Genomic DNA, 72,089 nt, shown 5'->3' with positions numbered 1-72,089 from the left:
GCAAACTACCACACACTATGGTTCGGGAGGTAAAATGGCTTTGAAAGATATATATGTAAGTTATTTTTAATTGTGAAAATTTGGATTAGAAGGTGTTTTAGCTTATGAAACTTTTTTGGTTATTGTTAACTTAGAAAAATATCACTCTAAGCCGTCCTACTAAAGAGATGGTCAAGTACTGAGAGAGACACAAAGAGTTTGATACTTGGCAATGGTTGTTAGAAAAAATTCATATCTGTCGCGCGAGCAATTCAACTCAACAGTCATATCTCTACAAGCAGTAAGTGTAGACAATGAATGTTGTATTAATTGTTAATTTGGGTTATTGATTTATCTTTTTTTTTTTTGGTTGGTGTAGAGTCAGAGCAATCAAATGTATGTCCATGAGGATGACGACGCAGAGGACTAGGATAGATAGATATTTTTATGTACAGCTCTTCTACAAGTGCAAATGTGGCACAAAAAACACTCATGTTTTGTATATAAAACTCAATTGAAAATTTGGCTTTATTTGTAAATTGTTAAAAGTTTTTTTTTTCTGCTTGAATTTATAAAGGTAAGGTGTGAGTTATAATTTCAAAGTTTATTATTATTGTTTTGTACACTTTTCAAAATGCAATTGATATTTGATATGTTTTATGCAGGTCAAAAATGAAGATGCTCATTTTGGCCACCCAAATTGGGTGGCCTAAATGAGCATCTTTATTTTTGAAAATTCATATACGTGGTAATAGTTGTGATGATAGTCACGAAAATAGATCCGTGACTTTTACCTTGCCTAATGCTAATAAATCATTACTGCGCATATTTTGCCGCTATTATTGCTCTCGCAAAATTTTATCTTTCTATTTTCCTTTGATAAACCGCGACAATGCTGGCGGTTCCAGACTTAGGCTCTTATAGTGACATGGCAGAGCGGTAAACGGCCACAATGACACCACTTTTCCACATTTCTTCTAATTGGTGGAGCACCAAGCCTTTATTTACATAGCCCACTAGCTAAGATTTCCCTCGTGTTTTGCACTTAATGGTAGTGCACTATCCACGCTAGCCATGATTCCAATGCAGATTTTCAATATGTTTGACATGCATGTGTAATTAAGAAGATTTTGAAACTTGAGTTAGTTGCATTAATATTGCAATGAGCATTTGCAAATTTGTATCTACTGATGGTAGAGCTACAGACTCCAGCACCACCATCACTATCCACCTCTCATGGGGTAAAGCAAGGAGACTTGATTTGCAGACCCCACCACAAAAGATGTGTGTGATATCAATGCTTGTAAAAAACCTAGGTTTAGTGGAATCCCACCTATCATTTATCTTTAAATCTTCAAATTGAACTTGAGAAAGTCTACCAACTTTAGCATAAGAACCTTGACGTATAGTCAATTCACCTCTAAATATATGGACAAGTTTTTTTTAAAAATTATATTTTGAGCCCTTGTAATTGGCCACCATAGGCATACTTGAAGGAATTAAAACGTGCAATGTTAGAGGCCTTTGTTGCAAATCATTGAGGTGATCTTATTGAGGAGGCCCATGCTTACATGCAAGCCTTGCTCACTATCTTTTCCCGTAAATTAGGGCTATAGTAGAGAGAGAGAGAGAGAGAGAGAATCAAGAAAAATTGATGAAATACAAGCCTTTCTCACTCTCTTCACCCATAAAGACGGGGCTACACTAGAGAGAGAGAGAGAGAGAGAGAAAGAGAGAGAGAGAGAGAGAGAATCAACCTCACTAGAACCATACCGTGGTCCGTAAAATAAGCACCAAAAAGTAGCAATAGGTGAGAGCACCCGCACGTGGTGCGTTTCAACATGGTGATGCGTTTAAAACTACACAAAATATACATGCATCCCCATTCCCCACGGTGAATTTGGGAACTCACCCGCTAATGTAGGCTTCCCTGTTCCTTAACGTAAAAAACGACAAAAGTTTTCGAAATTGTGTTGTCATAACCTCCTACTTGACCATCGACAAACAGTAGCACTGTATACGCAAGCTACCCCAACTCTCGATGTCACACTACAAACCTACAATACCAGGTCGCTTTGCATACTCTATTTCCATGCGAAGGTACCCCTATCCGATCATGCGGCACCTTTCAAATGCTAGCTAGGTGTGCATGCTACATGCAAGAACTCTCTCTCTCTCTCTCTCTCTCTCTCTCTCTCTCTCTCTCTCTCTCTCTCTCTCTCTCTCTCTCTCTCTCGACCACATACACACATGCACATGTACACATGCATGCAGCATGACATACACACAACAATGTCGTCAATTGCTTGAGTACTTGCAAGTTGGGAGGTGGTCGTTGTTTAACTGAAAGGTGGAATATAGCTACCGCAAGAATGGCGAATGATGACTGCAATCTATGAAGCAAACCATAAGGAGCTTTGGACCAACTCCCATGTAGCAAAAAAATATAATATAGCTAGATGTTTACTAGCTTAAACTAGCAAGAGTGCAAACTAGCAAATGTGAGAATTTGCTAGATACTAAAGTAGCAAGTCTCTCACCATATGGTAAGTGACTTACCATATACCAAGTACACATTTTGCACATGGCAAGTGTATGGTAAGCCAATGACCACATAGTGAGAAATTGCTAGTTAGATCCCAACTAGAAAATTCTCTCAATTGCTAGTTTGCACTCCTAGTTTAATCTAGCAATAATCTAGCTAACTGGATGTTTTATTTGTTGTCCATACTTAAAACATAGATTACAACTACTATATACAAAACACATCTCATAAGTATCATATTCTCCACTTACATTTTTCCAAGGTATGTCAGGAATGTAAGCATTATTTTGATCCTACAAACGCATCAAAATTAGCACAACATGCCATTTAAAAATTTCAAGTTATTATATGCTTTGTGAACATATATGTTACCTTCAAAACTCTTGGTTGTTCATTTCCATCTCCTAAATTTTCCTCTTTCAAATCTCTCTCAAGCTTTAAATGTTTAAAATAAACAAAAGTTTAATGTTCAAACATGTGTCATATAAATTGAAAAACATAGTCTTACTCACAAGCTTTGAAAGAGATCCATGTTGATTGATTTCATCCAATTGTTCATGATTTTGAATTGTCTCAATCACCTTCATATCTTCATCTACAACCTAAAAGCATTGAGATATTAGCCTAACATATTTGGGACAATCAACATATACATTTTCAATGAAATTAGCTTACTGAAGTAGCAGTAGATCATGTCGATCCACTAGATTTTCTGTTTTTCCACCTCCCAAATATAGGGCTCTCCACATACAACTATTGGCTTGATGTTTCCTATGTTTTCCTTGAAAATGTTCTCTATTCTTTTCTTCTCTGCTACACTGTTTTGTAGATCCTTTGCAGGTTCTACATTCTCAAACCACTCCCCCACAAGGCTATGGTTTGCATTCCATACTCTCACTTGGTCATCACAATGTCTCCATAAAAACTCTTTTCCATAAAGCTTACTTTTATCTCGATGAGCTAAAGGTGGAGCACAGAACAATTGAGCGTACATCATAGATTTACGCTCCTCATTGCTAAGCTCATGAGACACATTGCTCTGGGTCTCTGTTTTGGAGGCCCTTCACAAGTACTTTCACTATGTCATGGAGTTCCAACCACAAAGGAGGATTTCCATAGGAACCCTCCTCAATAAGGTTCTCTCTTGGTTTTAAATCCTTTACCTCATAAGCAATCAACTTTTGACTTCTAGGTATTTGTAAAGGAACAAACTTGTGGAGTAAAGAGTGAATGGATCTGATAGAATCCGAATTCAAGGGAAAAGGATTATTCTCAAGTATATTCATTGATGTAACCTTATCAATTAACAAAGTCTCTGATGTCTCATCACCCCCAATGCATTGCTTATAATATTCTCCACCAAAAAACAACATGTGCTCATTTCTATATTGCGTTGTAGTTATTCTTCCCTTCCAATGCCCTCTACAGTTGCTAAGGTTTTCATCCTGGTCCACCTTCACAACCACATGGTCCCAAATCCCATAGATCTCTCCTCTGAAAAGCACCTTCTTATACAATGTAACGTCATTTATACAAAACGACTGAGACTCAATGTGCCAAAATGACCTAAGATATGTAGCCTCATGTACACTTGCTCCCTGAATGTACGTCCTCTTCTTTGATATTGCAATCCCTTTTGTTAAGAGATTATCAATACAAGGCCCATGCTCTCCATACTTCAAGAATTTATCCCAGATGGATCGAACCTTCTCAATTGAAGAAACGATTAGTAATTTATCTCTATGCCAAGGAAAACAACTATTGCAATTAGGATCTTCATGGTTCACTTCACAAGATAGACTTAATGAACCATGGGGTTCTTGAATGAATAGTAGCCCATCCTTGTCTTCTTGGATCACTTGGAATACACTAGCAATTAAGAAACTCTAATGCCTTCAAGTGCAAGGAATGACAATTGCAGTAAGAGACATATCTATCAAAAAAGATGTAGACAATCCCACAAGAACTAAGAGTAGGAAGTGAAATTAGTGATGTTGTCTCTCATACCAACACATATCCCCAAGCAGACATTACACACACTATTCAAACTGAAGTAAACTTTGATCATATTATAGATGTGTGAGATTTGCAAAAAAAAAAAAAAAACATACAATAGCTAAAATAGTAGCAATCATAGAGTTGAAGCTACAAAAATTTCAAGAATTCTGTGTACATAGACTACGATGTAGATAAGGGATGTTCTTAAAGGAGGAATTGTGAGTACACACACACAGCAATGTATGACATTGAAAATTATGTGAATGCTATTATATATATGAAATAGAAACATGAACACAATATACATATACATGCATTTACACGAAAGAGATGGAGAAGGATTGATAGATGGGTTTATAGCCAATATGCAAAATTGAGGCAAAATCAAAGCTAGTTAGATAAGAGAGAGGAATAATACTAGATAAATTGATAGACAAAGGGACATATCAAGAAATTGGATTGTTGAGTCTATTGAAAGAAAAGGTGGATGGAAAAGCATACAAACACATATGTAGGTTTGTAGATGGTGACTTTGCAAGATGGTTAGAAATTTGGGCACTACCATTAAAAGAGGTAGAGAAGACAAAAAGCAGAGGAAGGCTCTCTCTCTCTCTCTCTCTCTCTCTCTCTCTCTCTAGACATAGCAAGGACTTAAGGCTTTTAAGCAAAGGAGCTTGAATGAGACTACCTATGAAAGAAAGAGATGAGAAGATAAAAGAAGGAACTATAGGTCCAAGTAGGAGCAGTTAGGGACAACTTAGACATGGAAGGGGGAGTTGGACCAACTACACGAGGAAGGAAGGTGGAGGATGATGAAAGGTGAGAGACAATGACAAAGGAGCAGATGTAGTAATCATGCCTTTAGGGAAGGAAGGTGGGGCGAGAGAAACACTTATCGAATCACGAATGTGAGTGAAAGAATGGTGGAAAAGATCAGAGTGAGGGTGGACAAAGGAATGCCAAAGACAACATTATCAATAGGTGGAATTTGAGCACTAATGTTACTTAGGACAAGGAGGTAGCATTCAAAAGTTGACAAACATTCAAAACCAAGAGCATACATGTAATTGCAATCTAAACACACAATGCTTTAGACTAATGTTACTTAGGACGAGGAGAAAATATTTAACTATGGCCAAACTTTCAATACCAGGAATATACATGTAAGTGCATATCTAAACACACAACACTCTAGAAAAACATAATACATGTTTTGTATAAGCAAGGGATGCAACAAAATACAAGAGCTACACCACAACTATGGTTCCAACTTATGTTCCTTATTATGATTTGTGTGTTTTAAAAACTATTGAGGCACTATATTCGGTAAATTTTGGGAAATAGAGAGCAAGAAAGATGTGCCACATAACACAAGACTTTTAAGAGAGAGAGAGAGAGAGAGAGAGAGAGAGAGAGGTGATCATGCTTTAAAGATTTACCATACAAAGTAATGTTTCAAAGATCTCTTTTTTGGCAAAACGCATGGAATGCTAGTTTAAGTGCATGAATGCTACATGCATTTGAAATTTAAGCCTCAAGAGGAGTTCTCAATATCCATTAAACTTTGTATTTAATTTACGTATAGACATGCACACCAATTTTTTGCTTTAAGGGCTCTCTTCTCAAGAATTCATGGAAGGTAATTGAGGTATCATTGAGAAGTCGTGACTTCAATCTCCCCTTTGGGGGTAATTCCATAAGGACACACATTTTTCTAAATAGAAACTGCAATTATTTATATCCGTCTGCTTGCACTTAATTACTAGATAGTAAATTTTTTCAACTATTACTATGTAGGAAATGTTACCACTTATGACTTACTATATAGTACTCACTTACACTAACTTACTACAGAGAAAATGTGTAACAACTATTACTATGTAGGAAATGTTACAAAGATATAGAGTGGATTGATACTCTAGAGATGGCATGGGTAGTAGGATCATCACCTCTTGCCTCACGCAGTTTTCCTGAAGCCTTAGGACAACTCACTGTTAAGGCGGTTACGCCGCTAGCGGAAGCTAAATAGCGAGAACTCAACCAACAACAGAATTTGTCAGACGAGGACGGAGCTTGACCCGTAGGCGCATGGAAACAACTAGGTGGGTGTCAAATCACCTACTCGACCTTCTAATGACAATCACTACTAAGGAAATCAAATCTAAGTTCTAAAATACGCAAGTGACTGAAATCCATACTACGAACGAATGCTATACGAAACAGAATCTAGAATCATCGAATCGATCTCAAACTCAAGGGGAAGTCTATACACTAGGTAAGAACAACACCCTAAAGACTTGAACTGCAAAATCAACCTATAACCACTCCGTGCGGTAAACGCGTATGAAGACAGGCCGAAAAATACAGGTGACTGAAACTTGACCCCGATGGTACTAATGTGTAGCTCTACTCGTTGTGGTTCTATAGATATGCTGCACACTCTATTCCGACACACGAGTTGGAAGAAAACTCACACCGAAGCTCGTAGGAACTTACCACACATAGAAGCCGATAGCGCGCACTCTTGGTATCTGTGCGTAGCTCTCACCGTTGCTAACACAATGGTGGTGTCGCTTCTCCAATGGCGGCCCCGTAGCTCGTGTAGCAAGAAGATAAGACTCTCTCTCACTCTCTCTCTCTCACTCTCTCTCTCAGACACAGTCACGGCGCTCCAAAACCCCCTTTGATTAATAATTGAATCCCTTTAGGTTACAAAACTTTGGCTTATATACCTCAGCTTTGGAGGTGAGAACATCTCTAATTATTTACATCAGCAGGTGAAATTACGTCGGGATTACAGGCTGGAAACTCAATTGAGTCCCGTTACTTAATGAATGGCTCAAATCAAAATTAATGTCGAAAAGACATTTATTACAATCAATGGTTACAAAATGATGGGTGTGAGCAAAAATGCGGGTGTGATCCTCTGCTGGCTCAACACTCCCCCCCTCCGCATTCATGTCGTCCCTGACATGACTTTTAGGCTTGATCAATAGAGTCCTGTCGTCTTGAGCATCTGCAAATGTGATTCGTAGCGTAGGTTGCCGATGGTCAAGGTTGGGCCGAATATTTTGCTTTCGTGAGTGAAAAAGCCGGTGTAGAAAGCTTCTTCGAATGTTTGCATGTGGAAGCTAGGCAAAAACATAATTCTTTGGTATAAGAGATGTAACACCTTTGGTGATGGCTGCAAAGAAAGATCATACATCATATCTGTCACTGTGTCGGCCGTCGATAGTAGACTCGAGGTCGTGGCTTTATCTGGCGCGAACACTTCAATGCATGCTAAGAGAGTCCTGCAGATTTTCTTTAGCATCTGACACGAAAGGTCAGGAGAGCCAATAAAGAGTTTGATGGTGCCCGTTAGGGTTTTCACCATGTAGGCTTTACCTATTCTCTCTCCTTCCTTTGGTCCTGGCATCCTGGGATAATTAAGCCAATTTGGCTTCTTTTCTGCAATCCTGCCATGCTCTCTCCAGTTTCTGACTCTTGGCACCGGGCAAAAGGTTGCATCCTCCCGAATCTCCTTTGGAGCCTCTACCAAGTAGATGAGGTAGGCTGGGTATTTGTTCAGCCAACCTTTCCTCCATCTAGGTTGAGAATCTACAATCTTCTTTGATTGTTCATCCTTTGTGATGTCGCCTTCATAAAGAGCGACATACTGCTCCTCCTCTATTCTCTTTTTCGTCTTTATCACTTCAAATTTCATCAGAGGGAAAGGCAGGCTGGGTTGCATCCACTCTTCGTGGAGCACTTTTGTGTCTAAACCTTGAAGTCTAATGGAGATGAGGAGTCTCCTTTCCCATTCCATTTCTGCCTTGGCACTTTCCTCTGTTGACTTTTCTATTTGGTCCTGGAGCCTTTGTTCTTCTCCTTCAGAGATTCCTGAAGTCGAGGCCACTTCTTGAACTGGGGTTGGATCTTCGATTGTGGTTGCCTCTCCAGTTTCTGGTAGCTCTATGGCTGCTCCCCCTGCTTCTTCTTGTGGTGTCTCTGTTTCTCTTCTTTGTTGCTCTTGGAGGTCTTGGAGCTGTTTGCGGAGGGCCTCATTTTCTGTCCTTAGTGTTTGGTTTTCTGATGTGAGCCTCTCCTCTGCAGCCAATGATCCCTCCGCCATGTGCAATCTTTGTACTTGCTCTAACCTCAGCTCTCTTTGCAAACTTCTGACCTGCTCTTCCAGAGCTGGTACGAGGGCTCCCTCTTGTTCTGTTCCTGCTCTGCTAGCTCTAGGGGTGGTCCTGAGTCTCATGATTGTCCTTTCTTGAAGTTCGACTCTTTCCCTTAGCTCAATGAGCTCATCCTTGGCTGCCTCCAGCTCATCTTCTATTCGCTCCTTTGCTTCCTGTGAGCTTGTTACCTCTCTTGAAGCTTCGGCTAGTTGGAGTATCAAGCCGTCCCTCTCGTTTTCTGCGTCGTAGAGTGATGCTTTATGACTTTCAGATTCAGTCATAGCATTCTCTAACTTCTTCTGCAACTCTGCTTCCTTTTGTTTTGCTGTCTCAAGTGCTACTTCCTTTGCTCTGGATCTTTCTTTAATCTTGCTGAGCAGTTCATGCACCATGTGCATGTCTTTTTCATCTTCATCTGTCAACTTGACAGCTCTTTCTGCCACCACCTCCAATGGCTTCGGCTCGTCCATTTTCTCTTTACTCTCCATTGTACCCTTCGTCTTTTCCTTCGTCCCTTTCCGATCATCTTGTTTCCGTAGGGATATCCCATAAACTGCCTCCAGGGCCTCTTCTTCACTGTATCCGATCGCTACCAGATCCTCGTAATCATCTTTCTTTTGCTGAACTGGATCTATCTCCTTTTCCTTGGTCCCGGCCTCCGGCTTTTTCATAACTTCTGTTTCTATTTCTATTGTGGTTTCCTCCACAATAATTTCCATCTTCTTCGGGCTTGGTACAACAGTAAAAGAGGGCTGATTGTCCTCAGTCATCTTGGCTTTCCCTTTGTTTGCTTGCCCGTCTTTCTCTTGAGGTTCAGTAGACTCATCTACTATCTTCTTCCCCTTGTCGTCCTTTTGCAGCTCAGCTTTTAAAAGCTGTACTTCCTCTTCAGTATAAGGCTCGACAGGTTGCTGCTCCAGTATGGCCTCCGACTCCTCATAAGCTCTAATATATTGATCATATTGATCAACATGTGGCCTGGCTGAGCTGGTTCCGACTTTACTGGGGTCTGGCACCCACATTTCTTCGAAGTCCCCCTTTAGAGCTCTTTCCGCTCTAAACTGCTCCACCAGCCTTTCCATTCTTGCAGCTTTTTGACTTTTGTTTTGCTTGGGATCGGCCTTCTTCTTCACTTTCTTCTTGAGCGGCTCGTCCACGGCCTCCTCAGGTTCTGAAACTATTTCTAGTTTTCGGCGTGCTCTTGTGGACGCCCTCTTGGATACTTCTTGCTGTTCTTCCTCCTCATCGGCTTCTCTAAGCCACTCATTCTGGGAGGGAATCTGTGGCCCTTGATCTCTAGCTCCAATAGCTTCATAAGCTATTCTTGTTAGGATTTCTCCTCCTCCTATGTACTTTGGTTTCTGGTTGTGCATGGCGATTACTTGCTCGTGGATGTATTGAGCATAATTCACCTCTTTTGGCACGTTGCTCTTCAGTGCCCATGTGATGGTTGTCGCAATGGCATGGGGTGGTGTAGTATACTTCTGCGGTCTTTTACTGCACACATGGAAAAACTGGTTGTATAACCGGCAAAGGGTTGCCGCTCGTTGATCTGCCATATCTGCGTAGGTTGTATTTTGTTTCTTTGATCCATAGACCTCTATGGCCTCCCTTCTTTCTCTGACAGAACTCCCTTTGTTGTGCAGCTTCAGTGCATCTGCAATGAGCTGTGGAGTGATCTGTACTTCAACTGTTTCTCCATCCATGGCTGTCAACGTGGCTTTCCCATCCTTCTGAATGGATGTTGCCAACTCATACACTCTTCTTGTGTCTACACCTGATGGTCTCGAGGTGAAGAACCTGTGTAAGTCAGCCTTTTCCAGGTATCTGCTTATGTTCTCTGATCTGCTATAGTCCACTAATTCTCGTGGGATCATAGGTACATCGACCGATTGCCCTTGAGGATCTCTGAAAGTCCCCTGGTAGATCTTTATTCCCTCTTTTTCTAGTACTGCTTCCTCCATCCAAGTCTTGGTTGGCTTGAGGGTTTCTGTTGGAATATCAAAAGGTTCTGCTTCTGCAAGAGCATCCTTGATGGTTGGTCTTTTTCTCTTAGTTGCCGATGACTTAGCGGAATCCATAGATCCTGTAACTCCAATTTCAGAATTTAGCGTCTTTTTAGTACTGAAAGCCGAAATGAAGCTTTTAACTATTCAAATGACTTGAAAATTGAAACATGAGCTATTCAGGGCCTAAGGATGCAATGTAGGTGAAAAAATATGCAAACAGGGCTCAAAAACATGCTTGAGACATCATACGCGTATGATGTCTTTTGTGTCAGAATGACTTCATATTGGTTGTGCTTGTAGCTGATAGTGTATACATGAGTATCATATGCTTGGATTTGAGTTTGGATCCCATTTGGTCAAGTTTTGGCCAGTCCAGTCCAGTTCAGGCTCTTGGCAAAATTTTGAAAGGGAAATGGATTTTATGATCCAAATTGGGTAAAACTTGGTGGATTACTTTCAAATGGCATGTAGAACACTTCTGTTTGGTGGGTGAAGCCCTGAGGTGCCAAAATCACATAGTGAGACATCATACGCGTATGATGTCTTTTAGTGCATTTTTTGACCAATTTCCTCTATAAGCTTGGTTTTGGCTTTAGATAGGCTTATTCAGTGGATTTATCAAGTTTGGATAGAATTTGGACTAAAAATGGCTCTGGAGACATCATACGCGTATGATGTTTTTTTCATCAATTTTTCATGGAATTGGTTCTGTGGACTCTCCATGTGCTAGTGAAGGACTGTTTATACTCAAATCTTGGTTTGGACTTGAATATGTTGGATTTGGGACAAAAATAGGCTTTGTATGAAGGATTTTCTCTTAATTGGGCTAATGGGGTGATCCACTTGACCAAATGGTTCCAAACTTCATATGTAGCATGTATTAGATATATATAATGGATGTATGATGACAAATGAGCATTTTTGGCTCTGTAAGTGCAAATAGACATCATACGCGTATGATGTCTTTTGTGTCAAAATGGTGCTTTTTGGTTCCAGATAGCTTGTAGATGTGTTAATCAACAATCCTACAAAGTTTCAATGAGTTTGGAGTTATTTTGACAAAATTAGGACCAAAAATCAATTTTATGGCCTACTTTGCGTCTTTTTGGTTTTCCTTGGGTTTTCTAACTCCAATTCTCATGATACTTGGTTCATAGGATGTGATTAACATGTGGAATGAGGCTATGCACTCAAATGTTGAAATGGATGTGAAAATCATGCTGTGAGACATCATACGCGTATGATGTCTTTTCTTGAAATGTTGGTCTTTTTGTGCAAAGAATGCTTTGTGCTAGTGCCCTAAGCCCTGCTAACTAGTTTTCAACTTAAAGAGTCATCAGTTTAGCTAAAAAGCCCCCTTATAGGCATTTCAGTCTCCGAAGTCGCGTTTTTGCCTTGGAGTTGAATTTCTTCAACTTTTCTTCTTGAGAGTTGCATTTCCAGCTCATTGGATACGTTGTGAAGCCATCCAGTTGGTTGGAATTGGACTTTGGCTCCCCGTTCTCCATCTTTCTCCATTTGGTTGCCCGAAAGCGTCTTTTTCACCATCGGTAAGTGAATCAGCTTTCTTTTGGGTTTTGCTTGCAAACATAAGTCATCCATGTATATTTTAAGCTGCTTGTGAAGTTTCATGTCATTTGGTCGTCAATTTTAGCCGTTATGCCAAAATGACGCTTTGTGTGTCCACAGCCGAATCGGTTGTTCCGACCTACTTTTGGTGGTACAAACCTGGAGATACTCCATGGTTGCATTGCCCTCGATGTTGTTAAGCTCCCTGAGAAGTTTTGTGTCGTTCCGACAACTTTTTTCTGTTTGCCTCTTGCAGGCTCTGTTGACCTAGGGTTTTTCCAGTCGTTCTTTCTCGAGCTTTGAGTGCTAGAAACTCATCTTCTATGTTAGGGTAACCCACCTCTAAGTTCTTGCAAAGTTTGGTTAGGCGGTTGTGCCCCTACCTAGCGTTCTTCCCCATTCCCCGTCTGCTCTTGTTTCTTGGTTTTGGTGAGTTTTCGCGACAAAAGTTAACGATAAGCATCAAAAGCTTATGGCAACGAGTCTACCTCTCATGTCTGGTGTCCTCTGAGCTCTCGTAGCAGTCGTAGAAGGTGGTAGAAGGTCGGATGCTCCTTGGTGCTCTTTGCTCTCTCCAAGAAGGTAATAGTGGAAATGAGCTTGATAGTGAAGTGAAAAATACTTAACTTCGGGCTTCCCGGATCACTTGTTACCAAATTTGACATGTGCTCCTATCTCGTCGTGAAATGCACTTTAGGATTTGAAATTCCTCAATTTGGACTCCGTTTGACCTGTTTCTGAGAAATCTGTCCACTTTGCCAAAATTCTGTCATTTCGGGCTTTCTGCAACTTTTTCAGAATTGTATCCAATTTTTATCCTGGGTTGCCCTTGTCATGAGGATCATCACCGTCTATTCTTTTCTTTTTTCCGATCTCATTTCACCTGCTTTTTTATTTTTCTTTTACTTTTATTAAGAAAATCATAAAAAATAAAGGAAAATAGCAAATTGAAGCCAAAAAATTCCAAACATACATGATAAATAGCTGGTAACCCTGTGTATATGAATATACACTTCTTTGTGATTTTTGGACTTGGATTACCACTTTTTTCCACTTTTTAGCTCCAAAAACACTCTTATTTAGTGATATTTACACATCTAAAGACCCAAATTCATCATTTGATCTCTTCTTGTTGCAAAACAAGGTATATAAAGGCATAAATATTATCAATATCCGCAATCAAACATAAAAAATTGCAAAATCATGTACGACACTGCCCTTGTAATATAATTTTTGTTTTTCTTTGTTTTTCCCGCTTGTAGCTGCTTTGTAGCTCCTGTATACCTCCCCTCCTAGTCCGAGTCCTCCCGGACGAGTGTCTGTGGGTGAAGCATTGTAGTTGTTTTGGTCATAAGTTCCCAATGCAATTGTAGAGCGACGATACAACATTCTTTCCAATAAAGCTGCTCTTTGTTTGATTGAAGGATTGGTGGTCGGGTTTTGGGTTGGTTTTGGCACTTCGGTAGTAGAATCAGTAGATGGGTTCTTCATTACCTTGTTGTCTTTTTTCACAATCCAAATCTGCCTCCGCTTTGCTTGTGCTTGCCACAAACTCTTTGCGGCCCAAACCTGCGTTGATCTGTGTGTTGATTTCCTCGCCTTGAAATACCTAGGAGTTTCCGTTGATTGTATTGAAGGGAGTTCCTGTTTACAAATCTTTGGGATCCAAATTTGCTTGCTGTAGCTTTGTGCCGTCATGACCTTCTTTGGAATCCAGATCTGTTTCACTGTCCTTGATTGTCGGGGATCACTCTGTTGTCTGGTATTGAAGACTCTGTTTTCCACCTTTTTATTCTCTGGCACAGCCTTTTTTGGTCTCCATACCAACTTTGACTCCGTTGTTTTCCAAGGTTGAGCTGTTATATTATTGCTTGTCTTCCTTATCCACTGTTGAGAATTCCTCGTCGAAGAGTAATCTGGTTGTATAGAAACTTTTGGTTGCCATTGCTTCTTCTTTTTCTCTGTTTGTTGTTTGCCCTTGTCCGTGGCTTCTTCCTTTGGAGTTGGCTCTGCTCCTTTGGTGAACTTAACTGATTGACTTTCACCTTCGTATTTGATAAGCACTGATTTAGAACTCCAGTCAATCATTGCATTGTATTGCTTCTGCCATGGTTGTCCTAGCAATAATGGATGTTGTGTAGCTTGGTCTTCAACCACGTAAAACATATGAGGATACACATATTGGTTAATCTGTATATGTAAAACTGTGCATCCGATAGTTTTGATTGAATTCTCAGAGTAACTTTTTAACTCTTGCTTGGCAGTTTGTAGTTTAGTGTCTTTGTCAATTGTCTATACAAACTGAGTGAAAGTAGGTTAGCTTGAGCTCCTGAATCCAATAGTGCTCTGGCTTTGATTTGGTTGGTCCCTACTTTGCATTCAATGATGGGTTCTTCTTTGTCATTCCCCATTTCTGTTATACTGACTGCGTTTATTCGTATTGCTCCTTCATTGCGCTGTTTCTGACGCAGTAGTCTTCTTTTCTCCATTCTTTCCTTCGCCTCAGCTTGTGCTTCCTCCACAAATATTTTCTTTTTCTGGACACGCAGCTTTTCTTGATGTATTTTGACAAGCATGTCTTGTGTTAGCGGCAACAGATACTTTTTCACTCTGCATCCACTAATCCAATTGGGCATTTCTTCTCCGTCAATGTAGCAAGCTTGACGGCTCCACTTGGTGATAGATCTTTAATCACCAGAGGACCCATCCCTCGCTTTTTAAGCTTCTTACATGCTGTTTCAGAGTGTAAACTAGGACATAGTCCCCAACTTTAAACTCTTTAGTCCGCACATGCTTATCAAAAAATTCCTTTTGTCGCCTTTTTTGAGCGTAGATGGAAGCTACTGCTTTTAGGCGAAGCTCATCTAGCTTTTCCAGGTCATCTATTCTATCAGAGAGCTCGTGCCCTGTCCACTCTAGATCCTTAGCCACCCTTAAGGTTGAAATCAAGAATTCTATTGGCAAGATAGCATTTAGCCCAAAAACCATGTTATATGGGGTCGTTCCTATGGATGTTTTATACGCCACCCTATATGCCCATAATGTTGAATGTAACTTTTGGTCCCAGTCAGTTCTCGACTCAGATACAATCTTCGTGAGGACCGTGCATATGGTTTTGTTTGTTGCTTCAGCTTGTCCGTTTGCTTGTGGATGATACGGGGCTGATTTCCTATGGATTACCATGAATTCATCTAGAAGGATCTCTATCACTTCATTTATGAAATGTGTGCCTCGATCACTCACAATTTCTATTGGCAATCCATATCGTACAAAGACGTATTCATACAGAAATTGTGCCGTGGTCCTGGCATCTGCTTTTTGAGTTGCCTTTGCTTCGACCCACTTTGTTAGATAGTCTGTAGCCACAATGATGTATTGTGCATGAGTCTTATATGCAGGAGGTGAAATGGGTCCGACATAATCAATCCCCCATTTTGCAAAAGCTCTTGCCCCCATCATTGGTCTAAGCGGCATATCATCTCTTTTAAGTGGTACTTTGGTCCGCTGACAGTCATCACACCTTTTAACGTATTCCTCAGCGTCCATATGTAATGTTGGCCACCATATTCCTGCGGCTAAGACAAGTTTTGCTGTCTTATCACCTGAGAAATGGCCTCCACCTACTCCTCCATGAGCTTGCTCCAGGATTATCACATACTCAGACTCTGATGCGCAAATCCTAAGCTGGTTGTCTTTACCTCTCTTATAGAGTTGATCTCCTATTAAAGCGTAATCTCTAGCTTCTGTCTCTACAGATTTCTGACGAGCTTTTGACGTTCCTTCTGGGAAAGTTCTATTTGTGAGATATTCAACAATATACTGACTCCATTCTGGAGCGATCATTATCTGATATAATGTTGAATACTCAGCTGGCGGTTTTGATGAACATACAATACATACAGTGACATATTCATGTACGCTTTCTTTCATTCCTGGCCAATAGACTCCCAATTGTAACAAATTCCTATATGTGTTCCTTCTTGAACAATGAAATGCACATTCCTGAACATGTGCTTCGCGCAGATATATACTATATTCCTCAGGATTGATGCATAGTCGTAAAACATGATCATTTCCCAATTGATACAACCTTCCTGCAATCAATTGAAGATTCTTGGATTGCTGAATAGCAATATGTTTCAGGTTGTATTCTCTTCTATCGAACTCTCCTCCATAGGTTAATAGGTCAACGACATTTTGAGACCACCTCGGTATCATTTCTATGTTGAACAAGTACGCGTCTGGCATGTCGTCATCTACTCCTATAGGGTCTTCTCCATTCGTCAATCGCGAAAGATGATCAGCTCTAAGATGTGTTTTTCCTTTCTTTACTACTACCGTGAAGTCGAATTCCAGTAAGATAATGAACCATCTCACTATTCTCCCGGTATTGCATGGTTTATTCACTAGGTAGAGCAAGGCTTGGTGATCCGTAAAAAACACAAACTTGTTGGCTAGAAGATAATGCCGAAATTTCTTCACAGCATATATCATTCCTAATCCCTCTCGCTCTGTTGTGGTGTAATTCTTCTCTGCATGGTTGAGCTGTCGACTGGCGTAACAGATAGGAAAATCCATGTTTCCTTCTTCTGGCTGAGCCAGAATGCATCCTATTGCATATGCCGAAGCATCTATGTGCACATGGAATATCTTCTCCCAATCTGGTGATTTCAAGACTGGAGCGGTAATGAGTGCCTCTTTCAATTTCTTGAATGATTCCTCACATTCCTCTGTCCATTCAAAGTTCACTATTAGCCTGTAAAGTGGTTGGCCTATTATAGCGTACATGTAAATGAATCGTCTATAATATCCACAATGTCCCATAAAGCTCTGTACTTGTTTCGCATTGGTTGGTCTAGGCATATCCACTATAACTTTTATCTTCTCTAAATCCGTGGATATTCCGTTTTGTGAGACAATATGTCCCAGAATTCTGCCCTGTCGGACCATAAACACACATTTCTCAGGATTGAGACAAATGCGATATGTCCTACATTTCTCAAATACTTTTCTTAGGTGTTCTAGATGCTCATCTCTCAGTAGAGAATGTACACATAAGTCATCCATGTATATTTCGAGAAACAACCTTAAGTATTCTTTGAAAGCATGCGTCATCAGCCTTTGGAAGGTTGCGGGAGCATTGGTTAGACCAAAAGGCATAACCCGATAAGCATAAATTCCCCACTCCGTTGCAAAAGCTGTTTTATGTTGATCTTCCAATGCTATGGCTAGCTGGTTATATCCTGAAAAACCATCAAGAAAGGAGTATGTTGTTTTCCCTGATACACGCTCTAGAACATGATCAGTTATCGGCAGGGGATAATTGTCCCTGATTGTTGCAGCATTCACTTTCTTTAAGTTGACACACACTCGGAGTTTTCCGTTCTTCTTAGGTACTACCACAATCGGAGATACCCAATCAGTGTGTTCAATCTCGTATATGAATTCAGCTTCCATTAGCTTATCTATCTCTTCTTTGATTCGCTTAGCAAACGTATCATTATATGTGTATGGTCTCTGTCTGCTAGGCTTTGCGTCTTGTTTCAGTGGGATTGTGTGTTGGCATATCGATGGGTCAACTCCCTTTAAGTCCTTATAAGACCATGCAAACACATCCCTATACTCTCTGAGAAGACTCAAAAGTCTCTCTTCCTCGCCTGGAGACAAATCTGTGGCTATGTACACCGGTCTAGGTGGCTCACCTGGAGCTGCTAAATCAACTTTTTTTGCATCCTCCGGTCCGTCATAAGATTCGTTCTCCTTCCTCTCTCGAATAGGTGGGGTTAATATCACCTTCCTATCCTCTATTGTGAATTTCCTATAGTGAGAGGGAACATCCATGTTTTCCTTGATTTTGGCGTTTTTGTCCTCTCCACTCTCAATTTCTGTAGTCCAAACTTCTTTCAGAGTTTTCTTGAGCTCTCTGTACTTGTTTCTACGTTCTAACTTGGACTCCGTGTATTCTCTGTTGCGCTTGTTCTTTTCTGATTTTTCTGTTTCAGTTTTCGTTCCATTCTTTTGAACTTGATTTCTTGAGCCTCTTTTGTCTTTTCGTAAGCTCTTTTGATCACTGCCTCTCATTCTTCCAGAAATCTTATCCTTAACACAATCTTCAGCCTTTACTAGCATTAGGAATTGATTTTTTCCTCTTATTCTAGGCATCGGATTGGTTCTAACCCCTTTTGTTTTTTTCTTTGCTCTATAGTGTTTCTGGCGTTGTTTAGTTTGGTTCGGAAAATCATAAAATCGGACATCCATTATAGTTTCTTCGTTTCCGCTTGAATTGTCCGTTGACTCGTTGTCTGCTTCATTTCCCCACTCTGGATGATTGGGAATGTCGTGAAACACCTCTTCTTCATCTTCCTTTTCCAGTGTATCGTTCTTTTCAGTTTCTTTTTTGAGTACAGTTCTCAACATGAAATACGGAACCACGTCGTACCCGTCCTTGTCGCAAAATTTCGTTGTGGGACCATCCGGAATTGCACAAACATCTAGGGTTGCTAGAATGTGTGTCCATTCTAATGGTTCAAACGTGTCCTCTGGAAAGGGTTCTCCTACATAAGTTTCGTCTTCGATAGCCCTTTCTAAAACACATTCTTCTCGTTTCAGACTTCCACATTTCGAAGCTCCACACATCCATAACTCCTTGGGTTTACCTAACCAAGCTGGAAATTCGGATCCCGCCAAAGTAGCTGAATCAAACTCCTCTACCGGTGTTCGGTTCACATCTTTGTAGCTATGGTCTTTCAGGTTCACACGTGTAGTGGTTTCCATATTTCTCAGGTATATGTGATCGTAGCCCCAATCCTGGACCATTTTCAACTGTCTCATGAATGGTCTTCCCAGTATGATATCATAGTTATTCTCCTTGCCAAAATCGACAATAGCAAAAGTATGTTCGTATTCAATGCCGCAAGAAGTCACTACAACTTTCTCTAATAACCCCATAGGTTTCTCCATGTGTCCATCTGCTAATTGGAGTTTCAACCTAGTCTTCCTTATTGCTGGTTTCCCCCATTTTTTCCAGATTTCTTTTGTAGCTATGGCTACCCCAGCTCCGCTGTCTAGTATTGCCATTGTGTTCACTCCTTGGAATTCAACTGGTAAGGTTGTATTCCCCTCTTCACCTTCGCAATACTCTCCGACCTTGTTTAAGGGTACAGGCTTAGCGTTCTTTTGTGGCTTGCTCAGCTCCTCAATGCTCTCTTGCAATCTCGATGTTGGATCTTTTATCCCGAATTTCTCCAAGCATTTTCCTACAGTGGTCCACATATGTGGTCTTAGCCTCAAAAGCTCAGCTAGAGTGATAGTGCATGTCACTGGTGTTGACAAAATCTCTATCAATCCTTGCGAGTCCATGACTTTTTCTGATGAGATTTTTCGTGAGGGAAGTGCTCTAATCTCGGATTTTGCTTCATACTCTCCTAAGTATGAAGGTAAGGTTTTCAGTGAGGTTTTCATGAGGTTTGCTCTCCATTGTTCTAACAGAGCCCCCATCTCCCCAGTAAGATTGCAGATCCAAGTCCACTTGAGATCCTGCCTCAAATTCCACTATGGGAGGATTCCTGATGTCCTTTTCCCAATTTGTCTGATTAGCTTGGCAACTTAGCTCGTTTGCAAAGTTTGCCTCTCTCACTTGTTTCCAAAATTCATTGTAATCCTCATCTCTTCCGTAAGACCTCTGTATGACTGGATGAAAACTCTCGACCTCCTGATCGGTTGTGTTCAATACTATGCGGTCATCCTTTTGTGTATTTTCAGGCTTTGGTGCACTGGGAGTCTTTTCAGCTACCCGTGAAACGATAGTCTCTTGCTGAATTGGGTTTTCCTTTCCACAATTCATTGTTTCTTTTGGTGGTTCTAATAAGGCTTGTGCAGTCTCGATCATTCTTTGGCACATTTCAAGTCTCTGCTTTTCCAATTCCGCGTTTGGGTATGTCTTGTGTTTGGTTGTTCTTTAACCTAGCTTCGTAAGCTCTCATCAGTGCGTCCAATGGTTCGTGTACTTTGTTGACTAGCACTGATCCCCCTGAGCTTAAGCTCGTTGTTTCTTTGATACTCTTTTGTTTCGTTCTTTCCGGGCTCATCTCTCGTTTCCCGTTTTGACTCTCAAGTTTTTCTAATCTAGCTTTAGTTTGCTTTAGTTCCTCAGCTAGAATAGCGTCTTCACGTTCTTTTCTCAACTTCATGCGTGCTTTTCTAGCTTTCCATGTGTTTTTCTGACTCCACCGTCCTTGACTAACTACGTCAGTCGCTAACTTTCCATTCTCAGGTTCTCCAGTGGTTTTCTTAGCTTGAGCTCTAGTAACAACTTGCGTTGGTATCAGAGTTTCATTTTCAGACCCACTGCTGGTAGGAATAGTTTCTAGCATATTCAATGTCGTCTTTTGCACTTTGTTTGGATTCTTTGAACAATCCTCAATGAAGTGAGTAACCCCACACTCAGTGCAATAAGCGTTAATTCTAATGATTTCCGTATGTGGGCAAACATTCATCAGATGGTCACCTCCACACTTGTAACAGGGTCCTAGTGCTGGTCTTGGTCCCGCTTGATTCGTCCTTTGTGGATAGGATGGTCTTTGTCCTGTTAACCCTCCATGAGCTATGAACATCAAGGTTCTTGCATCCAAATTGTATCTCTCTTCATCAGAAGCACTTGTAACTGTTGGTGTTCCAACATTCCCCATCATGCCCCATGGTTCTGGTTGTTTTGGTTCTTCTGGTGGGTAATAAACTGTCGGAGACATGTGTGCACCCGATTCTTCGTAATAGGCTTGAACAGGCACTAAGGCTTGTTCTTCCTGATTCTCTAAGGTTGGTGCATATCTAATGCCCACTGGTCTTGCTCCTGGTAAAGGTGGTTGTTGTCCCAATACCGGTTGCGGTCTTTCTATCCCCATAGGTCCAGGTACATTTCCCGTTGGATATCGAGGTACTGGATGTACTTGAGGTGGTGCTAATTGAGCAGGAGGTGCGTACTGGCGCTCCCTTACATACCCTTTGTTGTAATAACACTCCTCTGTTGGATGATTTGTCCATTTTTGTTCAATAGCACACCATTTCAGTGTTTTTGGCAATGGTTTTTGGTATGGTGCCATCCTTTTTAGAGCATCTTCTATCATTTGCTCTACATTTGGCATGGTTGTTGTTTGAACATTCTTTTTAGTGGTAGTCTCGCTCGCTACGGAGGAGGAGCTACTGGATGCAAAATCTGTATCCGCTGACACCTCTCCATAAACCGTACAGTTATCCACTAAGTACAATGCTTCTCTCGTCACTTGCTCGAAACTTGTACAAGCTTTCAAGTGCAAGTCCTTCTTGAGAGTGTCGTTCCTCAGTCCCTCAATAAAGAGAACAGATAGTCTGTCATCTTGTGGTCGTTCACGTACTGGACATCTCTCAATGTATTGTTTGAAGCGAAGTGAAGCTTCCTTCACTTTTTCGTGTTCTCTCTGTTTAAAAGCATATATTTGTGAGACCGTATTGTGCTTAATCCCTCGTTTTGAGAATTCCTCAGCAAACTCTCTCAGCAAATGGTCAATGTCATGGAATCCCCCTATGTTCAGTGGTTGAAACCATGTCAATGCCGTACCTTCTAGAGTAAGACCAAATCCCTCGTATTGTGTATAGAAATCTGTTATCTGCTCAGCTCTTAAGACTTGCTTAAAGAGTGACACATGTGCATACGGATCTCCTGAACCACCATACTTCTTTGGCATACACTTGGCTACTTGAGATGGTCTCATACGTCTATGATCTGCTACCAATCTCATTGCTCCTGTGTCTCGGCTAAAGCTTTCTCTAGCATCATGGACTTCATGGGCTACCCTTGTCGGTTCCCCTGCCCTGAATCTACTACTGGGAGGTAAATGTGATGGTTCCGCTTCAAACCTTGGACCTGGCGTGGTATAGGTGGGGATTGGAACTGCACTACCTCGATTCTTCTCCATTGACTCTCTGGAATGTAATGATCCCATTGGTCCGAGCTTCGAGTCCCAAGGTTGACTGAAAGAGTCAGCAACCTGAGTTCTCTGTCCTCCTGTTGTCATTGAGTTGTGCACTCCAGTTGTTGGTGCTGGTCTATGTGAGCTAGAAGTAACATAATACTGATGTAGTGGTCCCCCAAAGTATGTATATCCTTCTAATTCTTTCTTGCCCATTGTTGAGTATTGCCTGCCATACTTATCGTAAGCGGCAATTTTCACTTCCGATCCCTCTGTGTAGGTAAAGACATAGAGTCTTTTTTTGTCTGTCAACTCTCCGGTGTAGGGTTCTTCACATCTATAATAGAGATCTTGCTCCCCATTATTATATTTGTACAGCCCCACATAGATGTTATCAGTGTTGATCCTTGTAGTTTCATTCTCTCTTCTTAACCTCGCATTAGGGAAGTTCATTATTGGTGCTTTCTCCTCGAGTTCTTCATCTATTTTGGCTTTGGTGCCCATCAATCCCCACTTGTCCACAATGTTAGGGTTTAGGACTACCAAGTACATGGTACCCTCGTCATCTAGATATCTATCTCCGCTATAGCTCACAGGCACTAAGTCCTTGAACTCACTAGGTCTATCTTCTATCTTTACACAATAGCGGTCCATTCCATCTTTGTAGATCTTGGCACCTTGCTCATTGTCGTACTGGTATTTTATGAACAATAGCTTCATGGTGGCGGAAGGGTTTGATGATCCTGCTGCCATATTTTCTCTGTTGTTCAGGTTCAAGTGTTCCAAGTTTTCGGTGAAAATCTCGTAAGATCTCTCCGAAGAAGTATCAGAGACACTTCCTTCAAAGATCGGCTCCAATGGTTGCACCCAACTTTGGTTTACACTTCCCTCGGTTGATCTGACACTTGCTGGTTCCCCTTGTTTTGGTTGATTATTCCGGAGATTCCTGCCCGATCTCAAATTCATTAATTCCCCTGAAGGACTTTAACTTTTCCGTCTTGGCAATTTGTTTTCCCAGGTTTTTGTGGTCAGAATTGATCCAAACTGATTGATTCTTTGTCAATTGTTTAATCTTGTCAGTGGGATAACTTCTGTTTCATCGGGTGAGAATTTTGTTACTGTTATGCTGAAAAAGACATTATACGCGTATGATGTCTTTTTTCACAGATTTTGACTATTTTGGTTATGCTCACTCTCAGTGACCCCTTTATGCTCTGTTCACTCACAAAATTCAGTTTGAACTCTGTTTGAGCAAGTTATGGCTAATTTAGGCTTTTCTTGGCAATTTTCCGCTTTTGACTTGTTTTTTGGGTCAATTGTGATCCAAATGGGATGAAACTTGAAATATAACCTCTAGACAGCTATTACAATGGATCTGTGTTAGCAAAGTATCAAAATATGTCCAAAATTAGGTCAAAGACATCATACGCGTATGATGTCTTTTTCATCAATTTGGGTCCAAACTTGATATTTATGCTTTCTACAGTGTTTGTAACAATCTTGTCAGGTCAGATATCAAAAATAAGCAGTGGATGTGCCAAAAGACATTATACGCGTATGATGTCTTTTGTCCCAGATTTTGACTATTTTTGGTTTTAAGCCTTCTCCAATGTTTATAATTGAATTTCAAGTGTTTTTGTCAGGTCTGAATGTAAAAACAAGATTTGAATCCAAAATTTCCTATTCTTTGCGTTTCTTGGACTCCGACTTGTCTTTTTGGGTTTCTTTGAGTGTTAATGTTCTTGTTTTAAGTTGATCTTAGGGTAAAACCCCCCTTCTAAACACTCTGGCAATGTCAAATTTTCAATTTTAGTCTCTGTTTAGGTCCTAAGACATCATACGCGTATGATGTCTAAAGTTGCAGATTTCCAGTTTTTCAGCACAGAACTCTTCCAATAGCTCTTTTAAGTGCTCAGCAACAATCAGTTACACAGAAAATTTTTCTGAACTTTGTTTATTGCATATTTCACTACCAAAGAGACTTTTTCAGTGATCTAACATGCAATCAAACACATCAAGCAAATAGAACACCAATTGATAGCTCTAGGTCAGGATCAAATCAGGCCCTACCTAAGCTACTTCTAATCATAAAATGGATTTTTTGCAATTGAAAATATAAAGAGATTTACTACCACACAAGGAGTAGCAAATGCTTTTTATGTCAACAACCACTTAAACACCATCAAAAACAATCTAATCTAAGCTAAACTAAAAATACTGTCAACACGGAAGACCCAGGAATACCCCACTTCCTAGTATCTCTCGAGACCTTCGGAGTCCACCACTCCTAGATCTTTTCTAACTAAAGTATACAAAGTAGTTTATACGACTCACCTCGTAGGATTAGTCTAAGGTCACCTACTTAGGGCTCTCGTCCCCGGCAGCGGCGCCAAATGTTAAGGCGGTTACGCCGCTAGCGGAAGCTAAATAGCGAGAACTCAACCAACAACAGAATTTGTCAGACGAGGACGGAGCTTGACCCGCAGGCGCATGGAAACAACTAGGTGGGTGTCAAATCACCTACTCGACCTTCTAATGACAATCACTACTAAGGAAATCAAATCTAAGTTCTAAAATACGCAAGTGACTGAAATCCGTACTACGAACGAATGCTATACGAAACAGGATCTAGAATCATCGAATCGATCTCAAACTCAAGGGGAAGTCTATACACTAGGTAAGAACAACACCCTAAAGACTTGAACTGCAAAATCAACCTATAACCACTCCGTGCGGTAAACACGTATGAAGACAGGCCGAAAAATACAGGTGACCGAAACTTGACCCCGATGGTACTAATGTGTAGCTCTACTCGTTGTGGTTCTATAGATATGCTGCACACTCTATTCCGACACACGAGTTGGAAGAAAACTCACACCGAAGCTCGTAGGAACTTACCACACATAGAAGCCGATAGCGCGCACTCTTGGTATCTGTGCGTAGCTCTCACCGTTGCTAACACAATGGTGGTGTCGCTTCTCCAATGGCGGCCCCGTAGCTCGCGTAGCAAGAAGATAAGACTCTCTCTCACTCTCTCTCTCTCAGACACAGTCACGGCGCTCCAAAACCCCCTTTGATTAATAATTGAATCCCTTTAGGTTACAAAACTTTGGCTTATATACCTCAGCCTTGGAGGTGAGAACATCTCTAATTATTTACATCAGCAGGTGAAATTACGTCGGGATTACAGGCTGGAAACTCAATTGAGTCCCGTTACTTAATGAATGGCTCAAATCAAAATTAATGTCGGAAAGACATTTATTACAATCAATGGTTACAAAATGATGGGTGTGAGCAAAAATGCGGGTGTGATCCTCTGCTGGCTCAACACTCACCTCCTCCGCCTCCTCCTCTCTCTCTCTCTGTCTCTCTCTCTCTCTCTCTCTCTCTCTCTCTACCAAATTAAGCTTGGATTCAAAATCTCTCTTCTCTTCTATCGAATTGAGTGGATGTGGCCATGTGTATTGCAAGCTACCAAAAATGTAGCCTGCTGCAAGTAAAGTATCTATAGGATTGAGTGTACGTGGCCATGTGTATTGCAAGCTATCGAAAATGTAGCACGCTTCGAGAGAGAGAGAGAGAGAGAGAGAGAGAGAGAGAGAGAGAGAGAGAGAGAGAAGTAGATTTTATATTAAAGAGAACAACAAAAATAGTGCATGATTCTATAGGTAGGATAAAGGATGGCCCCGAAACTGATACATCAAGATAACATGTCTCTCACCCTTAGCCTAGAAGAATGGAAGAATTTTGGAACAACAGACTTCCATTTTTGCCTTCAAAGTTACATCGAATGTCTGTAGGGGTAGATCCATCAACTGAGGCCTCAGAGATCATATTACATAGTTTCCTAGCTAAGTTTTGGAGCTCATACAACTTTAATAATTAGAAGAGGAGTGAATTAGCATAGTTGAAGATTGAAGCATTCCTTTGAAGCCATATGAACCACATAATATACCCTCGCCAGATGTTCCATAGTGGCACATCCATCCTTTTTTTTAACCCAGGAGGACTCACGAGATCCTGAAATTCAAGGGTCCTTCCACTGACATGGAGGATAATACATTGACAAAAACTGACGCTAGCTGGTTGATTTTACAACTGGACCATACATGCTTACAGTTCTCAATATGGATTTTACGTTTGGAGCATGAACCAGTGTTGTTTCCAGCTTTAGCAGCTCTGTAACCAGACTAAATTCCTTGATGAATGATCAACCACAATAGGACACTATGTTTGGTGGCATGTGGATAGGCCCACAAGCATCTAAACATGTAAGTCCACTGCTTGCAGGTCTAGTTTACCCTCCATTTTTGGTTGATCTTTTTCTTCTATGGGTTTAAATTTCTTGTATATCTCTTTGACTACATGAGAAGAGTGACTGGTTAATTGATTAGCTTTGGTAGGAATCTTCAGGTGGGACATACATTGCTTTGCTCTCTCTATGCATCGAGAAGCATCAACTAAAAATATAGAGAACGCAGACTCTAAGGTTTGGGAGGACTTGAGCTTCCCATAAAAGATTACATCTCCCTATGTTGTAATTCTAGCTTTGAAGCACCCGTGAGATTTCCTACAGAGGCCTTTCTTAGCTTGGGTTGCAAAAACACCCAACCAAAAAGAATCAAGTAGAAAAGAAGAATGATTAGTCAAAAAGTCCTTACAGGGTTTCCATAAGTGTTTGATGAGATTCCAGGCACTTCACATCTTGCAGACTAATTTTAAACCAGCTGGGATAAAAGGAGCGGGAGAAAGCAGCAGATCCCTGAATGATAGCCTTGTCCATGCCTTGTACTTCTGAAGTTTGAACCTTGCAATATCCCTTTTGATAAGTGCAGCCCAATAATCATTGGAGCTGGTAGATTTGAGTATCCATTAAGCTGCAAGATTAGTGGAGATGAGTTTCAGATTGAGGATGCCCAGACCTCCCTTCTCTTTAGGTAGACAGTGGGTGTGCCAAGCTACTTTGGAATTTTTGCTTTGACCCAATTGACCCCCCAGAGGAGGTTTCTTGACAGGGCAATGATCTATTGAAGTTGATACTTAGCTTGATTCCAACAAGACAAGAAATAAATTAGAGAGGGGAGCAATTAATGGTTGAGAAGAAAGCTCTTGGGGAGATAGAAGCTTGATGAGACTGCCATGTTAAAATCTTTTGCTTGCATTTGGTCACATCCCATTCCCACCTCTGGAGAAGGGGAGGGCAAGGAAAAGAAAACGACCAACTGATCAAACGGCCATTTTGTGGTGGAAACGACTTTGCCTATCAACATGGAAAGCATAAATTTTCGCGCGAGTCCGTAAGTTAAGAGTAGAATGGCTGCTTCGAGTGTGCAGCAGCAGCAAAATGTTGCACTCGCAGCGAGGCTTGTATGCCCATCATCCTCCTCATCAGCGCCTTCCACCTCCTCTCTTTCCTTCTGTAGCTCCTTCGTTAATCCTTGCCTTCGCTCTCGGAGAACTGTGTTTCCTCTCCGTTCGTGTAGCCATGGGCGTCGTACTGCCACCCTGATAGCTCGTGCTGCTCTTCCCGAGGCCATCTTCTTTGATTGTGATGGTGTTCTTGTCGACACAGAACGGGATGGTCATCGGGTCTCCTTCAACGAAACCTTCAAGGAGGTATGTTTCTCAACTCCTCATCTATTCATGCTGCGCATTCTTTGTGAAGGTTAATTTTTGTTAATGAAACGGGATAGTGGCTGAGCGATAGTATCTAGGTATGTGTGACTTAATATGCCTTCTATGTCTGTAATATATATATGTGCTTTGTATATTGCATGCAAGTGTATTTTATAGGCTGACATTTGTTATTCTTTTGAAAGTCCTAAAATTTTTGGTTCAATCTCCGATGCGATACCCCTAGCTAGCGAGTGTCGTCCGAAGACAAGACATGCACCTACAAGACTGCGTGTCCCACACCACCCAGCCTCAACTCTTAAATGCCACAATGTCTCTCACACACACAAGTTGAGCACGTTAGATGTTCCCTCTTAAGAGTGTTGGGGTATAGGCGCCTGTGTCTTGCCCGGTTGTCCAGAGTCTGGGCGCCCACTGACTTGTATACCTTATACATAGCATAAGTGTATAGGGGGCTGCTCACTCTTTGGAGTCTCTCCACCCACATCGTGTGTGTGTGTCTCTCTCTCTCTCTCTCTCTCACTCTCCGGCTTGCAGGAGAGCTCTCAGGAGCTTCCTAGTGCTCACAGATCAGAGTTCCTCTACAGATCAGCCCATAGTGTACATCATTTTCCCTCGTCGGGCAAACTTTCGGCGACAGGTTGGAGCTTGGAGCTTCCATAGACATGGAAGCATTGTGAGATTGATGCATTCAGCTCACGCATCGAGGGGGGAAGTGAGTTTGAGCCTTTCTATGAGCTCAAAGAAGCACAGAAGAAAGTCGTTCAGTTTTTGGCAGTTTGACAGCAGTCTACTGTTTTGCTCATAACTTGAGCTACAGAGCTCCGATTCCAAAACTTTTTGGTTCAAAACGGAGCTGGCTTTGAGCTCTACGACTTTGTAGAAGGAATCGTTTTTTGATTCGGAGTGCAGGTGGGTCTGAAATTAAAAACACAGAGACTGTTTTTCATGACAGTTTTAGGCTCTGTTGTTTTCTTTGCTGCAGACAGCTTACCCGTGTACACTGCAGGTAGCAGGCACATATGAGGTGTTACAAGATCGGGTTTGATTCCCAGGTACAGGTTGAGTCTAGTACTCCCACAGGTGTTGCCAGTTGCAGTTGAGTGGTTCTTCTGCAGTGTTGTGGCTTGCATACATGGTGTTTGAGCGGGTAATGCTCTATGTATGCTTATGTGGTGAGCAGTAGATCTTGTAAGCAAGTGCAGAGGTTGGTTATGGATGACATGTATGATCACCTGTGGTACTCTTTGTGAGCATTTGTTGGACACAGGTTTGCAAAGCTTATGCATGTATATTGAGTGTAGTTTGATGCACATTGATTGCTCATTGTATTGAGCTTGAGGGACAATGGTTATTTTGTGTTGATAGCCATTGTGCGTCAAAACTCTGGCGAAATTTTTCAAGGAGTTTTATGCGTATCATTTATGCGATCTAGGTAGAGATTGCGGGTTGCACTCAGCATTTGCGTGCGGTGTTCTCTGCAGGTGGGAGATTTGTGCGTGTGTATGCATCGATACTGCACATTGTGGGCTTGGTGATTAGCTCACGGGTTTGACAGGCGTACAGTTATCTTGGCACACTCACAGGAGTGAGTATTGTGATGTATGCTTGTGTGGCTACGAGCTAGGTAGCCGGATTCGAGCACTAATGGCTTGAGGTTTTTCAGCAGGTTTTAGCCACAGGTTTACAAGTTTACAGGCAGGTTTGAGGTCTTATTTGGGCATTGAATTTTCAGCCATTGTTTCCTCTTTGCAGGTGTCCATGTATGGCTCAGTTGTAGGCTGATCTGGGACACGTTTGTGACTTGTTTATGCAGCTGTTTAAGAGCTGAATCTTGGGGCTGTTTTGGGGCTGATTTGCAGCCATATTTTACAGCCATATTTGCAGACTTTTGTTTGATGCGATTCGAGCCAGTTTAGGGCTGATTTGGTTGACATTGCGGGAGCTCTATTTTGGAGTGTGTCTCACAGGTTTTACATCGTGTTTCTAGCCATATTTGTAGACAGTTTCAAGGTGTTGTTGGTGAGGTGGTTTTGCTATCTAGCTTGCTACTTGTGCTCATGGCAGAGACAGGTGATCGATCAGATTGTGACCTCTCACAGATGCGCGTGTTTGATGGGTCGGACTTTGCGGCATGGAGAGAGTGTATGCTTGATGCATTGACACAGCGAGGGTTGCATCGACCATTGAGTGGTGATGTAGGTAGACCTTCAAATATGTCTGACAATCAGTGGCAGGAGCTAGAGGAGATGGCACTATCTACGCTCTCTTTGCACCTTGCGGAATCTGTATCTGCTCTTGTTATGTATGAGATTGCTTCGAGAGAACTTTGGCGCAGATTACATGATATGTATGATAGATCTGAGTCATCACGGACTCGTGTGAGACATGTACATTCACGAGCACGCCGACAGGTGACATGTTGGTATTGTGGTCATTCTGGACACGTTAGACGGCGTTGTTTTTGTCGTATGCGACATCGTAGGAGACATGGCAGTCTCAGAGATGTATGTAGTGATGCCATGGACTCAGTTGCTTTGACAGTTGAGGCACATGTAGTGTCGGAGTATACTAGTGACGGGGATGTTACTTTTACCTCGAGCTATGCACGAGATGCTATACATGTGGATAGTGCACTCCCTTCGCAGTGGTTGCTAGACGCAGATGCTATGTTTCATGTCACGCCGCATCGTGCATGGTTTTGTAGCTATTCTAGCGGGATGCTTGGCAGTGTACGTTTGACCGATGGATCGGTGCATGCGATAGCAGGTGTAGGAGATGTGAGACTGTCATTACCGAGTGGTGCATCTTACTTGTTACGACATGTGCGCTATGTACCAGATTTGACAATGAGTTTGATCTCGATTGGTCAGCTTAGAGATTGTGGATGTCAGATTTCGCTACGAGAGCGAGATTTTGTGATGCATTTGGGTTCGCTAGTGATTGCGAGAGGTGCCAGGAGTGGTACAGGTTACCCATTGCATGTGGATCACGCGAGAGACGGTGCTGTCTCTGTGATCATGCAGCCAGGTAGACAGCGAGAGAGTAGGCGAGTCTCTTTTGCTTGTGGGTTGCAGGATGCTTTGCATGGAGTGCAGAGTAGTGTTGTGCACACAGTTGGGGCACGACTTGAGTAGTCACATAGAGAGGTGACAAAGTCAGACATGCATGCTTTGCTAGTGACTGAGCAAAGCAGAGAGTCAGTTGTGCGAGATACTTCTATGCAGGATAGACAGGTAGAGCGGTCTTGCTCTAGTGAGTCACAACTGGAGGACGTTGTGCAAGAGTCTATGCATACGGAGTTAGAGCATGAGAGCTCTAGTGAGTCACAGCAGATTGAGTGGTCATGTTTGCAGTGGATGATTGCAGAGGAGACTGAGATGTCAGCGATTATGCAGTCATTCCTTTCTATGCTCGACAGTGAGCATGGGGATATAGTTGTGCAGGATATGTCTTCCAGCAGACACCTAGAGCAGCTGGTTTGCTCTGAGGTTGCACGACAGGTTGATGGGTCTTTTGCGGACAGTCAGGAGATGCATGTGGCTGACACGCCTTGTCAGTCAGAGATGCCTATTGCCAGGGATATATATGTTGATGCATGCTCCATAGAGCTAGCAGGGCCCGCTAGCATTGCATCGGCATTCGGTGGTCTCATGTATGAGATGTTGATCTTGAGACCGGATATCGCAGCTGCAGTGGGAGCATTTGCAGTTGGGATTGTCAGTCGTTTGTTGACTGATGATGGCATAGTGCACGAGGGAGATATGCAGGTATTGTGTACATACTTGCAGTATGTGTGCGGTACGTCTGGTGGTGTATGGACTTACACGGGAGCAGGACAGTCGGATGCACACGATCACAGCCAGCCAGTGGGTATCGGTTGAGAGCGGTTTTCTCTCACCTTTTGTAGTCTTTAGACTAGGTTGCCTTGCTTAAAGGCATAGTCGCCTTTAAGTGGGAGGTTGTTGGGGTATAGGCGCCTGTGCTTTGTCCGGCCGCCCAGAGTCTGGACGCCCACTGACTTGTATACCTTATACATAGCATAAGTGTATAGGGGGTTGCTCACTCTTTGGAGTCTCCCCACCCACATCGTGTGTGTCTCCTTCTCTCTCTCTCTCACTCTCCGTCTGTGGTGCTCCCCGATCCCCTTCAAAGAGTCCCATGGATTTAGTTGGGCTTGTAGTAAGTTTTGTGATGCTACTTACATTGTTTGGTTGCAAGTGGTACTGTGCAGTGTTCATTTATGAGTGTCTAGACTTTGGCGGAGTAATACTGTACAGTGTACATTTCTGAGTGTTTACAGTAACATTGACGCTTTTATAGTGAGCAGTTGCTTAAATGCGGAAGCAAATGCGTTCTTCGTGTTGCATGTGTTCCACTCTTCAGGAAACTTCAGAACACTATTACATTTTGATATGAAATCCGTATCTGAAGTAATTGAAAATTACATGCACGCTGAGATAGGTGAGGTAAAATTTTCAGAGAAGCGGCACGTGCTGGAGAAAGCAAAAAGGGAGGTGATAATTGCCGACAAAGTGTTCAAGGCTATAATCAAAATGTTGTGTCCAGAACTCACATTCGGATACAAAGCTTATATATTTAGTATAAAGTTGGGATTGAAAGAAGAAAAACAAGAAGAGATGGAGGATGGAAGATTGAATACATTTCATGCATGATGATGCTATGAGGGAGAACTTTTGCAGATTTGAATTTTGATTTCACTTCTCCAAATCTGTTTATTTTAATTAATACATTTAGACCAAAATGCAAGTGAATGAACATCTCATTGATAATTTGGTTCACTATGGCATGTCCTACTACTTTGTTCTGGTGAGGCGAGCTTGTCATTCTTGTCTAGTAAGAAATGTGAGGTAAAGCTGTTTCATCACTTCTTGTCTCCCTCAGTTTTCTTGAAGCCTCAATTTGGTGCACTATGGCATGTCCTACTACTTTGTTCTGGTGAGGCGAGCTTGTCATTCTTGTTTAGTAAGAAATGTAAGGTAAAGTTGTTTCATCACTTCTTGTCTCCCTCAGTTTTCTTGTTTAGTAAGAAATGTAAGGTAAAGCTGTTTCATCACTTCTTGTCTCCCTCAGTTCTCTCTCTCAAAACCAAAGCAAGCTTGGATTTAACATCTCGCTTCTCTTCTATCAGATTGAGAGGATGTGGCCATGTGTATTGCAAGCTTCCAAAAATGTAGCCCGTTGCAAGTAAAGTATCTATGGGATTGAGTGGATGTGGCCATGTGTATTGCAAGCTACCGAAAATGCAGCACGCTTCAAGTAAAGTATATAGCTATATACTTTACATTACATTTCTTACTAAACAAGAATGTTAAGCTCGCCTCAAGAGAACAAAGTAGTAGGGCATGCCATCATGAATTAAATTATCAATGAGATGTCCATTCACTTGCATTTTGGTCTGAATGTAAAATTAAAATAAACAGATTTGGACAAGTGAAATCAAAATTCAAATCTGCAAAAGTTCTGCCTCATAGCATCATCATGCATCAGAGCATGAAATGTATTCGATCTTCCCATCCTCCACCTCTTCTTGTTTTTCTTCTTCCAATCCCAACTTTATACTAAATATATAAGCTTTGTATCTGAATGTGAGTTTTGGGCACAACATTTTGATTATAGCCTTGAACACTTTGCCAGTAGTTATCACCTGCTTTTTTGCTTTCTTCAACACATGCCGCTTCTTTGAAAATTTTACCTCACCTATTTTAGTGTGCAGGTAATTTCCAATTACTTTAGATCCGCCTTTCATATTGAACTGTAATAGTATTTTGAAGTTTCTTGAGGAGTGGAACACAAGCAGCACGAAGAACGCATTTGCTTTTGCATTTAAGTAACTGCTCATGGTAAAAGCGTCAATATAACTTTGAAGCCTAGTCTTCCTGATTTCAAAAAGCAGTTCTTCCAATGAAAACAATGGAGAGTGCTTGATGGAAAAACGCTAGGTGCTCGAAGGTGATGATGGGTCTGTGGGCATTGACTGCCCATGGTGCTCTTGATGACTGATGTTCAAAATGCTAAGCCTGAGGTATCTTTTATAGCTTTGAGATGCTGGGTCGAGCAGATTGCTAGAAACTACTCAACGACTTTTGTTATGCTGGCTAAATGTCACTTATTAATAAATGGGACTATTAATACTCAGCGACTTTTGTTATGCTAGCTAAATGTCACTTATTAATAAATGAGACTATTAATAAGAGGTGCTTCGTATGCGGTACTACCTAGACCGGGTACTATAAACTGTAATCAGAACACTTCCCAATGCCTACACCTAGCAGACATTGGCTGTGCTCATGTGCAATTAGAGGATATGCAAATTATGCTAAAGTGCCAGGACATGCATGTCCTGCGTACAAGCTCACAAAAGTGCCAGAACGCTTTCTAGGCTGTCCTAAACCCTAGAATTAGGAGTTAGCTTGTCTACATGCACATAGGATTAGATGTGCATGTGACACTTAGGCGCCAATGTTGTAGGAGATTGCACGTTATAATAAGCATGATAACATCTAGAAAAGAAAGTATGTTCCATTGGAGGTTGTTGTGGGGCCAAATGTTAGGACTAGGAGGTGATGAAGGTTGAACCTGATGAGGAGGATGCTCACCATAAGCCATATGCTTAAATGAGCCTCCCAAAAACTGAAAGGTTCCATTAGAATTGTGCCCAAGAGAGATAATAAGGGGATTATGAGGAGGATATATGAGGATTTTGACGATGGAAAGCATGGGCAACGGGAAGAAAAGTATCAATGAGATAAGTATGGGGTGCCTCCCAATTAATCCAATCATCGGTCCGATTATGTCATTGTCGCTTGGCCAAGTGCAACAAGTACTGTATCACGTACTGCGCATGAGATCCACTAGAAGCGTCTGTGTAGAGGATGAACTGTAACTTCCTCTCAGCCATTTTCATGATTCACATTCTTGGATGCCATAGTACTCCACGTGTAGGACCGTGCTTCAATTTGCAGAAGGCAACAAAGCAGCAAGCTTTGATACCATTGTACCACTTTGACAAATTATTGGAAGAGAAGACATTGAACTACCAGAATCTGGAACTCTTGAATCAACTTAAGCAAATCAAAACAGCTGGAATTAGTGAATTGACAAGAAAATGGAGGGAGATGGAGAAGATGGTGGAGCAAGATGCTCTTGCAACCGCTTGGTATGGAGCTTTTGATAATGTGACCAATGACATTCTCTCTTGGCTCTAGCCAACGTTGCATATCTTTTGTTGGGGGCCCTGATGCATGCATGCTCCGTGTGGTGAAAGTCACCCCAAATGCACATATGAAGATGCTTCATACTACCTTTATCTATCTGCTTATATACATGATATGTGTATTGCATAAAAGGACACCTTGCTTATCATATTTTGCTTACTGTATCCCCTAGGAAGCATTCTTCAATGCTGCAAGTATGTGTCATGTGGGCACAAAGCCATATTTAGTACTATGCAATCAAGAAAAAAAGAAACATTCCTTTTGGTTGACCAGCAGGCTTGCTGGTGACTTGTATATGACAAATATCAACATATGGGCTGCATTCTGCAAAAGATTCATAAACTGTCTACTAGGAAGATGTGTCAGTAATCTTGAGTGAGTAAGGATCGTGTTTCCTTAGGTAATCTTGATGTTAGTAGCAACTCTTTTCTCTGTTTACAAGAGTGCAAGAAGAAAGTTAGATCATCCACAGTCGTGCTTTTCACTAAACCCAGTCAGAATGGCTTAGTTCAGGCTTTGTAAATGAAGTTTTCAGCAGTAGGCTGGGATAGGAGTGACTGCACATAATCCATCACGTTCTATTTGGGGTGCAACGCCTTTTGACGAGGGATGCAAAAATTGTAACTTTCTGGATTGTATTGAACGTCGATTCCTATGTTATGAAGCCCTTGGAATTGTTTCATTTTGCCTTAAATTTTGAAGAAGTTTTCAGACAAGTAGCCCTAGTTCATATTTTCCATTTCCAGAGTTTAGCATTTGTCATAACTCATCAAGAAAATTCTAGGACATGAAAGTGCTACGTTAATTTGTACTGAAAGATCTTGCTTCTGCTGTCTCTTTGAGTTGTTCACACATGTTTTTTGCTAACCATAAATTGCTCATGCATACACCATTCTCCATCCCCTCCCTCCCTCATTTTCTCTTTTAAAAACCCTTCCCCTTTAATTCTCACACACACACAAAAACCTACACACACAGAAACACGAACATGCAGATAAATAAACAAACAAAAGACAGACACAAACATCTGACATATCCATATACGGACTTTTTGCAGAAAGGCTTGGATGTTGTTTGGGATGTTGATCTCTATGGGGAACTATTAAAAATTGGTGGTGGGAAAGAGCGGTATGTACTTTAGTTTTTGATGAATTAGGAATTTTCTTGGCACTTGAGAAATTGAATATCTTGGTATCTACATTATCAAAGCTTAGGTATGAGCATCATCCCATTTTCAACCAAGTTACAAGGCAGATGGTTATGTTATAGTTCTTTCCTTGGAATATTGTTGTACATGCTTGGCTTTGCTTGGAATGAGTGAGCTCGGGTATTGCAAAATAGCTAACCCCAGATTATCTTGAAGCATCATCCCCTGTTGATGGTCAGGTTTTCTTCCTGATGTAATTAGGGTGCTGCTTTCTATTTGTTTGCTTTCTTTAGGTGTGCTGCCCTACCCGACTCTGAAAACAAAACAAAACAAAAATCTACATTAAGGTCTATCAAATTGTTGTTATTCTGTATCGCTATTCTCTCAAGACTCCTCAAATAGATCTTTGAGGTCTCTTGTGATTCTTCCCATGACATTCAGAAAATCTCTCTCTCTCTCTCTCTCTCTCTCTCTCTCTCTCTCTCTCTCTCTCTCTCTGTGTGTGTGTGTGTGTGTGTGTGTGTGTGTGTGTGTGTGTGTGTGTGTGAGGACATCAGGGGAAAGACAGTCTCAGAGATGAATCACAGATTTCTTTACACCAGCCAAGGGAGAGCTAGAGGAGCAGTCATTACAGCAGATTTCAGAGCCCACCCATACTAGAGGTACGTTGCTTGACTGAGCCACTGAGCTAGGCAGATCAAGATGCCCACGACCTTAGGGGGTCTCCCACCACCGACGAAGGCTGCAACAGAAGATACAGATCACTCTAGCTCGACATGCAAGACGTCCAACCAAAGTACTGACCATGGAGGAGGTTGATGAGATCCGACAGCGACCGATGAGAGAACCCCCCCACCCCACCCCCACCCCACCCCCCCACACACACCCTCCCCACCTCTGTATCTCGTCTCAATCCGAATCAACTTCAGATTTATTTCCTTTCTCCTTAGTGTTTTAGTGTTAGTTCTTTGTAACTTTGTAATTTCCATACTCAGCCATGATATCAGATTCACCAATTGTAACTTTTTCGTCTCATAGGTCATTTTGGCCTTTCGAAGACGTTAATATAACATTTCATTTCTCTCTCTCTCTCTCTCTCTCTCTCTCTCTCTCTCTCTCTCTCTAAATATTTGTTTGTTATCCTGAGGCTTTTTAATCATCTTCTGATTTTTTGACAGCTTATTTTTTTCCTTACCTGACACTCATGATACTTAGACCAATGTTGAGTTATGTGATATGCAGAGTTTTCGATCTGGCAAAACTTGAGAATGGTTCTTGGTGGTGCTAACTTACTGCTGTTTTCCAGAATTACTGCATATTTCAACAAAGTAGGATGGCCTACTGCTGCTCCCAGTGCTGAGCAAGCAAGAAAGGATTTTGTGGCCTCTTTGCATAAACGCAAAACAGCCTTGTTTATGGAGTTGATTGAAAAAAAGCTCCTGCCTCTTCGACCAGGGGTGGCAAGGTACGTTTGTTTAAAAAACAATTTCCCTGTTTACACATAAGTACCTATTGCTAGTATTCCATCTACTTATTTTTGCAGCAGGTCAAAGGGGGGGGGGGGGGGGAAGTTAGGGAGGATAATTAAGAGCACCAATCATAATGACAGAGAAAGAAATGCTTCTATTAACTTGCAATGTGGGTATGAAGTAGCCTCTTGTATAGGCATAGGATTGGGTGACATCAGGTGGTGCATTATGGGGTGTTACATCATCCAAAGCATCATCATAAAACATATGGCTATCACATGGTACATGATGACTGGGATACACGGCGGGTTAGCGGAGATTCACACTCGAAATGGAAAAGGCTTGAATATGCAAGGATCTATAATACATTGATTAAATTTTCAATCTTCCTGAAGTGCGCATTAAGAGATTATGAATGCTGAAAAGAAACTTATTGTTGCTGAAAGTTGATGAGTAATCTTACATCACTGCAACAGCTGTAAAATGGTTTCTTCTGGCCGTTCTGCTTTGGTTTTTCTATCGTTGGAATTATAACTAAATGCTGAAGTAAAGCTCGGCAGGAAGGGGCCTTGCTGCAGAAGTACGACGATTGCCTTATGTATGAAGAACGCAATTTTGGTGTCTCTCTTGTTTATTGACTTCTGAAAGATAGGCCATTTTTCCAAGCAATTTCATAGATTACAAGGTCTAAGCTTTGAGCTGCACTTGCTGCTTTCATAAATTTAAGGAAGCAAGGAGAAATACAGCTCACTTGTTCCTATTTTGTGTCTTCAGAACTGTTTATTCATTAGGCATTTAAATGTTCAGAGTTATTTTCTAGACTCATTTTTGTCTATACTTATTTTCTTGAACGAAAATTTGATGCCAAGTCAAATTTTTGGTTGCTGAGTCTGACTGCCATCATTTATTTGCATTGTTTTACATGAAAATCAATAAACAGATACAAAGTACCGCGTTGCTGATTACAAAGCGTGGAATTTTTGGTGCTTTGTGTGCTGCAGATTAATCGGTGAGGCTTTGTCTGAAGGGGTGAAGATTGCTGTGTGCAGCACCTCCAATGAATTAGCTGTATGTGAACGCTCAGCTATTGCTTAAGTTGTGATATGGAAGTGCATTATTTACCTCAATTTTAACAGTAAACTAGCTTTGCATGCACTTGATTGCAATGTAGGGTAATGCTAGAGTATGTTGTATTTGTGCTTGATTACCTATCAGAATGCACTAGATACAAATTCTGTCGTTTTGTCTTTTCTTTTGTAAATGTGTTTTTCACCCAGCGTTGTGCCTTTTGGGACGAGCTATAAGCAAAGCTCAAGTGTTATTGGCCACAACTGGCATCATGCCTTTGTCTTACTGTACTCATAGCCAGTAAAAGGTGATTCACAAGGGGGTTAAAAAATGAGAGTCACGGGAGAAAGCAAAAGGGTTACAAACTGCATGTCAGCTACAAGGATAATAACTGAAAGAGATGGGAAGATGGTCGAAGAAGAAGCGCAGCTCCAACCCTTGAGACACCATCAAAGGACATCTTGCAAACAAGTCACAGAAGAATGTTGAGTATGCAAAGCAGCTTGGGGTCATAACATCAACACACAGTAAATGCTAGTGGAGGAGAATGAATATGAGAAAACTGGACATCACTGTGGACATCCAGAGTGCAGATGAGGATGGATTCTAGTAGTAGTAGTATTTAGGGCTGCCCGCTCTCTCCTACTCTATTCGGTATGTATATGGATGAGGTTTCTGACTATATTGAGAGCGATGGTGATAGAGGTGCACAGTTGGCAGGGACATGGATTCCACTTTTGTTATATGCTGATGATATTGTGTTGATCTCCGAATCTCCGGAGGGAATGTAACGTCAATTGGATGCTTTGCATAGGTTTGCCCACGAAAGTGGTTGGTCTGTCAACCTTGGTAAAACCAAGGTTATGGTGTTTAATACCACCCCACAGTGGATCAGGAGGTCAGCACCTACATTCACATACGGCCAGGAGACTGTGGAGTACACAGATGCTTACACTTACCTTGGAGTGGTTTTTAGCGGACCTGCATTCTCACTCAGAAGAGCAGCAGAGACCAGATTGACTAGAGCCAACGCAGCATTGGGTAGATTGGAGAGGATGTGTTAGCAGGTTCAATTTCAGGAGCCTCGGATGAAGCTCTAGCTCTGACACTTTGGTGGCTTCTACATTGCTCTATGGAGCTGAGATTTGGGGACCTTCGTTGGATCACCATGGGAGGCCGGGTCGCACTGATGGATGGGGGAACATGGAGAAACCACTCGTCTCTATGATCTCGCGGCTCATTAGAGCCAAGGCATCAATACCACGGGCCATTATCCGAGTAGAGCTAGCGGCCCCCCCACTAGTGGTTGAGGCGCTCACCAGATCAATCTCCTTCATACACCGCACATGGGAACTTCCTAGAGACAGATATGCTCGCATTGCACTTTTAGTCCTCTCGACGGTTAGCCATGCAAGGAGATACGACATGCTGGTATAGGGAGATGGCATCATGGTTCCAGGCGCATGGGTTCAGCATAGACAGGTTGCCACCCTTCCAGTACTCATTGGATGCACCATCTCTCACTCTTACACAGTCCGAGATCACCAGGCTCATCCACCAAGACCTGACCGAGCTAGACACCAGGAGGACTTGGATATAGCCAGAACAGGAACTGGGCACGAAGATGGCTTTCTACAGAGACCATCTTCTCCAGCTTACGGAGGATGGTTTTGTGACAAGACCCAGATACATGGACACCCACTTGTCTCATGGGATACGATGTGCTATTGGCCAGTTACGCACATCTTCTCACCAGCTGCGGATTGAGACTGGGAGATACAGCGGAGTACCATCAGAGGCCAGGACATGCCCCTTGTGTGACATGGAGCCTGAGACAGAGTTGCACTACACATGCCGTTGCCCCGTCTACTACGAGATACGAGGCCGCTTCCATTGCTTGTTCAGAGAGGGTTTTGGACCACTCTCAAGAGTCATGGGATACGAGGATCAGAGATGCCTGGGTTTGTTCTTGCTTGAGCTACGCAGACACGGAGATAGCATGATGAGTGGCGAGGCTAGCCAGTCTCAAAGACGGATCACAGACTTCTTCAGAGCAGACACGGGACAGCCACAGGAGCCACTCCCACAGCAGAGCTCCCTCTCGTCTCACACCAGAGGCACACCGATCGACCGAGCGATTGAGCTGGGGAAATCTAGGCGCCCACGACTGCAGAGGACTACACAACATTGATGGAGGCCACGTCAGAAGATTCGGAGCACTCTGGCTAGGCATGCACGACGCTCGGTCAGACTACTAACCATGGAGGAGATTGATAAGATCCGCCAACGACCGATGCTAGATCTCCTGTGATTTAGCTATCCTAGCAAGCCACCCATTTTGCTTAGTTCACATCGACTAGTCTAGGATCCCATAGTATATATCTTTGTTCTGTTATGTTGTTATTTTCTTACTCTGACTTTGTATCAAATCCACCACATTGTAACTTTCTGGTCTCATAGGTCACTTTAGCCTTTTGAAGACGTTAATATAACATTTTATTTCATTTCATTTCTCTCTCTCTCTCTCTCTCTCTCTGAGGATGTCCTCACAGGGTCAGTTCTAGAAGTCTTGTACCAAGCTATGGCTTTCTGTTACTCTGTTTGCCTCAGCGAGCAGAGCTGGCATTCATACATAGCTTATGATTATTCCCACGAGATGGTTATGCTCGGTTGACTCTGGAGTCCTCATGGCACTTGACAACAGAGGGAGATACATCATGTTGGCATGCACAGATGGCAACATGGTTAGAGCTACATGGTTTCTCTCCTCCCCTTTCACTATTCTGTAGATGCACCCTTTCTCTCTCTCTCTCTCTCTCTCTCTCTCTCTCTCTCTCTCTCTCTCTCTCTCTCTCTCTCTCTCTCTCTTTGACACAAAGAGGGAAGACTTGTACGACAAGATCTGTTTCTGTTGGATACCGTGAGGACATGGATACAACCTAACGGGAGTTGGGAACGAAGATGACTACATTAAGAGAGCATTTTCTCCATCTCACAGAGGATGGGTTCTTATCTTGGCTTGACTCAGTACGCTGAACTTTCAACTTTGTGTTGATGTATGCTTATGTGTGTGTGGTGTAGTGAGTGACTGTATATGTGTGTGTGTAGCTGCGGGAGACTTTTGCCCAGTGCGAGTTTGCTACGTGAGACTTCTGCCTAGTGGGACTCTTTTGCCCAACGCGACCTTCTGCCCAGCATTGCAGACGAGGGCCGCCTTCTGTCCGGTGTCCGTGTCAATGGGGGCGAGCCATTGCGACTTCAATGTAAACCCTAACAGATTTCTCATGCCCTGTTGCGGCCTTGCACGATCTGCTGCTTTGTGTCTTCCGTATCAGTGTTGTGTGTGTGTGTGTGTGTGTGTGAGAGTGTGGTAACGATTGGTTTCGGGTGTAGTGAATCCCTCTGCCACTTGTTTGTCGCGCGTCCCTGCCCTGTGCAAATCCTACACTGCGTAGGCCTTCTCAACGCGCCGGTGGTTGAAGATTGTTTTCACCTGCAAGTGGCCTTTCTGTCAGTTTCTGGTCTGAGCGACCATGGGTGTGTTTGTGTATTTACTTTGAGTAGGAGGTTCTTTTTGTCGGTGTGCTCAGCAGAGTCTTTCTTAGAAAGCTTAAAAAAATTAATATAAAGTGGGTGCTAGTCCAGTGTGTGCTCTAGAAAGTGCATTTTTTATTGGATACGGCAGAAGAAGCAGTATATAAGTGTAGAAAACAGGTGGATCTTTCCTCGATGGATGCTGCAAGCATCATCAAAGAGTGTTTGTCAGAGGATTTTGTTGATGCTTGGAATGCTTGAGAAGGTCAGCAGCCAGCTACTGAAGTGGTTATTCCGGTTTAGCAACTTATGGATCCGGTTGCATAGTATGCGTTGAATGCAGTCATTTTGTTCTTCCTTGGCAAGATGCCTTCGGCAAAGGATGTAGGACAATCGGTTGATTTCTTGTTGAAGAGACATGCTGTCCAAGGAGTGTATTTTGGTGCCCGTGGTTTTTATGAGGTATTACTGGCAGATGTCACCCGGAGGTGTATTTTTCCTGTTGCCTTCCATAAATAAGTACTATATATTTTTATTTATTTTTATTTTTACTTGTTTTGCCAGGAACCCCTTAAAAACGTGCAAGTGGACATTGCATGGCCAGTGTGAAACGGCTATGGACAAATAGGTTTCTCACATCGGGAGTCTGGGTCGGTCAGTTTGGGGCTGGTCGGCTGGGACTGGTCGGGCCAATTAGCACTGAATTCTGATAAGCATGGAAGCCTGCGTGCGCCAAATGAAGTCTGGGCCACTCGGAAAGTCACAACTTTATAAGTCAGTGGGAACTAGGGAATTAACTCAAAGGGGCAAACTGGACACTTGGCAGGAGGAGAGCACTTTTGCAGGACACCTCAGCAAGAGGAGGCGCCCAAGAGAGAGAGGGGGCTGATTTTTTATCATAAGTGACCTACAGTGTGTGTGAGTAGTGGGTGCAGGCCTACAGCTGTAATGGAAAGCTTGCCTTCTCCTCTGTCTCATGTAGCGCGATGATTTGCTCTCGTGCATCTCTCTCTCCCCTTTGGCACATATGGTAATGCCCCACTAGTTGGGCTACTCAGATGAATATGTACAGTTCTGGGGGTTTATGCGCGTTTGCCAAGGCAAGAGCCTTCTGAACAGGAACCGGATTAGCTAATTGCTAATCCCCCACAGGTACGCAAAGTTCCATCGCGAAAGATTGCGAGTTTGGAGAGTTTTCTCGCGTGAAAACTTGTCCGATTCATAGGGGAACTGTCCCATTGTGTGCGGGAGCCCTTGGGACACGCGTAGGCGTGTTCGCTCCGCTAAAAACAATCCGAAACAGGGAATTACAGCCTGCTGTGTTTTTTGCAGGTTTAGGGTTTCGCACCTAAACTGGAAGAGAACACCGGGGGAGCCTCGTGAGAGCGTTGGGATGTGTGTACAGGTTGTTGGGCACCCGGCAGTGAAAAACAGAGAATTACAGCCCGCTAAATTTCTGTGACAGCTCACCAGAAAGCTTCTAGATAGCGAGGGAATCCGCCCATGACAGGTACTTTTGACCTACAAGGGTTTTTGCGTCGTTATGCTACCGAAATCAGGTCGAAAACCTGCGTTTTCAGCCCTCGCCAGGTTTGGACAGCTTTGTGAAAGCTTGTGCTAAGTGGTCGGATCGTCTACCTTAATTTGAATAAAGAAATACCGAAAGGGGCGCCAGTCTTTGGGGCCTACAGGGTGTCGGTCTCATGTGCGCAGTGACATTATAGTCGTTGGACGCATCTGTGTTCTCTTTCCTCAGTGCTCTGTGTAAAGTTAATAGGTAATTGAAACAATACCGCCTTCTTCGTTGTACAGGCCGGTTATAGCAAACATGGAAGCTCGCTCGCAATTGTTGGAAATGTCGCCCTTGTTTTTCAATATGCAAATGACACATGTATTGCCATGGGTGCTTACTAAAGACTATCAGAGCTTGATACGACATAGGTGCCCAGTCTGGGTGGAAATAGTTGGATTTCCACGAACTTCGAAGCATTTCTTGCCTCTCCTAGCCACTCAGTTGGGCAAAGTGATATGCCCCCCAAACTTGGATACCAATTCCAATAGATTTTGTGTTTTGTGGGATACGGATAAGCCAACGCCATCAGGAATAACGGTTGACTCTGGCAATCCAATGGTAGGCTAAAGGCCATTTAAAGTCAAACGGAAAAATTTGCAGGTGCATGGTTCAGTTGTGGAAAATTTGGCCATATGCAGTCTGAATGCTAGGAATCTTTGCTGAAACCTCCACCCTGTGTTGTTCCTGCATTTGGAACCGATGTTGCTTCTCCTTCCTTTTCATTTGTGAAACCAAAGATGGGGGATGCTAATGGAAGCATGCAGGCCTAACAAGGAAAAGATCAAAATAAAAGCATGCCTAATGTGCATCCTGTTGCAAACGCAGATACCAAAGGTAAAGCCAAAATGACAGACTCTATTGATGGTTGGCAAACTCCAAAGGAGGTAGTTAAGCCTCGTGCTTCGCCTGTTTCAAGAAATTGTGTGCGTGCTTTGAATGCGAGAAGTGGTGGACCTTCTACATCTATATCCCATGATCATAAGTTGCTAGTTGAAGCGTGGAACAAAGTGGTACACTCATATAAAGATGCTCTACTTGGATCGACATCTGGGTCTTTGCCTCTGCATCAGAATCCCACCAAGGAACGCATATGGAGTCCGTTGTATTGACTGTTAGTATGGAAGCGGATGTGCTTCAAGAAATTATGTGCCTGCTTTGGATGCGAGAAGTGGTGGACCTTCTACATCTATGTCACATGATCATAAGTCGCTAGTTGAAGTGTGGGACAGAGTGGTACACTCATATAAAGATGCTCTACTTGGATAGACATCTGGGTCGTTGCCTCTGCATCAAAATCCCCACCAAGGAACGCATATGGAGTCCGCTGTATTGATTGTTAGTATGGAAGCAGATGTGCCCATGGGCAATACCATTTGATGATAATCCTTCATGCTTCTCTTGTAAATACTGGACAGATGTATTCTCCTCTTAGATGCTTCACGTATAATGTGCGCGGATTGTGCAACCACGACAAGTGGAAGTTAAAGCAGATGTAGTGGTGTTATAGGAGCATAATCATCATGATTTTGTAGGTCAATATTCATATTATGTGGGATTCTGGATTGCTTACGTTGGTACTGGTTCTTTCTTGGGTGTTTGATGATGGTGCGTCATGAACTGCAGCCGGTTGTAGCCCATAATGATTCGGCGGGGCGTTGGATGGTGGTTCAATGTCTTGTCCAAGGGAATATTCTAGAATTTGCTTGTATTTATGCTTATATTGCCTCGACACAGAGGAGTCATCTTTGGCAAGAGATGGTCAAATACCCTTGGCGTTCACATGCTCTTTGGTGCGGGGATTTTAATAACGTACCTACAAACACGGACAACACAACTGGTCATTCGCATATGTTGAGCTCTGAATGCTTTTCTTGGGATGCCATGTTCAGTAATACGGGTGTCTTGGATCTATGGGCCAACATGCACTTCAGAGCAGGGTTATATATTTACTCATGGTGCTCACTCTGGATATAGAGAACGACTGGATCGCTATATATACTGGTCACTCCGCAGTATGATATGTTTGCATGTGATATGAGGATTGATCGCTCTTTCACCTTATCTAATCATTTTCCTCTTTGGCTTTGGGTCTATTTTGAGGCATTGGATGTAGATTTCCCGCTCCTTCGTAAGCGCTTGTTGCATATTATTAATGCATATCTTTCACATTGAGCATTTCAAACTTTGATTGAAGAGGTAATTCCTCCACTTGTCTCTTATATGTTCATTGATGTGGATGTGGCATGGTATCATTTTGTCATGCGCATCCAAGCAGTCATAAAATATTATGGTTCGTGGTACATGTACCAGTTGAGAAATAAAGTACAGGAAGATAAGGCCACCTATCAAGCCTTGGGAAGCATTGCAGATACTAGAAGGCTTACTGATTCAGAACAAGAAGAATTATGCGCAGCTAAAACCTCGTTGATACACAATGATTAGAGAAAACTTGAAAAATGGAAAATTAGATCTAGGCAATACGCTTTTATGGATAAAGGTTGTTCATCGAAACAATTCTTTAAGCACTTACATCATTCGAGGACATCTGCCTCTATCAAAAAGGTTAAAAGACGAGGCTGGGCAATGGACGACCACGAAAGGTCAATTGGCAGACTCAATGATGGATCATTTTTCAACGAGTTTTTGCCAAGCCTGAGGCTCCCTCGAGTGAGGTTTTGCAAGCCAAACAGTTATTGTTGTCTTATGTACATCCTATATTGACAATAAATGATGGAGCTATCGTTGGGGCCAGTTTTTCTGAGGATGAGTTGCACGACAGTTTGTTACGTCTTGGCCATTGGAAATCGCATGGATGGGATAGGTTTATCGTTGAATTTTTCCTTCGCTTTTGGGAATCTCTTAAGCAGCCTCTCCTTTTCACGATATATCATGCATGGACCACGCAATCATTGATGCAATCGTGGAAAGAAGGACTGGTGAAATTGTTGCCTGAGCAAGCAAAATGTGAATCCTTCTCACATTGGCGTCCAATAACGCTTATGTCGGTCTTTTACAAATTGTTGTCGAAAATTGCTGACCACTTGTTTTCCGGCATACATCCGGCTCAGTATGGATTTATTCCTCGCAGGCAAATTATGGATAATATTGCTAACGCTTTCATTGGAATTGAGTATGCAAAATATACTGGACAAGATGTGCTTATCATGCAGATTGATATAGAGAAAGCATTTGACATTGTTCACTAGGACTTCATTGCTCAAATCATGATGGCTTTGGACTTTGGGCCCAGGATGCGTCAGGTAGTCTATTTTCTTTATGAGAACAGTCAATCTGCCGGAATTCTTGACGGTGCGCCGACTCAGTTATGGGATCTTGGTCAATTGGTCAGGGCAAGGATGCCCTTTGAGTGCCATGTTGTATGCTATTGCTACACATTCTCTGTTGTTGTATCTGGACTCCTTAACCGTATCTGGTCAGCTACATGGATTGCAAATGCCAGCTCATGATCATTTTGTGGCGCAAGCGTATGTGGATGACTCCATGTTCTGGCTTAGAAATCAACATGAGGATGTTCGTTGTGTTATGGAAAGACTACATATTTATGGGTTGGGTGTAGGTCTGCAAGTGAATTTTCGAAAATCGAAATTGTTGTCGTTGCATCAAATGTATTGGCATGCTATGTTATAGCCAGGGGAGATAGTGAAGCATGATCGAATTGTGAGGCATCTTGGTTATCTATTGGCTTGGTCGGTTAACAATGCGAAGCTGTTGCAATGGGTTGAGAATAAACTGAGGTCTAAATTGCATTATTGGAAATTGTCTACCTGGCCGCTCCATGTAAGACTCAAAATCGTGCAGTCTATTTTGGTGGCATACATGCAATTTTTCCTACCATTGTTGCATTGGCACCTCGTCGTCTTTGGGATTTCATGTCTCGGATTCTGGAGCACTTCTGGTCCACTTCCTCTCACAAAAAAGGCTTGCAATTTCTTGTGATGGATAAGCTCTGTACTCCAAAACGTTGTGGTGGTTTGAATATCCTTCATTTGTATTCTCATGTTATGGCAAGGAAGGCTACTTTGTTGTTGGTGTTGGTTGAGCAAAAGAAGCCGTGGACGCAGATGCTTGCGTTTTTGTGCTCTCATGCGGTTTCCACGCAAGCCTTCGGTGATTGGCAGCCGTCGTATTTGGATGTGGTTTTTGGTAAAGTTGAAGCTACAATTCCGGGATGTCCCTTTGCTTCCAGTCTAGTGGCAGATTGGAAGTTGGTCACGAGGGAATTGTTATGGAATGGTAGAGATGACGCCTGTGGAAATTCACTTTGACTGGAGAGTTTGCATTGGAGTAGATTTTTTGCTCAAACTCTTGTTCAACGCTCTCCTAGACAGGCTTACTTTCTAGAAGACATGGTTGGCTTCGTAGCTACCCTCTCTTCATATTGTGAAGAAGAGGGGAAGAGAACACTCAGCTTGTGTGTATGCAGGGGGCAGCGGGCAGGGGATGGGGATGGGGTGTGTGTTTTCACTTGACGTGCAGGGAGCAGCGCAGCGCGCAGGAGGGAGCAGCACACAGGGGTAGCGTGCAGGGGCGGGGCAGCGCGCAGAGGAGGCAGCGCGCAGCAGGGAGCAGCGCGCAGTGAGCAGCGCGCAGGGGAGGCAGCGCGTAGCAGGGAGCAGCGCGCAGTGAGCAGCGCGCAGGGGAGGCAGCGCGCAGGAGTTGAGAGAGAGAGAGAGAGAGAGAGAAACTGCTCGCAAAAAAAAAAAGAGGAGAAGGAGAGAAGGGAACGGGAGAACGAGAAGGAGAGGGAGAGATGGAGGAAAGAGCAAGAAGAGATGAAGGCACAAATCGATCTCCTTCATGCTTCCCTCACATCCCTCACCCCCGAGGAAGGAGAGATTAAAGGGGAGGCTAAGGAAGCCCTCAAGGAGGAGATCACCAAAGCCCTCACCGCAAGCATTGAGGACAAATTAGAGGCCACCAAAGAAGGATGGGTCGAAGTAGTCAAAAAGAACATCAAGAAGGTAGCAAGAGAGGAAGCCCAAAAAGATGAAGTACTCATCGTACACACAACCATCGAAGAGGAGAAGATGCGACAAGCTCGCCGTCTCAATGTGCGAGTGACCGGCATCAAAGAAGAAGAAGGGTCTACACCCGAAAGCGATGGGAAAGCTTTATGCAAGAAAGTGGGATACAAGGAAGAAGAGATCCCTTTCTCCAAAGTTTGGAGAGCCGGCAAAGATCCAAAGAAAAGAGCTCTCATCCTCCAATTCGCCTCCGAGGAGTCTCGAACTTCCTTCCTCCGAAAGAGGGTCATCCTGAGAGGGATCGACGGCCCACCGATTTATCTAGATGATGACCTCACAAAGATGCAACAAGATCACCGTCGCGCGTGCATGCCTCGAGTCCACCAAGCCCGCAAAGAAGGGAAGAAGGCAGTATATCGGGATGGTAGGGTTATCATTGATGGCAAGACCATCGCATAGGGACTCGCGGCCTGTGGGACACACGAGGAGATTCATGTCACGGTTTGGAATTGCAATGGAGACTTATGGACACACCCAGAGAGACTTGAGGAGGTGATGAGAGGTCGAGACATCATTCTACTTACAGAGACACACGAGAGCCCGGAGAGAGGGTTACCACGGATACATGGATTTCAGTGGGAGTCTCTACATCGAGGATGTATGCGCCAGCACACCACTCGCGGCTCAGGAGGAGTGGCCATACTCTTTAGACAGGGGCTTCACAGCAGACTACAGATTGTTGCCCGGGACCCACAGGCCCGCTACATGTGGATTCGCCTCGAGCTCTCACGAGACAGGATCGTCTACATTGCCCTTTGCTATTTTGCTCCCACAGGCTCCAGATTCGCCCCTATTGAGCAGGAGTCACCGTACGCATGCCTCACGGAGGAGATTATGGAGTACTCCACACTGGGTGAAGTCTTCCTTATGGGAGACTTCAATGCTCGTACACGCAGTGAGCAGTGTGAGACATATGACCATGAGGACCCAGAGACACTACACACTCTAGATGAGGAGGCTACTAGGAGAGACACAGCAGACAGAGCTCCAGTCACAGCTTATGGACGACATCTACTTCGACTTGGCTCCCAGCACCGTCTCGTTATTTATAACGGGATGGTCCAGTGGCCCACCTCAGGGGGCCTGACTTGTATGCCACATGGAGTTGCAGAAGGAGGGGGGAGTACAGTCGACTATATTCTGGGACCCAGGGAGGCTACACACCTTATCACATCCTTCACCATTCCACCCATACCCATCGGAGCCGACCACACATACCTCTCTTTCTCTATCACCGGAGATACCATCACACACAGCTCCACAACACGCACTCCACACACCACCATCCATTTCACACATGAGTTAGCCTCTATTTACTCGGCCAAGGTCGAACATGGCCTATGTCTCCTCCACCCATCCACACCACTCTCAGTTCTCACATCACATATCTCTTCCGTTCTCCACACTTCAGCTATTAGCTCTTTTCCACACACCACTCACACAGGACGCACTCCCCCCCCCGGGGCTATGCCTCAGAACCGCTGGTATGATGATGAGTGCAGAGAGCTATACCGACGCCTCCAGGCACGACAAGCCTTAGGAGAGATCACAGAGAGAGAGGCCAGACGGCATATGAAGACGCTGACACGCCAAAAGCGGCGAGCATTCGAAGAGGCACAGGAGCTTGAGCTATACCGCCTATTCATGAGCATGGATAGCGCGACGGCATGGCGCACCCTACGCGAGCCACGTCCGACTACAGCTATTGAGGATCCACAGATATGGCATGATTATGCAGAGCGACTTTATGAAGTGCCAGGGCAGCCTCCTATTCCACAACCACACGAGCCTCGCCCCACGTGCTCCTCCTTCTTTACGGCAGAGATGGTAGAGAGGGCCATACGCCGCATGCAGCACAGACGATCAGCTGATCATACTGGATTACAGAGTGAGCACATCATTTATGCGGCCTCCACTATAGCCCCGTTGATTGCACATGTCTTCAACCGGGCTATAGGGGAGGGCTTCCCAGAGGAGTGGACACAGCACACCATAGTGCCTATCCACAAATCTGGCGACACCCTGGACCCAGGGAACTACAGGACTATCATGATTGGCCACACGATGGCCAAGCTATATGGAGCAGTACTTGAGGCACAGCTCAGCTGCTACGCAGAGATCGAGGGTTTACGAGCTCCAGGCCAAGCAGGTTTCAGACGAGCTTTCTCCACCATTGACCACATCTTCGTTCTGCGCTGCCTCATTGATGGGGCAAAGGCGCGGAAGAAGAGGCTTTACTGCTGCTTTGTGGACTTCCGCAAGGCCTTTGACACAATCCCACGCGAGAGACTCTTCCAGCGCCTTCACAGCATTGGGGTACCAACAGAGATGATTTGGGCCATATATGCTCTATATGAGAGGGTGGCGGGTCGGGTTCGTTGCCCAGGCGGTTTTTCAGAGACCATTGCTAGCACCATTGGTGTTAAGCAAGGATGCCCACTCTCCCCGACACTCTTTGGGCTATACATCGACGAGATCTCCGACTACATACTACGAGCAGGGGGAGAGGGGAGCGACTTAGCAGGTACTCCGGTCCACATCATGTTATATGCTGATGATATTGTGTTGATTTCAGAGTCACCCGAGGGCTTGCAACGCCATCTTGAGGCCTTGGACGAATTCAGCACAAACAGGGGGTTGACTGTGAACCTTGGCAAAACCAAGGTTATGATCTTTCACACATCCAGTGCAGTGAGGAGCGCCGCCACCTTCACAGCAGCAGGAGGACAGGTTGATGTAGTCACCTCCTATGTCTACCTTGGCATCACATTCACCAGCCTACCAGGACCCTTCACTATGAGGCAGGCTGCTGTTGACAGGCTCACCCGAGGATATGCAGCTCTGGCCATGCTAGAGCGGAGGTGCCACCAGGCACACTTTCAGGAGCCCCACACGAAGGGGTGGCTTTTCGACACCTTAGTCACCCCGGCCTTGATGTACTCGGCGGCAGTATGGGCACCAGGATTGACAGCTGACCAGTGGACACAACTTGAGAGACCACAGGTATATATGATCTCACGCTTGCTCCGCAGCAAGAAGACAGTGCCACACGACATTATTAGAGCCGAGCTCGCCACACCACCTATGGTTGTAGAGGCACTATTCCAGACAGTTTGCTTCATCCAGAGGATGAGAGAGCTACCTCCTGACAGACTTACCCGTAGAGCATTTGAGGCAGCTATACAGCTATCAGAGAGTGGACATGAGAGAGCATGGTACTCACAGGTCAGAGCATGGTTTGAGGGACACGGTCTTGACATGGAGAGCCTACCACCATTCCAGTACGACCCCCACTCACCATATGTTCACCTCTCTCGCAGTGAGAGGAACTTGGTATTGAGACAGGATCTGTGGCAGCTATACACTAGGAGAGTCTGGGCGGCACCTAGTTTGGGGACGAGGATGTCAGATTACAGAGACCAGTTTCTCACCATATTATCTGGGGGGTTCATACAGAGACCACGCTACATGGACACATATATGCCACATAGCTCACGGGTGGCGATTGGTCAGCTGAGAGTGGCTTCACACAGGTTAGAGATTGAGATCGGGAGACATACTGGTGTTCCGAGGGGGGAGCGAATCTGCAGAGCCTGCACAGAGGAGGTGGAGAGTGAGGAGCACTTTGTATGTAGATGCAGAGCATACACTGAGATCAGAGGCAGGTATGAGGCCCTATTTAGAGGACAGCCCACTCTCCGAGAGATCATGGAATCTCGAGATCAGAGACAGCTCGGACGTTTCTTACTAGAGATACAGAGCCATCGGGACACACTACTACAGCCACACACAGCTACACAGACAGAGGGGAGACAATCGCAGCTCACAGACTTCTTTCAGAGGATTTCCGCCCCCCCCTCACCAGACACTCAGAGGGGAGTGACACTCCCACAGGCGGAGGTGAACCGAGCTAGACGACGACCACGAGTCACAGGCTACAGGGGCGCGAGCTCCCACCACCGACAGATCGAGGAGATCCGAGCCCGGGAGCGCCGTGCCACTGAGGAGCGAGTGGCTCAGATGAGGGCTGACCCGACAGCTTTCATCCGGGTAGCCTTGGCACCAGACCCACCCATGTACCACATCTTACACCCCCCCATTAGTACAGGATGGAGCTAGATAGCTTGATGCATTCTCATGATTGTACTACCTTGAGCATACAGACATGCATATACCCCTAGAGATAGAGCTCCATCCCTCCTCAGATACTCCACTACCTACTTTCAGCTCAGTTTTGTATCAATTTTGTTTCATTTGTCTTTCCGATAGACGGATGACATACACACAATGTACATTTGATTTGTCTCATAGGCCGATTTCGGCCTGACATAGACGTTAAAAATCTTTCTTTCTTTCTTTCTTTCTTTTCTCTCCCACAAAGGTATTGACAGGATAACAGATGTCATAGACGATGAAGGACGGGTGCTCTCGTTTAGACAGGCTGCTCTTACCTTTGGACTTGGGTCACACTACAGGTGCATGTGGGACACCATTGAGGAGTTGGTCAATTCTATATCTCCCATCCCACCGCTAGTTGAAGACAATCGAATTTGCAATTGGCTCCAAGCTGGTTCTTCAATTGGTTTGATATCTGCAAAGAAAGTGTACTATCATTTGCAGTCATCTTCCTGGATCCAAGAACACTGTAACAAGGTATGGAGTATGAATAAGAGTGTTACTTGGTGACGGAGCAAAGTTATGAAATTGTGGCATGCTAAGCTACCTCTCAAGGAGCAATTGTTTATGTGGAGATGTATTGTTGGGGTTCTCCCCACTGGTAAACTATTGCGTTCTAGGAGATTGGCCTCTTAACGGTGCGTTCGCTGTGGTGCAGGCAGTGAGAATGTTCCACATCTACTGTGGTCTTGCTCTTGTACACGACAGTTTGTGGATAGCATCTCTTCAGCTCTTCGCTCGTGCTTCCTTGGCTTACAATTTGGTAAATTTTTCTGGATCTTTGGAGTGCTTCCGCCTTTCCTTCGATTGTATGCATACTTTTTTTGGCTGGTTTAGTTTCTAGGTATTGTGGACAGTGTGGAGAGCATGGAATTCCCTCATGTTTCAGCAGATTCAAGTGGAATATGTTTCTTTCTTCAAGATATCTCTTAGACAGTCTCTTCAAGTTACCTATGACTTAGACGAGCTCCTTGTTAGCCATTATCAGCTCTACTATGAGTGTTCCTGAGTTACAGTTTGTAATACTTTCTATGGGTTTTCCTCACTTTGAGGTTTCCCATTTGTAATTCAATCTGACATTACAAAAAAAAAAAAATGTGTAGCTGCATCTGCTCGAGCTGTACTCATACGTGAGCTCTGCACCAACATGCTGGTCTACCCTTGTGTGCTGGCAGTTGGGAGTTGTACCGCTGCCCCTGCAGTTGTCCGCCTCTGTGTCTTCGCCCTCGAACTCCTTGTAGCCTCTGGCTGTTCTGCGCGTGAGTGTTGGCGCTTTCTGTACAACATCAACTCAACGGTTGAGCAGTAAGCTTTCAGTGGGGTTAGCCATCTGCACGGTCTGCTCAGTTTTGTCCCAGACCAGTGGTGCATAATCAGGAGCGAGCTGCCTCAGATTTAGTTTACAAAGTTGTTTGCTAGCACTCACAGGGTTTAGGGTTTTAAATGTGGTAAATTTGGGCACATGCAATCTGAATGCCCTGAACCTGTTTTACAACCCCCTCCTTCTGCAGTCCCATCCCGTGCTTCGATCTTTGTAGGTAAACATGTCTATGAGGTTAAGCAAAATGGAGGCTCAGTTGTTAATGTATCATCTAATGTGGAAAAAGGGAAAGCAAAACTTTTACAGTCTGCAGCTCCGAGTAATGGAAATGTTTTGAAGGGTAAAATTTTGGGGTCTAGTGATTCCAGTACTTGGGTGGTGCCTAAAAAGACGGTGAAGATTTGCACTCCACCCTCTTCTCGAAATTATGTTCCACCTTTAAATTCTGTGAAAGCCTGTTCTGCATTGAATCAACGGATTGGCTCTTGCATCGAAGTGGTCGAAGAAGACATGCATATGGGCACGTCTACCTAAGTTCTCTTGTTCTTTTGTCATTTGTACACATGATCTACCATGCATGACAACATTAGATGCATCTCGTAGAATGTGCGTGGGTTATATAACCTTGATAAATGGCGACTAACCTGGCACTTTGTAAATACATGTAGGGCTGGTATAGTTGTTTACTAGAGCATAATCAGCATGAATTTGTTGGCCAAGGCTCTTACTTCGCGGGTCAGTGGATTGCATATGCTAGTTTGCATGATTACTCTAGAGTTTTGATGATGGTTCTGCATGAGCTTCAGCCACTTTAGGTACGCAACGACCCGCGTGGTCATTGGATAATTGTGCAATATTTGTTGAATGGTTAGATTTATGAAATTGGAGGTCTATATGCATATATAGCTTCCGGGCAAAGGGCTGCCCTTTGGTGAGATCTCTCTTCTTATCCCTGGGCCTCCAATGCACTCCTTTGTGGTAATTTTAACAATACACCTGAGGCGTTTGATAGTACCACAGGTGATTCACACATGTTGCTTGTGGAGAGACAAGCATGGGATCATCTCCTTGCTTCTGCTCAAATGCTCGATTTATGGAGTTCTCTTTATCCTGCTGTCTGGGGTTCTACTTTTCAGCATTCTGCTCATCGTTCATATCATGCACGGCTCAATAGATTGTAAGCTCTCAACATCCAGCAATATGAGGATTTTGTATGTGATGTGCGATTGGATTACACTTTGCAGTTATTGGACCATCACCCTGTCATATTGAATATGTATTTTGGGCAATCACTTTGTGATGGACCTCTTCATCGTAAGCGTTTGCTACGTGTTAACAATGCCTATCTTTCACATGAGGCCTTTCGTGACATGGTTTCTGGACTCATTCCTCCCTTGCTTGCCCACATGCATCTTGATCTCGATGCTACTTGGTTTCGATTTGTCATGCACGTGCAACGTGCTATCCAAGATTATGGTAAGCAGGACAGGCATTGGACTCGAGGCACTATTAAGATTGCCAGGCAGGTTTATCGACATCTGCAGGATTTGGTGACTCGTGGTCTTTATCTGTTGACTGTGAATTGTCGGCTTTGTGTGAAGCTCGAGTGTGCATACAACTCGATAAAAGAAACATTGAAAAATGGCATACGTGGGCTCGTCAATGGGCTTTTGTGGATAAAAGTTGTGTCTCGAAGCAATTTTTCAAGCACTTGCATCACACAAGGGTTTCTCAAGAAATTAAGCTTGGTCCTCATCTAAACAGGAACTTGCGGATGCAATGGTCTCGCATTATAGTCAGGTCTTTGCTGCTCCTCCTGAACCATCGTCGGCAGTGTGTCAAGCACGCCAGTTGTTGCTCTCTCATGTACATCCAATCATTTCTTTTCAAGATGCACTATCCCTTGAGGAACCTTTCACTGACTCTGAATTGCATTGTGCGTTGCTTTCATTGGGCCGCTGGCGATCCCTTGGCTGGGATGGACTTACTGTGGAGTTCTTCCTCTCTTTTTGGGAGACTCTCAAAAAGCCTTTGCTTTTCATGATGAATGTGGCATGGGAGAAACAAGATTTGTTGGTGTCTTGGAAAGAGGGTTTGCTTAAACTGCTACCTAAGCAAGCACTTTGTGAGCAATTCTCGCATTGGAGGCCTATTACACTGATGCTTGTCGTTTATAAGTTATTGGCTAAGATGTTGGTGAACCGGATTAAGGATCATCTTCTTGCAGGCCTTCATCAAGGGCAGTATGGTTTCATACCCCGCTGTCAAATCAATGACAACTTGGCTAATGTGCTAATCGGTATGGAATATGCAAAGTACTCGCAACAGGATGTACTTGTCATGCAAGTTGACATTGAGAAGGCTTTTGACAATGTGCAGTGGGACTATATTGCAGCTACGATGCGTTGCCTTGGGTTTGGTCCTAAATTAGCCAATATAGTTTATTTTTTGTATGCTCGTAGTTTGTCTTTGGGGATCCTTCAAGGAGAGTTGACGACATCTTGGCCTCTTGATTGTTCAGTTAGACAGGGCTGTCCCCTTAGTGCATTGTTATATGCTATTGCAACTCATCCTTTGTTGATGCACCTTGACTATTTGACTTCTGTTGGTTTTCTCTGCATGGGTTGCAATTACCGTCAGGTTGCCACTTCATCAGGCAGGCTTATGTTCACAACTCCTTGTTTACGCCTCGCAACTACGAGGCTGATGTTCGAATGATTATGGAAGCCTTGGAGTTGTATGGACTTGCGGCTGGTCTTAGAGTTAATTTTTGGCTTCTGCCGTTGAATTCCTGCGATTGGCATGACTTGTTGTGGCCAGGAGATATTGTTTCTCCCAATGTGATTGTCAGACATTTGGGGTATCCAATTGGATGGGATGTCACTCACGCTCAAAAAGTGGATTGGGTTATGCAATGCTTGAACGTTAAATTTCATCACTGGAAGCTCTCCACATGGCCGTTACATGTTCGCTTCCAAATTATTCAAAGTATCATGGTGGCCTATGTTGAGTTCTATTTGCCGTTGTTGCATTGGCCTCGACACTCTCTCACCTCTCTTACGTCATCCATTCTATTGTGCTTGTGGCGTACTTATGCTAAAAAAAAAAGAATAACGTTTGATGTCGTTGGAGAAATTATGTACTCCCAAGCGCTTTGCAATCTCAATCTGTTGGACCTGCGTCGGCATGTTCTTGCTTGGAAAGCTATGTTGTTGCCCACTCCTGCGCACCAAACCCAGCCATGGGCTTTGATGCTTGCCGGCTTGTGTCGGCATGTTGTTGCTTCCATTTTTGGTCATTGGCAGCCATCTCTTTGTGAGGTCATGTTTGGCAGGATGGAAGGGCACATTCCTGGATGCCCCCTCACCTCTAGTTTGATTTCTGCTTTGCAAGAGGTTACAGTGCATTTATCTGGGCACGGTCGTCAGCACCAGGAGGGTAACTTGCTTTGATTGGAGAGTCTTCATTGTTTCACCTTTGCTTGTTGGATATCGCATGGCTGATTGGCCGTCAGCACCAGGAGGGTAACTCGCTTTGATTCGAGAGTCTTCATTGTTCCGCCTTTGCTTGTTGGATATTGCATGGCTGATTGGTGTCTCCAAGATATGCCCTTTCAGGCCATGTCTCATACTAAGGTTTATGATTTTCTTTTGCCCTAGCCATGGATTGCTGATCATTGTAATGCATTATGGTCAATGCATAAGCGTGCTACGTGGTGGACAAAAGCACTTTCTTTCCTTTGGAAGAGCCACTTGCCTTTGAAGGAGCGATTGTTTCTTTGGTGATGCTTGCTTGTCGTGCTCCCAGTGGGCTCCTTGCTCAGTGCACGTCGCATCTGCTCCTCTTGTTGTGTTCGTTGCTCGGTTGCGGAAGAGACTGCAAGTCACCTTCTTTGGAATTGTTGCATTTCTCGAGTTTCTTCGCTGCATAGCAGCTGGTATGCGATTCCGATTCCCCTCAATGGTTTTCCACAAACGGTTTTGGGTTTTTGGCATTCTCCCACCCTCCTTACAAGGATTTGAGACTTTTCTGATGTGTGTCCGATTTTGGGCTTTTTGGACTCTGTGGCGTCAGCGCAACAATTGCATGTTCTCTCATGCTGATGTAGACCCCTTTTAGTTTTTCAGGCTTTCCCTTAGGCAATCTTTGCGCTTTGCATGGGAGGTTGGTGATGTCACTACAGACATGTATCAACTTTCCTATGAGTGCTTTTAGTCCTTTTTCGATGAAGAAATCTTCTGTGTTCATGCTATTGTATTTGATCCTTTTTGTGGGTTTTCCTCGCCTTGAGGTTTCCCAGTTGTAAATTTATCTCAAAGATTTGCAAAAATAAGTGTGTGTGGTGATTGTTGTGTTTAGGAGCATATGTTAGTACCTAGCTCTCACCCACTACTGGACAGTGACGACGTTAGTGGGGATATGGTGGTATTTATTGAATACTATGCATGATGGAGTTGATGGTTATATTGTCTTGTGGGTGACTACCATGTTGCACTTTCCTTTAAGGGTGAATTTGGGCTTATCTTGGATTCATCTAGGTATATCTTGTCTAGGCCTGCCTACATGAACGCTCACTTGTCCCACTGCTTATGATGTACTACTGGACAGATTCGGACATCATCACACGAGTTGGAGATTGAGATTAACCGGATTCAAGGCATCTCAGCTGAGGCTAGGTTGTGCGAGCTGTGTCAGAGAGAGCCAAAGACAGATCTCCATTGTATATGCCATTATATAGAATAGTATGAGATACGCGGTCGCTTTCATTGCCTCTTTAGAGAGGGTTTTGGGCCTCTATCTAGAGTTATGAGATACCAGGATCAGATTTGTCTTGGACTCTATCTACTGGAGATTCAACGACATCAAGCAGGTTTACTAAGAGAAAGAGGCTCATAGACCGGGAGACACCCAAAGATAGATCACAATGTTCTTCCATCTAGAGATTGAGCAGAGACGAGAGTAGTAAGAGAGGAGAGATACATGGCATATCACTAGCAGAGGTATACCAAGTAATCGAGCAACAGAGCTGGGGAGGTCCAGGAGGCCCAAGATGAGGGGATGCTTCCATCGGTTGGAGTATAGGATCGGATCTATATTGGTGAGGCATGGGAGATGCCCTGTGTAGACTCTCACCATGGAGGACATTGACATGATCATGCAACGATTGATGCGAGCCATCTTTGGATACTGATACACACGTATCCGTCATTTTGTATCTGTTCTTTGAGATACACACCCACCTTTTGTATATGTACCCTTGAGGCTCTTGATATTGACCTTTTACAGCTATGGTAGTGTTTCTATTTAGTTAGTTTTTGTTACAGGCTTGGACACTCCAAGCGAGAAATCAATAGCAACACACGAACAGAATTTGCATCCACTAAACTAGACGAGAGAGAGAGAGAGAGAGAGAGAGAGAGAGAATGAAATGAAATGAAATGTAATATTAACGTCTTTAAAAGGCCAAAATGACCTATGAGACCAAAAGGTTACATGTGGTGAATCTAATACTAGGTCTGGGTACAAAAAGTACAAAAAAATGAAAAGAAAATAGTGGGTAGGAGTGGGGTGAAAGCTGATACAAAGGGGTAGAGAGAGAGAGAGAGAGAGTTTGGAGCCAAGACGCACTGGCCCCAAAGACTGGCGCCCCTTTGGGTATTTCTTCATTATTATGCTCGCCAAGTACAATTCTCGAGGGTCCAACTCTCTTCGAGGCTCTTTGTCCAGATGCTCCTCGAGAGTGACCCTAGGGACACTTATAAACAGTACAAGGGATACCCAAATGCAGAGCCCCAAAAGCATCAATTCAAAAGCATTGCTCACCAAAAAGCCCGCGTAAAAATTGCCTAAACTTGGTAGTGTAAAAAGTGGAAATTCGTATAGCGTGCCAACTGGCATTGAGAGCGCGTTTTGAGGAATTTCCATACAGTCTTGCCACGACAGCATTCTGTATGGTCCCGTTGCGTCATCAGTTAGCGCGTTTCAAGGAATTCTGCCCAAACGTCAAGCTTTTTGTGATTTTTAGGGTTAGGCCCTCGGCCATCTTCCGAGTTCAGATTCTCTTGTGCTCTTGGCCCTTCCTTTCTAGTTGGACACGTCACGTCGTCACTTTGTGACATTCCCCCTTCTTGAAAGAATTGTAATCGCCCTCGATTACACCTGCAAAAACAGCCAAAGGATAGAAACTTACTGACTCTATGTACTCATGCACCAGACTCCACCAATCTGATACTTTTACAAGGTCTTCAGCCATTGATCAATCACATTTCTGTCGAGGGTCTCAGACACAAACCCTGATAATTGTAGCTATTCAGCAATCACATCCAGATTGCGCTGATTTTTTTACGGATGTCTTGATCTACTAAATCTTGTTACTTTCTTTTCACATTTCAATCAAGTAAACCATCCTCATGACTATCCCCACAAGACAGTACATCCACATGGTATGCAATTCACAAAGTCGGTCAGTTAGTTCACACTACACATCGTGCATCGTGTTTCAATTACTCAATCTAGCCATCTCATTCCATACGGAACTCTTAATGCTCCTAGATCATTGTGTAGCATCTCATAATTCTGGAACTCTTGATGCACTCACAATAGTATTCGGTCATCTGATCCAGATAGACATCTTGATGTACTAGAATCTTATTCAGTCTACATTAGGTTCTCATTCAGGTTTCGTTCAAACTAGGTTCTCATTCAGGGTTTTTTCAAATTTCATTCACTTAGCCATCACATTTAGATGTGGCTGATCTCTAACAGATGTCTAGATGCACTAAGTTCAAATCATTAGACAAAATGTTGTAGATATTTTATCTTTCTCTACATGTCACTAACAATATACACATGAGAGAGCACATGTTTTCAATGAAGAAATTTCCAATTTAGTGCACATATTTCATAAAGTCATTCTGCAAAATATTGTCAGCCCGTCAATATCCCTAAAATCTCAAAGAGAAATTAGTGACTTTATTCAATCTAGGGAATCTGTGACAAAGAAGTGGAGTGGCTCCCCTCTTGTGCAGTCCGCATCGCACCAGATTGAACCTACTGATTCACCGGTAAATTTTGGTATAGACACTGCTAATAGTCCAAAAGCTTCAAGGGAATTTGTGATGTTCTCCTCCATCCACGTCGCATCGAGGGGCAAAAGGTACCGTTGACCAAATTATCCAGTGGACCTAGCTTACCTCTCTCTTTTTCTTGTGCCTTGTGACCTATTGGTAGCCCCTCTGGCTTCCCCTCTTCTTGGCACCTCAATCTGGATCTTTGGAATTCTTTGATCTACGAGTCGATTCCCTTTATGTTCTTTTCTTGTGCCCTGGGACCTGTTGGTAGCCCCGCTGGCCTCCCCTGTCCACTAGAACTTCAATCGTTTGAATTCCCTAAGGAACCATCAGCTGATTCCCCTGCTTCATCGGAACGCTCAAAATGCCCTATCATCTGATTCACTGTCTTCGTCGGAATTTTTTAATGAACTTGCATTTGGTTCCCTTGTTCGTCAAAACACTCGGATACACTATCATCTAATTCCCTTACTTCCACAGAATCCTTTGATGAACTTTCATCCGATTCCCTTGATTCCTTCACTTCATTGGAAGACTCTTGCCTTGTTGAGGTGGACACTAGCTTGTTCGTGGGATAAATCAATGAGCTGGCGTGCATTACATTGTTTGGCATGTCCGATAAGTCTCTGAATAGAGTCAAACTTCTGTTGCAGACAATAGTGTCGATTCTGTTTTTTCAAACCATAGCAAAACCGCTTAATCTGGTCCCTCAAAGTGATCCTCCAAAATGAGGACACTGGCAAAAGGGTATCCCAAAACCTTTGGCAGTAATCATCCAATGTGTCTTTCTTAGTCATTCACAGATGATGTCAAGCCGTGATGACATCTTCTTCATATTCTTTTGTTATCCAAGTTGACGTAAAAAATTTCTTGAATTTTACCCACGTTGTAGGTGCTTCTCTGCTTGACAACAGAGTAGACCACCATGCATGTGTCTTTCCTTTCAAGTAAGAGGCGGCCCTTCGCACCTTAGAGCGTTCCAAGAATCAACCTCCTGAGACGAGAAATCAACAGCAACACACGACTAGAAACTGCAAAATCATTGAACTTGACGAGAGAGAGAGAGAGAGAGAGAGAGAGAGAGAGAGAGAGAGAGAGAGAGAGAGAGAGAGAGAGAGACAAGACGCACTGGCCCCAAAGGCTGGCGTCCCTTTCGGTATTTCTATTTGTGATGCTCGGCAAGTACAACTCCCGATGATCCAACTCTCTTCGAGGCTCTGCGTCCTGATGCTCCTCGAGAGTGACCCTAGGGACACTTATAAAGTGTACAAGGGATGGCCCAAAAGCATCAATTCAAAAGCATTGCTCACCAAAAAGCCGAAGTAAAATTTGCCTTAACTCAGTAGTGTGAAAAGTGGAAATCCGTACAGCTTGCCACGTGATGCTATGAGCGCGTCTTGCAGAATTTTCGTACAGTACCAAGGCAGCATTCCGTATAGTCGTGCCACATCAACAGTCAACGTGTTTCAAGGAATTCTGCAGAGACGTCAAGCTTTTTGTGATTTTTAGGGTTAGGCCCTTCGTTGGTGCTCTTTTAGTTCTTACTTTTAGGGTTAGGCCCTATCTTCCGAGTTCAGATTCTCTTGGCCCTTCCTTTCTAGTTGGGCACCCCAAGTCATCGCTTTGTGACTGTTTCTTTCTTTTTACCTAGACCTTGTATCAGTTTCACCATGATGTAACTCTTTGTCATTGGTCATTTTGGCCTTTAGAAGAGGTTATTATAACATTTCATTTCATCCATCTCTCTCTCTCTCTCTCTCTCTCTCTCTCCACACACACACAAATACTTTTTTTTGGGGAAGAGTATAGTGATAATCCAAGTCCAAGTGTGAAGCAAGGGGATCAGCTTGAAGGGGACTCCAGAACATTGATGAAAAAGGTCAAATTGGGCCAAATTTTAAATTTTTGAACTATTCATGTGAAGTATTTCAACATTCAATCGAGCGGTGTTCTCATCATAAACTGGAGGTGTTTCCTTCCTTCATCAAAGTACACGGGGAGATCATACTTGTTTTCAAAGAGCAAGAAAAGTTGTAGCTTTGATATCACCCGTAACTAGCCCTACTATATAAAGTGGTGGAGCCAATTGTGGTGTCCTTTTAAGGGTTACCTTAGAAAGGGCACTTGCCAAAAGTCAAGGCTACCTTAAGAAGGGCCACTTGTCAAAAGATAAAGCAAAAAAGGTTCAAAGTGGTGCCAAATGAAAATGCTGGGCCCAGAAGGGTTGTTGAAACGAAGTTGAGGCCTTAAACTGTGAATTCCGTAAGCAAGGCTCACTCACAAACGTCAGAGACTTGGATTTCTCAGTTGCAGCTGAGGCGAACCAAAAGCATAGGCAATGAAACACACACGACTTACTGATTGTGAGTGTGCATAGGCAAGTGAAATGGAGAAACATGGAAGGTTGGATATGAAGGATAAGGGAGAACAGGAGCTACCAAAGGTAGCGATGATAGCATAGCAAGGCATAATTACTCAGGGCAGTGTGTTTACTCTGGCACTTCAGAGAGTTTATTGTAGTACGTTCAATTGTACATTGTCTTTTTTTCCCTGTCGTTGACTACCACGCATCATTGACGTGCGTGTTTTCTTCTTATTCTAGAACAAATTGCATCCTTGCTCCACTCTGTATGTCTATGAACCATAAACTTGGTTATGCAACCTTTGTCCTGAAGACAGTCTCTTGATCGCTCTAGGTTTCTGCAATTGTGACTGGAATGCTAGAGCAAGATGCGGCACAGTCAATAACAGTTTTTGCAGGGGATATTGTACCAAAGAAGAAGCCTGATCCGGTGAATTTCGATCTCATGTTCTTGTCTTTCATGTCTCCCTTTTGACTTTTTCAGATTGTTATTCACATCAATGGGCTTCTTTTTTCAGGCTATTTATGTGCTTGCAGCAAATAGCTATGCTGTGGACCCAAAAAGGTTTTGCTCTCTCCTTTTGAAGTTATATTCTAGAGGATTTTTAAGGACATCATGTCCTTGACAAGAAAAAACAAAATGTTGTGGCTCTTGTTTAATGTGCTCAACTGCATGAAGGTTTGCCAGCTACGTGATCTGGAATTTTATGAGGTTAGACATTGAAGTCTTTGCTTATTTCCAAGACCTAATTCCTCTTGACCATAAATAGCTGCCTGACCCTGTTTGATATTAGGAAAATTTCAAGTAGCACACCTTGCTGAGACAAGAATTAAGAGTGCTGCAAGAAATTTCAGTTGCTAGAATGTTTTGAACAGGAGCTTCCAAGTTCACTAATATAGATGAATTTGCACATTCGTGGTTTTGCTCTACTAGGACACAGATGCAAGGGAGGTATATTTAGTCTAGTTTTGTCCAATTGGAATGTTGATAAGCGGGAGGTTCACGTTCCTCAGCACTTCCGAGTAGTTCTTTAAGAAGGGGAGTTCATTAGTTAGCTGTCTTGCTCTTGGCCTTTCTTTTGCCTGAGCACTATGGGGCTGCTCTTTGTACCTCATGGTAGAGCATCATTCCCATGTCAAAGTTAAGGCTTGGTGGTCTAGATGTTGAGCAGTATACTCATGGTCTGCTATCAAGGATAGAAAAACTGGTGGTTCTAGCCTCTAGCATGTTCATATGCAGGGATTGTTGTCCCGAAGCTTTTTCGATTTAAACACCGCAATGATGTTTGTGTCTTTTCACAGCTTAACTTTGTGAGGTTTACATTTAGTTGTCTTATTGAGGGCTATGGTAAAGTTGTAGCCAAGTCATTGTGTGATGTGGACAATTACTATTCATCTCCATCTTGGAAAGGCTACAAAAGTCTATATTGTATGAAATCTTTATGTTGCTGAGCAAGGTTGCATTCCAAACGCGAATTCATCAGTCTTTCCATGTGGTACGATTAATACCGTACCAGTTTTCAGTACTTTATGTACTGGTTGTTATTTATACACATGCACAAATACACATACATGCATGTATGCATGCATGTATCTAGGGTTGTGTACATATGATGTATACATGCATGTCCGTATGTATTATAGTATATACATGCATGTACATGCTTGCAAGAATATCTAAGTAGACATGTACGTCTATTTGTATTCAATGCCTAACAAATTTTTCATTATTCGTAGTGATTTCCCATATTTGTTTTCTAACGTAGGTGTGTAGTGATCGAAGATAGTGCCATTGGCTTGGCAGCAGCCAAAGGAGCAGGAATGAATTGTATCATAACAAAAAGCGGGTTAGTTTTACTACGTTGTTGTTGTGATGTCTCTACTGTTTTGTTCTTACAAATTTTGAATAAACCATGAACCTACAGGTACACTGCCGAAGAAAATTTTGAGGGAGCTGATGCCGTGTTTGATTGCATTGGGGATCCACCCAACATTAATTTTGACCTGGCCTTTTGCTCAAAGCTGATTGATTATGTCGCTCATCAAACTGTCGCATCCAGTTGACATATACTTGTCGCTAACCAGAATGCGTTTGGGCTGTCTTTTAGCCTTGAGGTGATCATTGTGACTCATTCAACTCTATATCATCTACATAGATCCTCAACATGCCATTCTTCTTGGGCACTTCAATGATGTGGTTGCAGTCTGTTAGAGCAGGAGCACGTATGCATAAAAAAGACAAGCCAATTGTTTCTTTGACAATGCTGTCTAGCATGCCACGCCATGCATGTATGATAGCCTAAGCATGATTCAAGCTCTCTGTGCTATGTAAAGTACCATCATGAGTACATGTGAGCTTAATATTATACAAGGTTCTTTGTAGAGTAACAATGACAAGTTCGGATTGTGCACACATTGATATACAATGACACATTGATGTGGCCACAAGGATTTCTTGTTTTTTTACATGATGGGTGCTTGGGTTTTCGAATTGCATGTGTAATCGGGCACAAGTACCTCTCATGGAGACGGAGCCCGAGTTGCTATGTGCTAGATGCCTCTGTTTATCATAGTACAAGACAAGAAACTATAGTTAAATTCAAGGGTAAAAGAGGTCGTGCAAGCCCAAGTTTATGCAGCATATTAGCCCATTAAAGACAGTGGCATTCATGATTGGCTTGTGTGACCCACACTCGAGTCAATGCCAAGTTAAGGCCAAAGTCTGGTACACTTTTAAGTTATCCATCTTTCGGAAATGTACACATAACCACATGTATCATGTTCAATGCAAACTTGGGAAAGTTTATAGGAGTGAATAAGCAATAAGGCTTCAAGTATTTCAAGTGCCGCCCTTAAAGAAGAATTCACAACTTACGGCCCTTGCAATGGGAATAAAGGAAAAAAGGTAAGAAGAAAGCATGAGATGATGATAGACACATATACAACATGTCTCAACCAATGTACTTCGAACGAACATTTTCAGTTCACATGGGTAGTTCTCAAAGAAGAACTTGCCGCCAATCTTGCTCCTCCTCAAGAGGAGCAACAAAATGGAAAGCAAGGAAAAAGACAACTTGATTGTCATCAAAGACGTAGCATGAAGGCTTCTCTAGACAAATCTCTCTAAAAATTGTAGCTTTTCCTATAGATGCCTCCATTTCGCTATTCTTCATGTGAACTAAAACATCTTGGTGCAACCCAACAGTCATGTGAACTGCCTCTAAGAGGTTGAGCCACGTGGTGGCTTGTTATTGGGGTCACAAGCCACAAATTTGCAGACGCTTAAGCTCGATTGTTTTTTTCTATGATTATCTAAAATTATATCCAATAAAACATTGTAGAAAATGTCATTTGGTTGACATATTGACCAAGAGGGAGGTTTCCATGATTGAGACATCTATTCCAATTCAAGAGAAGCCATTCTCGCAGTGGTTGAGAATGCACATCTATTGGTGGCAGTTGGAAAGATAGGTATAGTAACTTGAGGGTACGTGATCATATATATGAGTGTAATGTTGCTAATGCTTGAAGTATAGGGGTGTATTGAGCTTAACGAAGAAGATGGAGGCCGAGAACTTCGATGAAGAAGCTCCATGCACGTGTTGCACGCGATTGTGACCTATCTCTTGGAGAGGCAATGCAAGCTTTCTAACAAGACCACTTCGACAAAGCATTTTTGTAGTGAAAGACAACCATACGAGCCACATACAATGGAGAGGAGTAGCCGCACTTTGAATGCATTGTGTGACACCTACTGTACAAGTTCAACTATTGAGTTTTATTGGATTCTATGATTGGTTCATATTGTATGTTTTGGTCAATGGAGTCAAAATTGTAATTTATAAATGGTGGTTGGGAAACCTCAAGAAAGGTTTGCGTAGTCCATGCCTTAAGCATTCTAGCGATATATAGGTGGAGTTTGAGTGGAATGTATCCCAATGAGTGGATAGACAAACTCCACGATAAGGATGCGTGGAGAGACCATCCATGGTCTTTGGACTATGTCAATGGCGAGTTCTCCAAAAACAAAGTAGAAGCATACAATGGTAAGTTATCTTTTTCTTATGCAAATAACGTGATACTCGATTGTGTACAGTGTCCTCACTATTGTTTTGGTTTGCAGCATTAAACAAGAAGGTTAGGGAAAAGGGCAAAAGCGCAAGTGTCACCACACCATGAATCAACCTTCCGATGCCCTTTCTCCTAGCACAGCCAGGAGACTTCCAAGCCTAAACATAGCAATTGCAGGATCATCAACTGGAAATAAGAGAGGATGAGTAGTCATTGAAGAATTGGAGAAGTTATCAAAAGAGCATCAGATTGAAAAGAGCGAACAACAAGGTGGTGCTTCAAATTCTGAGCAAGGTGACTTCGAGTGACGCTCGAAAACACGTAGGTCGAGTTCAACGCGGAGTTTGAAATCTAGGGGCTTGACACACACCATCTCCATTGTGACTGGGCAAAGCGAGGGTACCGACTCTTTCAGATTTTTGTGTGAGGGTGTCCAAACCACTCGGCTCCTTTCCATTAGGTTAAAAAATACAACTAGAAGTGAATGCATGATGTTTTAATGAGAATGGTTTCCTGTTAACCCTCACGGCTCACGGACACCCCATCACCTACAACGGACGTGTATTATGTATTTGGTAGAGTCGGGTACCGGGCTTGTCGGACCAATAGGAAAAGGGTAAGAGTGATCGCCGATGAGAGGCGCACTCTAACCGGGACATTCAAGGGATTAGTTGGCTAAGCATGGGCGCCCAAGTGTGAATGGGGTGAGCTCATATAAAAGCCAACTAAACCTAAAATTCACTCATTCTCTCATTTGTGCAATAGAAGAGTGCTCTTGCTCCATCTCCATCTTCTTCTTCTTCACCTCCTCGTGTGTGTGTGTGTGTATGTGTGTGTGTGAGAGAGAGAGAGAGAGAGAGAGAGAGACAGAGAGAGAGAGAGAGTGCGATCGAGCATTGTGGCGGCACGACGGTGGTGAAGCGGTTGAGCGCGACGTAGCGGCGTCTCCTTCTTCTTCGCGGCGAGGAATCCTCCACGGCAGGAGCATAGAGCGGTGAGTGACACACCATTGCCCTCTTTTGAGGTTACTAGTTAAGCTAGTTGTGTGCTTGGAGCCGTCTATGGCTCGCACACAGTGTTAGGCAAGGCCCTTGCTTCGACAGTGCGGCAAGGAATGCACATTTTTGGCGCCGCTGCCGGGGAATCGCCCTGCACTAAGCCCAAGAGGCACTTTGTGCTTCTCCTATGAGTTGTTTGTAGTAGGAAAGAAGAGGAAGAGGAAGAGGAATGAGTTGTTTTTCTGTAAGTTGTTAATTTCTGTGTTGTCTGCAAGTTCTGTGATTTCTGCATAATGTTGTGTTTTCTGTTTGCACACAGTCTTTGCACAATTAGTAGTCGTTAGCTTGTTTGCAGTGAATGAATAAGTAGGAAGGCAGTTAGCAATTTCTGTTTGCACACAGTCTGTACACAGTTTTCTGTCAAGGTTTGGCTGCACACAGTCTTTGCACAGTAAGGTAGTGAGAGAGGAAGTAGGTGGACAGTTAGCTCACTGTCAATAAGCAGTTAACAGATTAGTCAATGGTTAGCAGCACTGTTAGTAAGTAGATAAGGTAGTGAGCTGTCTGCGAGCTGTTGACTGGGAGGTTAGGTAGATGACAGTGTGTGTGGCCAAGAAAGGGTCACCTAAACCGCGCGCGGTCATCGCCAAAATAATAATAATAATAATAATAATAAAATTTAAAAAATAAAAAAAAATAAAAAACCGAAAATATTTAAGCGTGAGTGACTGGGGGGCTACACTAAAATTTTGATCGGGATCGGGATCATTTTCCCAAGCCCAAGCCCAAGCCCAGGCCCAGGCCCAGGCCTCAGTCCTATGATATATACTAGACTCACTCTTATATATATACCCTACCCCCTCAAGAGGGAATGAGAGCATGTGGGGCAAGTCCTCCATTCTCCTCCCTTCTCTTCCCACTTGCACCCTTAGACTTTCTAATTTGGGCCTAGTTTCCTACTAGAAATTGACGGTTTTAGGGATTCCAAGGGCATAAAGTGACCAAACAGAGGGCTGTAAAGCACGGCATGTCCCTCTGACCGAAATGCTCGTTTTGAGCTATCATACGTTCTATTCTATAGCTGGGTCAGAAAAAAAGGACCAAAAATTCAAAAAATAAATAAATAAGAAAAGACTTGGGTTGCAAAACACCAAAAATTACTAGGTGAGCAGCCTTCACGGGCCCTCACTGACACTTCTAGGGGATCCAAGTCATATGAATCTACACTCTAGACGAGTGTTAGAGCACGAGCATATTGGTAGTGCCTCCATTTACGCGGGCACCCATTATTCCTCCACCCTAGGTTCTGGACCTTCGGCCGGGACTCAAGGTAGCGCGACCCAAGATCCTCATATCGCGTCTAGTGATTCTTCCTGTGACTACGAAGTCATGGAGGGGAATCCTACACCAAACCCTGATAGTTCAAGTCGAGACATGCATGCCATGGGTCCACGACCCGGGTCCAGCATGTTTAGCCGCTTAAAAGAGACCCTTAGTAGAGATACTCGCTCCGAACATGCGGTTAATGAAATAAATGAAGGGAGTGGGGAAGTAAATTCGTCATTCATGCCTAAAATGGACCCTATGCTTCTTGAGAGTGTACATGTGAATGTTCCATCCACTGCACCTCCTGATCCTTTAGGACTATCTCCCTCTGAGGTTTTACTACCCGATGGTAGGAGTCTTGCCGAAGTACAAGAGATCGAACGCTATATGCAAGCAACAAGGGAGAGGAAAATTGAGAACCTACGAAGGCTAGAACAAAGTCGAGCCCTGAAAGCAAAGGTTCCTATGACAACAATCATGCCAGCCGAGCAACCGAGTGCTCCCAAGGTAGCAGTCACGGAGGGGCAAGCTATGGGGAGCAATAATCATTCCACTTCAAGGGAAACCTCCAGCACGCCAGGCCTAGATGGGATATTCCTAAACGAAAATTGGGAGTATGACCTACAAGCAGAAGCTTTAACTGATCGGTACATAGGACACATCTATCATGTGGGTTGGTTAGATGTTCTACAATCCACATCGGGTGCTACTAGCATAGATGAGCAACAACAGAAAGTTTGTGATGTCCTCCATAGGATTGTCGAGTTAGAAAGACAGATCACAGGGATCAACATGCCTTCAACATGCCTAATGAGATTCTTGGATACGGGAAAGGCCAACCAACCAACCCTGTCACAAATGGAGACTCCCTCAGTGAGCCCCATTGATCCTCCATATGTTGTTTCGCCAGGAGCCTCAGTACAATCTGAGCCCACAAGTGGCAGCTTTACCTTCCCAGATCTAGCTCATCTTTCTCTTAATGACACTACGGCTACCATGCATATCCCAATGGTGAGCATGACAAGAAGTACACCATGGAGTTCATTTGTTAACACTACGCCGATGCCTAGTAGCACAGTGCCCCCAACTATACCTACATGTATGTATCAATCATGTGCACCTGTCGTACCTCAGCCTCATGTAGCTCCTACACCTCCAATTATTCCAAGAGCTTACAATCCATAATGGAATTATCCAAGCTCTTATACAAGTGGAGCCATGCCATTTAATAATAACATGCCATATCAGGCACCCCCTATGCCTAGGGCCACGCCTGTAAACTTTGGACCATCGTCTAGTACACCACCATACGAAATTTGGGACCCAAGAGCCGCGCGTATGCCAAGGCCAAGGCCAACTCCCATCTCACATGTGGTTCCAAGAGCACATACACCCATTATGCCTGCTCAAATAGGAGATTTGGCAGCATTTGCTCAAACTATCAGTCGCTCTATTGCGGAAAACATGCGTAGTGCACCTGATAGAGAGCCTAGGAGCAAGGCAGTTCAAGTAGCTAGGCTCACACAGAAATTCAGTGGAGACGGAGATGCTAGAAAGTATATGGAAGTCTTTGAACATGTGTGCGATTCCTTGGAAGAGCACAATGAGCTACATAAGTGTAAGGCTTTGAGTTTGACCCTAAGCGGAAAGGCTGGAGATTGGTATAGAACCTTAAGAGTAGAAGAGAATACGATCTACTCTACTCTTAGGAGACTGTTCTTAAAAGAATACATACGAGAGGGAGTACTTTGGGGTGTAGCCTCTCAGCTCCAGAAAGCCCAACGAGAAGAAGGTGAATCCGTGAGAGACTTCATTAGTCGCCTAAAGAATTTGAATTCTCGATGCAA

At 43.3% G+C, this 72,089-nt stretch overlaps 1 protein-coding gene across 2 annotated transcripts; it reads left to right on the top strand.

Annotated features, from left to right (window-relative positions):
• The first annotated feature begins 27,463 nt into the window (after nucleotides 1–27,463).
• LOC147465792 (Haloacid dehalogenase-like hydrolase (HAD) superfamily protein) lies at nucleotides 27,464–66,295 on the top strand. Of its 2 annotated transcripts, XM_086521891.1 has the most exons (9): nucleotides 27,464–27,826; nucleotides 36,140–36,210; nucleotides 37,536–37,694; nucleotides 38,700–38,766; nucleotides 53,753–53,857; nucleotides 64,182–64,277; nucleotides 64,366–64,412; nucleotides 65,614–65,694; nucleotides 65,773–66,295. In XM_086521891.1, the coding sequence occupies exons 1-9, from the start codon at nucleotides 27,524–27,526 to the stop codon at nucleotides 65,909–65,911; spliced, it is 1,068 nt and encodes a 355-aa protein (XP_086378017.1). In that variant the 5' UTR covers nucleotides 27,464–27,523; the 3' UTR covers nucleotides 65,912–66,295. The 2 variants fall into 2 exon arrangements, with proteins under 2 accessions (XP_086378017.1, XP_086378025.1); XM_086521899.1 differs by lacking the exon at nucleotides 53,753–53,857 and having other exon boundaries at nucleotides 27,473–27,826.
• Nucleotides 66,296–72,089: the final 5,794 nt, after the last annotated feature.

Source organism: Adiantum capillus-veneris, chromosome 1 (assembly GCF_014529385.1).
Source record: "Adiantum capillus-veneris isolate H3 chromosome 1, ASM1452938v2, whole genome shotgun sequence".
NCBI classification, from domain to species: Eukaryota; Viridiplantae; Streptophyta; class Polypodiopsida; order Polypodiales; family Pteridaceae; genus Adiantum; species Adiantum capillus-veneris.
The sequence above is the reverse complement of the archived record's forward strand: the minus strand, read 5'-3'. Positions and strand labels throughout refer to the sequence as shown.

Bases quoted from the DNA above. Each gene is read 5' to 3' on its own strand.
- LOC147465792 (XM_086521891.1), top strand. From the start codon at position 27,524: ATGGCTGCTTCGAGTGTGCAGCAGCAGCAAAATGTTGCACTCGCAGCG. The intron at 53,858-64,181 runs GTAAATTTTTCT...TGATCGCTCTAG, and splicing joins CTTCCTTGGCTTACAATTTG to GTTTCTGCAATTGTGACTGG. The intron at 64,278-64,365 runs GTGAATTTCGAT...TTCTTTTTTCAG, and splicing joins CAAAGAAGAAGCCTGATCCG to GCTATTTATGTGCTTGCAGC.